The sequence below is a fragment of the Tinamus guttatus genome, unplaced genomic scaffold, assembly GCF_059628265.1.
Source record: "Tinamus guttatus ecotype Peru unplaced genomic scaffold, ASM5962826v1 Tinamus_guttatus_pri_ptg000287l, whole genome shotgun sequence".
Lineage (NCBI taxonomy): Eukaryota > Metazoa > Chordata > Aves > Tinamiformes > Tinamidae > Tinamus > Tinamus guttatus.
Genome location: NW_028288821.1, coordinates 488,560 through 548,943, shown reverse-complemented (window position 1 = coordinate 548,943; position 60,384 = coordinate 488,560). Strand labels below are relative to the sequence as shown.

The following is a 60,384-nucleotide window of genomic DNA, read 5'->3' as shown; positions in this document are numbered from 1 at the left end:
TGCATCATCAAATAAACAGCCATTAAAAAAAAATCTTATTTTTAACCCCCTCCTGGTACATTAATAATAACAATAGCATCTCACACCTCAGTAGTCAGCAATCTGCCTTGCAAGTCAGAAGCTGTGAAACTTTGGCTCCAACTTTGGCCATGTGCATCTCCAGCACATTTCTATTCCTCTGCGAGCACATAGCAAGTCCTGCACAAAGCACTTTTCTGCTCAGAGCCCCCTTCTCAACATCTTTCCTTGGTCTTAGGCACATCCCACCAGGCAAAAATAATTTCCGTTGTAGCTTCCCACTTTTTCTGTTTCTCGATTTCAAGTGTTATTCTTCAACAGCCTCTCACCTTCATCCAGCTCGGCCCCTCCAGCCAGCCAGCCTGAAACACACGAGCAGCCTCTTCATTCGAGGCAGATGGATGGTTTTGCGCATTTTGAGTTGAGAATTGGAATTCTACTTCACCTGCCTGCTTCCACAGAGGATGTTAAACAGAAAACCATTTCCAGCCCCAATCACTGCAGCAAAAGCTAATCCATCCAGCAACAAAAGCAAAAAGCTGTAACAAGCAATGCTGCTGTGGGTACAAGCACTTCCTGAGAGCACAAAAGATACAGAAGGCAACAGCTTTAGCTGGCGAGAAACCAAGGCCACGATCCTGAACAGATGCTCAAATGTCCCAGATGTGGCATGTTTCACTAACTGCTAACATTTGGGTGACTAACATTTTGGTAGACAGGACAAGTTTGTCAAATCCTATGACAAGGAAACTCTCTAATATAAAAGCAGGTAGGCTAAAACACACTAGAGGAAAACAGAGAGAGAGATGTGTATCTTGTTGGGCTGCTATATGTCATTAGGCTGCTAATCATCTCTCTGATTATAGTACGCTCCAGGTACCAGTTCTAGAACAGGTTGTAGACAACGAAGTATCTTCAAAGGCCAGTGTCTTTCCTCTAGCAGTCTCAAAAGCACTTGCCAGAGCTGGTAGGACCATTCAGCGGTTATTGCCTTCCTAAGCTTAGAACTTCTTCTGTAATATTTCTGGACAAACTAACTACACTTAATACTCTAAATCACTGCACTTAAAAAGACACAATATAATAATAGTTAAGGGGACCCTCTCTATTCAAACGTTCTCACATGAAAAAAAGCTAGTGCTTTCAGTGTGGTTAATAATTCCCAAATACTCCAAGACCTTCCTTCTAACTATGGTCATTGAAACGAGTTTTGGCTCTGGAGCCATATGTGTATTTTAGAGTGAATTATTTAGGGCTATTGAAGATGATGTGTACTCACTAGTAATGACTATGTTGTCAGAGTTGTGCTGGGGCAAGAGTGTGTGGCTTGGAGGTTTTCAAGTCTTTTTCCTTCTTTGGTCTGATTCCTCTTGTCCATAAACCTAGTTAATTCCAACACTACAGCTGGTTGGTAGCAGATTCTCTTTTAGCCCGAGCCTGTGCAGTTAGTTCAATGTCAGTGTAGCAGGAATCACCGTGTTCACCCTCCTCGTGTCTGCCAAGTTGCTGTTTGTCTCTCCAGTCTCTCTTGTAAAAGCATCAGACTCTGCATCTAGCTGGGATGATCGGCTTCCAGCCAGGCAGCAGCAGCGTTAAAATACCAAACTGCAAATGCCCTTTTTGGTTATGTTCACACATCTTCCTGCACAGGACTGAAGTCACCATGCAAGCTGTCTTTCCCCATGGTTGTCACCAATTCTCACTGGCTTCTTGTACCAACTGGATGAAGCGTTTTCCTGTATCCTATAGTTCATTAAACCCAGTCAAGTCACAAGGAGAAACACCACCCCACTTAGACTCTTCTTCTCTGGATCAGTGAGAGCCTCCAGCCTGCTGCTGCTGGAACAGCGTATCTGTAAGTGAATGCACACTGAAATCAGCCTTCCATGGCTCCGCGAACCCTTGCGAGCTCCTTGGGGATGGCACTAGCACCCTCTGCTGTCACTTCGCACAGAAGTCACTTTAGAGCCCAGGGCCTGCACTGTGCACAGGAACCCCAGGAAGAGCCTCCCGCATCCCTGACTGAGGCTCAAGCCACAAAACCCCACAGCAACGTTCTGCAATGACCTCTGCACTTCAGGGCAGCTTATTTTCAAAGACAGAGACTGTGTCCTGTCTCAGCAATACTCAAGCACCTTCACACGAGTATTTGCAAGGCTTCCTGAGACAGCAGGAGCATTGGCCTTCAAGCCAAGCCACGAGCTGGAGGAGCAGTAGCTCCAGAAAAGGAGGGCCATCAGCTCAGGCTTTTTAAAGTCCCATAAACTCCCATAAATAGATCTAGAAAAGCTCCTGAGTCCATAACCACAGTATCCGAGGAAGGTTGTTGATCAATCCTAGGCCACACGGTTAAATCATCCCAGAATAAGATCTATGGAGTATATCCATATAGAGCCTCTATAGCGTCCAAAGCCTTTTACATTTTTTTTTCCTTAGTAAATGAAGACCATCAATTACTCTTATTTTCCCAGGAATTATATCACCATCACTGATAGCGGTGTTTAATAGTAAATCAAATACAGGAATAGAATACAAAAAGGGCTCCTTCAAGGCAAGGATTAAAAAAAAAACATATATACATATTCAACATAACAGACAATCAATATTAAGATCAAAAGCAACACATGGGAAGAGGGATTTTAGTATCACCTGCAGCACTTTAGGTGAAGGAACGCAATCCATAGTAACAAAGAGAAGAAAACTTGCAGAATATAGAAAAGCATGTATTTTACAGAGGGTCAGAGAGCTTGTGAGAGGATGTCAGCTATACAAAACTTCAGGAATTAAAGTTTAGTATGTTCTTTTACATTATTCAGAGAAATACAAATATTTTTGTTCTTTGCAAGAGAAGATATGCTTCTTAAAATAGAGAGAAACAAGTAGTTATATAGGACTGGATATTACCAGATTGTGAAACCCTTACTCTTTCTGGAGTTAATATAGATAAGCAGAATCTATAGCTTCAGTGGAGTTATTTTATTAAGTTTACACCTATATAAAAATATTTCACAGTCCATTCTTATTTAATACTATGTTCAAATTTCAAAAGCTATATATTGTGCCACGTGCTCTAGGCGTCCCTGCTTGAGCAGGGGGGTGGACTAGATGATCTCTAGAGGTCCTTTCCAACCTTAACCATTCTGGGATATTTAAATTTGGGACAGAATTGTAAGATTAAATTCCTATTAATGAGCTGATCTGAAACCAAATTTTTTGCTTTGTTGCTAAGCTTAGCAATAGAAAACATTTTCCTTAAGCATACCTACCTAAAAACAGTCCATCAGCCAAGTCAGCCTTCAAATTCTGCCTTGACTATAAACAAAAATTACTTTATAAATGTGCAATTCTGCAAAAAGAAAAAAGAAAAAGGAATAGTAAGTATCATTGCCATTTAAACTGCTACCACTGCTTTCCAAATTTCTTTTTCAAATGTCTGCTCCCTTCAAACTCGATGGCAAAACTCCTGTTCATTCAGTGACTGCGAGGCTAGGCCCTAAAAGAATAATCCTTTCCCAAATGCACATTTTTAGATGGATGTTGATTTTTTGGTTTAAAAAAAAAAAAAAGGATGAGACAAGGAGGAAATGAGATGACCTTTCATAAATTACAGTAAATACAGCTAAATACATAGCCATATGAACATCGACAGCAGTGGTGTTTGCTGCAAAGATGTCACCTTCTGGACTGTAATTACTGCCATTCTCCAACACACTCTTCAGGAGTGACAACTGACTGAAGAATTTCACACACAGAAAAAAACCCTTCTTGTCATAATTAAAGGACTTTTTTTTTTTTATACATATACATATATGTATATGTATATGTATATATATATATATAAGGCCCAATCTGTAATTATCCCAGCTTTCTAAAAGTGCAGCCAAGAACAGAGGGTGCTCTTGAAAGAAGTGGTTTTCTAGTGTATGCAAGAGCGCAGGAGGTGCTGGCTCTGGGCTACTCGAACAGCCACCAGAGCACAAGGCCCAAGGGCTAATGCCTTGTTTTGAAACCACCTGAAAAATAGAATCACTCCACCTCACACTACTGTTTGTATCCTATAGCTATCATAAAATAGATGCATTAACAATGAGAAGCAAGGTCAGATTGCCTGTCTCAGAGCATCAGATAGAGAAGTGTTATGACATCAGTGCCCATGGGTCATGATGTGTCAGTGCGGAGCAGTACATCTATTTTATAAGCACACATTAATTTCCCATCCAAAGCCAAATTTCATAAAATACTGTATGGTTAGTAGAAACTTTATAAATATATTTTGAAAGGGAAACATTAAAAAGCCTGAAGCATATCTTCTTAGTGCATAAATGTCTTTTAGTCAACCATGTAAGTACATAACAAACTGATCAAGTGTTCCTAGTATTTGGTAGTAGGAAATACTCAGCTCCTTGCTACTTCAGATTAAGCCCTCAATGGTATTTCTTCATTGTTTACATATAACAGTATGGACAGAAATTCTAAGGCTCTTATTTCTCAAAAATAGTCACAGTAAAGAAGTGATTAAAGGGACTTAATGCAGCTATTGGCAATATAAAGCAGGATGCTCAGGTCATTTGCTGTTGTACAATCTGGGGCATTTCACTCCATGCTTTGGCTTTCTTCTTGGCCAGGGATAGCCATGGTGGTTCAACAGGGCTGCATGATGTCATTGGCAGGTTAGAGGAGGGTCGTGTTTCCTTTTCAATAGCAGGAATCACAGAGGCTTCCTGAGCAATAGGTCCAACTTTACCTGCCAACAAGAAGATATCCATCACTCAGCAGAAGGCTAAATGGTCAAAACTCAATTTCTGCCGATTTTTCCTTACTTTCACACAATCATTTCACAATCCAGAATGTCTGTGACTCAATAAAAGTCAAGAGAAATTCCTGATCTGGGTATGGCCAACACAAACTGGTCCAGCTGCAACAATGGCTAGGACTAACTATTGCAATGGAAAAACTGATTCTAAACTGCCAATGAATAATCTGCCCTGAAAGGAATCTTCTCCTGAGGCACAAGAGATAAGTATCTAGTTCTTGACACATAAAGTTCTTCCAAACTCTTCAAATGTGTGGAGATTATAGTCCCAGATATTCTTGCTATTCATATTCTTGGCTTATTCCTTGTTTCTGCTCTCCTTCCTTTCAAGCTCTTAGCTGCCAGGACAGCACACAGTAAGGAGTTCCACAGGGTTATTCTGGTCTGAGTGCAAGAAGATCTAGAAGTGAATCCTGAGCGTGCAGGAAAGAATAAGCTGAGCATTTGCAGGGTAAGGTTCATTGTGGCGTTAAACTGGTATTTGTTTTTCAACAATGAGAAGTCTAAAGCTTTGGTTTTCAGTCGAGCACAAATATTCCTACTCCAGCAACGTTATTAAGTATAGGGTCAAATCAATGTTTTATGTTCTTGGATCTGTAAACCAAGAAGGTCGGATGCTTGTGGGCTTAAATGTTGTTTTTCCTGCAGCCTAACATAAGCCTCTCATCCTCAGAAAGGAAGGAGGAATGCAGGCAATACTGCTAGTTTGGTGTCAAGCAACCATTTACAAAAGGCCTCTTCCATCCATCCTGTTTGGAGGTTTTCAAGCTGGATGTCTTCAGACAGACTGCCTGCAATGCAGCTCTGAACAGAAGCACCTCTCATTTCTTGTTACACAGTTCACAAGTCTGTCAATACTGTGCATGCTATCTCCCTCCACTCCAAACCAGGCAATATTATATCTCCATGTGCAAGTCAGAGCCTGGGAAATACCCAAACATTTTCTCATTCTTCATTAATTGGTGTGAAGTATGTGGCAGACAAGATGAGACTGCTGTGCTCCAGCGCAAGAGGCCATATGGGGACCTTCAGCTGTGTTAAGTTCATGGACTTTGAGCCTGCCTGTATTTAAATTAATGAAAAATGCCCTCAGCTTTGCTAGTCACACCCCTGGGCAAAGCCACAGAAGTTCTTACCTCTGCTCAGGAGGTCTCTGGTGTTTTTTACAATCCTGGTAGTTCTTGCAAGGGGCAAACTACTTAGGACTACTGGAGGAAGTATACTGTCCAGTAAGAAAAGGCTGCAGCTCTTCATACACACTACATTTGTCAGAAATGAACTTATGTCTTATTGAAAATCTGACTTTGGAAGGGGACTTGCACGCTTTGGGAGACTTTCTTCTTTGTAATAACCAAAAGTGAGTCTCAAACTCCTTTGCATGCTTTCAACAGCTTAGGGTAAAACAAAAACCAGGTGGCACATGCAAATTTGAGGGCAGACAGGCTTTGGGACATGCCTCACTGTGCCTAGGGTCAAAAGAGAGAAAGAGAAGATTTAGGCTATGTAATCTCCCCTTAGTTATAACATGGGCTGCTATGCAGCCATAACAAAACACTCACACTCAGTATAGTAATAGGATCTGATTTCTTGAAATTCTCTTCCAGACTTAGAGGAAGGACTCGCTTGTCCTTCCTCTTGCTGCTGAGTGCAGGATGTGTGCATCACACACAAAACCTCAACCATACATTAAGGGAGAAGAAAACGCTGACAGTTCACAGAACCCAAAAACAGGATCTCTCCAGACAGCATCCCTTACTGCCAGGGGCAGACACAAGCGTGGATCAGACGAGCCACTGCTCTAACACAGTGCAGCAGATCTTATTTTCTTAAGGAGCACCTGAAATCAGTAGCTTTCAGCTGGCACAAAATGCTTTCACAGCTGAAGAACTGGCTTATCTGTATGCAGCTGGAGCATGTCTCTGAGGTTTGGCACCACGCTGAGCACGCAGGGGAGGATAAGCTGCAGCCCAGCAGCAGCCCTGGGAGAGGTTTGTGAGTCACGATGTCTGAGTCACACTATTCCCCTGCATCCCTCTGCAGTCACAGAGAAGAGGGACCATCCAATTTCCCTGCTCTCCCGAGGGCGGAACTGACTCTACCTGAATTATTCTTGACGCACGTTGAACTCACCTCTTTTCAAAAACACCCAGCAATGGAAACTGCACACCTTCTACAAGCAATCTGTGTCACACTTCAACACCCTTACTGTTAGAAAGCTTTTCCTAATGTCTAAGCTAAGCCTCCCCTGACGCATTTTTAAGTCCTCACTCTGAAGGAAATTAAGTCTTCTTTTCTAGACTAAACAACTCCACTCCCATCAGCACTTCCTGATGACTGCAGGTCCAGAAGACCTGACCTTTTTTGCTGTTTTCTTCTGGACACTGTCCAACTTCAACTGCTCCCTGGAAAACACTTTTTAGTACTGACCTCTACCAATAGTAAATCATCGTACTGTTTATATGGTCCTTCATGAACTGGCAGTAGAGATAAAAGTTCTTTTTTCGCCTTCCTTGGCAAGCAAGCAAGGCAGTGCATTGTCTTATATGCAAACCATTTTCTGAACAGCCCTTGTATAAAGTGTGCTGATTACCAAAAAAGCAGCAATCTGCCCCCTGCTACGACCACCTTCACCGTTTCCTGGTGAAAACTGCAGCCACTATGTAAAGATGCAAATGAAAGAGAATACCTGCTGCAGCAGACACGCTAGTCTTCATCTGCTGTTTCTTCTCCTGTGAGCTCAAGGTGGGAGGCACGCTCTTCCTCAACACGTTCTCACTCACTGGCTACAAGAGAGGGAAGAGGAGAAATGAACGCAAGTGAGGAACCCACCAGGCACCTGCACTCAAAGTTTGCCCTCAGAGTCCTGGAAGCAGCTTGAAAACCTGACTGTAGGAATGCACCGAAAGCCAGTACGGAATGGCTGGGAACAGCCTGCGGGAGGGAGGCAGAGGGGAAAAAGAAGGCAGCTGTTATAAACACAGGGCTTGCAAAACGTGCAAGCAGATTCTCCCCTCTGTCTTAGAGATGGGGCAAGCAAAGGGCTTGCCCTGGCTGCACAGGTAATCTGTGCAGAGGCAGTGGAGAACCAAACTGCCAGTAAATAGTCTCTAGGGCAGTGCACTGGATGCTGCCTTTAAGTCACCAGTGCTGGGAAAGCTACTGCAACTCCCTGCAGCCCTCAGGGAGAGGCATTAGTCTATACTCTACCTCCTTGCGATCCGTGTTGGTCAATGCTTTGTCTTCAGCTTTATGTTCTTTGGCAAGAGGGTGGCCCTGGAAACCTTTTTGTTTTAGTTTTGCCATGGAGACCCAAGCTGGTTCAGAGGAAGCAGTTTCCAAATGTGGAATGGAGACTTTTTCTATTAAAAAAAAAAATTCTTAAGTGAGGAAGGGATTTAGGTCAAGTCAGCCTAAAGCTAGTGTTTTGTGCTTTAAATCCTTCAGCATCTGTAATACCCTTTGAACAGCATGGAGATAAAATTACCTTCTCTGATGATTCTGTCCTTGGCAATAACTGTTTTTCTGTTTATCCTGGAGTTTTTGGCCTGACCATGCTTCCCTTTTAGTCAATGGTAGAACTCCCACTGAGACCATCGCAACCCAGATTTTCCCTTTGAAACAACATCCTTACATTGCAGATTAAATGATTTTGATAGCCATTATTTTTTCATATAGGCAGGAAAACACGCCCTTTCACCTTTTTAGTATTTTAAATCAAGCGATTGAAGAAAAAAAAAAATCACACCTAATACAATTCCTAGTTAAGTTTTAGCTGTCATAATCTGAAAAATTAACTACAAAACAGCAGCAAGTTTTAAAAAACAATGTAAAAACTCTAGCTGATTGTAGAAGCAGGTCATACCAAAAACATTTCAGATGCCCTCAAGCTGTTATTCTCTTGTTATTCTTGCTGGAATACACCCACCATTAAGATAAACCAAGAACTCCCCTAACTGGCCAAATTATTAAACCAATTAAATTACAGTGCTGATGAGCTCAGGGCTGTTCAAGAGAGTTCTTTTGTTTGCTACTCTGCCAAGTGTCCCAGAAGGCCATTAATTTCTATAATGTTTGGACAAAAACAGTGTAAATACCTGAAGGTTTACTACCATTTTCCTTCTTTGCCAATTCTTCAGATTTTGCCTTGGGCGGATTTTTGTCTTCAAGGAGATCTGATTTTTTAACAAATGATTTTGTGCTAACAGGAAGGCCTGGGGATGGCTTCCCAGAGCCAGCTGATTTCTGATCCTCACTGACAGACACCGAAGGAGCAGCGGGAGCAGCTGAGGGGATTAGCTTTGGATTCTCGGCACGACTTTCACTCTGGTACTTCAGTAATGAAGATGTTCTCCGTAGTCTGACACCAAACGGGTTTTCAACACTTTGTGCTTCGTGGTCAGCCCACTCCAAGGAAGAATTTGAATGTCTGTCACTGTCCTTAATATCACGACCACATCTACTGGAATTGTTTTTTGCAGACTCCTGTAGGACAGCATCAAAATGTGTGTGCTCTTTTGTTGTGCCTTCAAACAACTCTGGTCTTATAGGGGAGGTTGGGGAACTTCTGTTGTAAGAATCTTCCTTTGAATTTGAACCCCCGGAGAGAGATCTTTGCCATGCTGGTGCAATGGTAAATCTGACTGGTTTAGCAGCAGCAGTCTTTAGTGGAGTTTTTATATTTTCTTCCAAAGTTGGGCTCTCTCTCACTGTTTTTGTGTGAGAAGCTGTACTGCTTAACTGGTACTCCTTATTGTCATTATTAGAAGAGATACTACTCTTCAAGCCAAACAAACTTGAGGAGGCCAGACATCCAATGGACGGTTTTTCAAAAGTATATGGTGTGCTGGTTTGCTGACTGTCTTCGTTACCCTTTGAAACAGGACAAGGAGTTTCTGCTTTGAAGCATGCATCCACTTTAGCAGGGGTCAGCATGCAATCTGCTTCCAGGACAGATGCAGCAGCATCTCTTTTGGTTTCTGCATTGCCTTTGTATGACCTCATTTCCCTAATTTCACAAGTTTCCTTATCATTTCTTGTTCCTGAACTGTTTTCAGTAATCAAAACAGCCACTGCCACTTCTTCAAAAGCAGTCCCTGAATTGGGCAGAGCAACCTGAGAAATGGTCAGTGCTGGATCTGAGTTGGAGTGGATGGACTCATTTTCACTAGGACCCAGGCAAGCTTCTATTTTGCCAGTAAATGGTGGATCCTCCTTTTCCCAGTCTCTGTCCTTGTGGCTCTCAGATTTTGCTGATGACGTCTGTGCAATATCTGCCAATGTACTTATGTCCTGAGTTTCCGTGCCCTTGCTAAACAAGTCATCTGTTAGTATGTCTGGTAACAAAACAGCTTCTGCTTCCGTGTGTTGAGATTTACAAAGTGCAGACACTTCAGCATTGGTATTTTCCTGATGTAATTTCAATTCACCAGCGGCTTCACCCAAGCAGAACAGCACCTCCGCTCTTTGGGGCTCCTCCATGCTCGCTGGAGAAGCTGCTTTACTCTGACAGCCCGTGCCTGCAGGACATGCTTCCTCTTGCAACAGAGCACAGAAATCTTCTACCACTACCGTGGAATCACGAGAGTCAGGAGCAGCAACACTGGAACTTGTTACAGTTGGTGTCTCCTTAAATCCACTTCTCCTTGCACCATGTACTGCCTGGGTTGATAAGCCTTTATTAAATAGAAGTGTGCATTTTAAGGTTACTCAAGGACCACCCATATTCATAATTCATTCCAGACACTGCACTCATTTAGCATGAGCTACCCCTATTTACCTGCCATTACAAGGCTGCTAAAAGTATATTTAGAAATAGTCTGCCCAGCTGGTGAAACTAATACTTTGTAGTTTGAATATATCTAAGCCTAGGAATGACTGAATGTTGTTGTCTGCTAAACTGGTATTAAAACCATTTTCAGGGTTGCTGAATGTCTGGACAGCTGACATTTGTCCACACACACTAAGTCTGAAGATTTGTGAAGCAGCAGGCTCCTGGGCTACAGGTGATTTGGGCATGCACCTGCTCTGGGGTGTGAACTTACTCTACCTCAAGCATGCAGAGTGTGTACCATAAATCTAACCCTCTCTAGGCACCTGAGACCCAGTGAGGTGTACTGAGGTGAGCCAGATTTCTGGCTGGGAAATTCAGGATAGATATATGACAGCAAACAACAGGGCTGCAAGGCCAGTCTCAGGTCTGTGATATTCAGAATGACATTTCTTGTTTTTTTGATGGAGCCTGGCCTGGAGAGCTGTGTCCTTCAAGACTGAACTCACAGTCCATGTTAAATGCATTGGGAATCACAGATAATACTACACAAATCTTGTACAGATCTTTACACCAACAGATCTCAAAGCCCTTTATGAATGAGCCATAGATGCCCAACTATCAGATAGATGATAACTGTGTGCTCCATTTGTCACTCACTGCTCTGAAACAGCAGCAGTCCTCAGTGCCCATCTGCTTCATATCCAAACAGCAGACACTAATCCCCTGGATTTGAAACGCTTAAAATCTCAAAGCATCACATCCCAAGTCTCCTTGATGTCAAGGTGCAAGGATTCCCATGTATTTATGCATATATATGTACATACATAGCATTACCACATAATACAATGCTAAAGATAAAAGGTTGTATGACATTCTAGAGAAATTTCAGTTCTTCTTATAATATGCAATTATAATTGTTTTACTACTAACAGTTAGCTATTATTCAAAGAATATGAAGAGGAGGTAGCAACAGAAGATATAATAGACACAGGCCAACATGGAGCACATGACATTTTCTTCATCACACTTTAGCAACTAAGATTGGGTTTATGGTATAAAACCAAGAAAGGTACCTAGCTTGATAGGATTTTCATTGTTAACCATGTGTAGAAGAGTTCAAGCAATAAAGCTAGCAATTCATAAATCTGCATTACCTTCCCAATCATTTTTATGTTGGTCACTCTCAAGAAATTCTGTAGAATTTCCCTTCTTTTCTGGAGTTGCAGGAAAACATGCTTCATTTTCCAGCTGGTCCACCTAGTATGGTGCAGTAAGATGTTTTAATTAAAGAATTATGCACAAAGTTTATGTTTTATATGCAGACACATATTTATGAATACACAATATATGCAGACAAAATCCCCATACTGCAATTTACCAACACTGTGGGTAAGGTAACGTGTTGTTCCAATTAAGAACTTAGAAATCATCCATGTTTTAAAATATCAAAGGCAGGCCACTGATGTCTCCCGAATCTCCGAAATATTCTGGGATTAATGTATTTTGAGGGAATAAGCATGTTTTAAAGTGTCATCCTAGTCAGGTGCCTGTACAGAACAGAGCAAGCCAGACACATTATCATCACTTCTGGATCTGTGATTGCCTCCCCACAATTAGCTTTTTCCTTCAGCGCTGCATTTTCATCCACTTCCTTCTGCAGAGTGATTCTCCTCCAGAAAAGACCTACCTGGGTTTGCTGGTTCTTGTTGGCAAAGCCTTTCTGCTTCCGGGGGTTTATGGCAATCCTGTGCCTGGCTGCCGAGGTGTCCAGGCAGCCCATGGGACTGGCAGGGATGGTGAAGTCAACGGGCAGGAAGCTGCGGCCTCGTGAGCCTGGAGCACTGACAGCAGCAGAGGACGAAGGACTAATGGGCCTAGAGGAATCTCCAGAAGTTATCTGTAAAACAAAAACACACCACTATTCATTTGGCTTTTCTTCCCCATGCCTCTGAAGTGGGTTTCCTTTGCTAGCTCATTCCATTTCAGAAGCCTGAAAATGGCTCTATTTTTTATATTAAATTCTCACTTTTAACAGTCATGTCTAATATCACTTCTGCAAAGCTTTCAACTCCATTTGGTGTGTTTAGCTGTATGTTACACAGAAATGGGAAATATCTGGCTCTTCCTCCCTTACAGTAAGACCGTCAGTTTTCCTTCCCAGTTCTTATGTGAAAAGCTATTTGCAATTTATGTGTGAACCACCAGGAGACACTGGTGCAGTTTTTGTAAGTGCCTTTCCATCCTGATAATGAGACACATTGCAGGAATGAGTTATTATAAAGCCACAAAAGTAGGATGGTTATTTTTTCCTCATTAGTTTTATTTCTAAGAAAGTCACTAATGCCACTTTGCTCTTGGAATACCCACTCTTCCAGAAAAATCAAATGATTCTCTCCAACAAGCAGCCCAGAAACGTCTTTTAGGCAGAGTGATGTGGATCTCCCCCTTAGAGCCATGCTGCTCTGGGGAATCAAACAGCTGTGATCTTACACTATTAAAATAAAGAATTTGCAGATTAGATTGTTCAAATAGCAAGAACTATCCCTTGAGTTGAAGCATCTTTATCAGAGTGGTTGCTGCCTTTGCCAGTGATACCTGAGGTCTGGCAAGTCTTTTAGACATTATACCAATGCTGGAGAGGAGGATAACAAATGCAAACCTCACAGATCTGCCTTGAAAACATGAGGTGGACAGAACTCGGTTTATGTCCATGCAGGAGGGATAGTCAAGGTGAAAGGTCCCTTAGGCTCCTCTCCAAAAGTATCACCTCTGTTAACTGTTCCAGCTGGGTCAGGGAAGAGACTGTGTTGGACTTGCAGCAAGACTTGCTGCTGCTGAAGATCTCTCATAATCCAAAATAAACTTCAAATTAACTCAGGCTCTTTGCTTGTGGAATTGGGAAGGGCTGATCCTGCACTTAATTCCAGTGAAGAGCGAAGCAGGGCCTTGTTCAGCAGGCGGTGAGCAGGTTCTGTAAACCTGTAACTACTGTTGGCCATTTGGGTCCTGGGCTGTGGAAGAAGTGAATTGCTTTGCTGTGTTCATGTCCCACTACCTTGCAGGTCTGTGACACCATGTCCAATTTTTGGCTGTGCAACTTTACAAAGTCATACTGCATTACAGGCTATCCTGCTCATACAAAGCACAGATTTCTGTTACTTACTGAAATTTATTCAAAAGTCTACGAGAGGTTCATCCTAAGTAGCCCTGCACCTATTATGCACTGTTCATGAACTGCTTGACAGGATATATTTTACTCAGAATAGGTAAAAAAGCATAGTGTATTGGCTCCATACAGACATCATACATGCTGTCTCAGGAAATTTTATTAGGAGGAAGAATAGCTATTTACCTGTTCATCTTCACTGTCTGTGCCACCTAAACTCAAAGAGCTATGACGCTGAACAAGGTTGGAGGACTGTGGGATAAAATAAGGAAGAGGGTAAGTCAAGGAAAGTAACACACAGCTTTCTCTGGGACTCAATATACTGGGATAATTATGAGAAAAAAAAAACAAGAGGAAAGATGAAGGAAGGATCACTGCAAACTCCCTACCTCAGAGAGTAGGTTTCATCCCTTCATCGGGATCAGACATAGAAAAGGGTAGCTTTATCCTGCTGTGAGATATTGCCACAGCAGTGGCAATCACAAGGAACAAAATCACTATGCTGGATATATACACAACAGGGCAACATACTTCAGTGGGGAATAGAGCCAATGTATTTTTTAAAGTTGAAGCTTGCTTAAGATATTCAAATGTAGAAATGCTTTCATACTTACTCAAGTCCCAAATCATGCACCTGCTGTAAGAAGGCAATTCTTCAGTAAGAACATAACCCATAATCCCTTTTTGAGCGCCAATATACACTTAGGACTGTTACCTTCCTGTTGACTCAGCTAAAATCACCCTAATTCTGGGCTATTTTATCCTAAAAAGAATAACTATTTCAGATATTCTTACAGACCCCACTATTTTTTTTCACTAGCTTTAAAACACAGTAAATCTACTTCTATGGTTGCAGGAAACTGCCAACGTCTCCACGTTGGAGTTGGAAGACACGGGAAGTTTGTCTGTGCAGTGCAGGTACCTCAGCTTGTTCGGGGATTGGAAGCAGTACAGTCACAGTAACACCATATTCACTCCTAAATACTTCTCTGTTTGTGATTTCTGCAATATTATCCTGCCTGCTGAGACTAACCTGACCAAAGGCATTTGAAGCTGTCATAACAACTGATCTTCCTCTTCCTTCTCCTCTCTCCTAATGAGAGAATCCACAACTGCTCCAGTAAAGTCCTACATAAAGAAAACAGCGCCCAGATTTTCTTAGGGCCAATTCCTAGTTCTCCTAATTCTCCTACTCTCTCTTCCTGACTCTCACAGTGACAAGTTCACAGTCTACCCAGGTAATTCATTCTGGTTCTAACTGATCCTCACCAGAGACTTCTTTAAATCCAACATTAGTGGAAACTAACTTTAATGAACCAGGAAATTAGGCTCATTCCTCATAGGTGTGTCTGCATAAAGGAAACTGAGTAAAAATGTCATTAAAGTACATCTTAGTGAGTGCAGTGGTTTTATGATAAGCAAACAAAAAGATCTCCCTCCACTCCAAATAAATTCTCTTCTCTGTGCAGGAGTTCACTGAAGTGATGTGATGCTTTTACCTTGCTTGGTAAATCCGTCAGAACTTCATGAAGGCTTGAAATATCAGGAGGGCTTCTAGGTAATCCATCATCTTCAGAAACTGCACCTGCATCTTCCAGTTTCCTTCCCGTTATAATAAGAGGCGGCGATCCAAGCCTGATATTCTGCTGCAATTGAAGCTGCGGTTGAAAATAAATTTTAAACACTGTCCTTCAATGGCATTACTTCTAGGTGACATTTTGGACACCTTTACCCTTTACTCCAATTAACCACACAGAATCTTGTGTTAAAAAGAAGTATATGAAGGAACAGGCCATCTACAGAAAACAGCCATTTATAATTTTATTTCATTACAATCACCAAGAACCTATCACTGGAGTTGGCTTCTGCATAAAAATAATATAAAACCAATTTTATTCAGGAAGTGACCAAACACAAAAAAAATCACTATTCCAGAAAAAAAAATGAATGTAATTTTAGAGTGAACTCAAAACTTTAAAAAAAATCTTTCAAATTTAAATATTTGTTAAAATAATTACATGTACCAGGGTGTCCAATTTGGCCCACAAAGTACTGTCAGTCAGCAGTTCCCAACCCCAAAATTTATATGGACAGCTCTCCTTCACAAAACCCTTCCAAATGCTGAGAGCTCGTCACTGGTCTCTCCCAAGCAAGTAGCTGTGTCCCATCTCTTAAACAAAGTCAATTTAATTCAGCTCCTGGTCCCTGCTTATTAATTTTCCCAGCATCACAGCCTCGTCCTATCTATAGCAGGAATGACAAAGACAGCCAGGAATGACCGTTTTAAAAGGACTATGGAGATTATTTTCCAAGATTGCATAAAAAAATGCTCTGGCAGGCCCTGATCCTAGAAAAATAAAACAAAGTCTACAACCTCACAAGTAGCCAGATGTTCTTTCCAACTGAAAAAAAAAAACTCACATCTGAGGAAACACCATTGCTAAAACTTTTGGCTTAAGTCTTTCAGCTATGTCAAAACTGGAATATAGACAAGATCTGAAGAGAATTTTGTCCCTCAAACAGCTCATCTGAATATTCTCGAGATAAATGTGCAGACCAGTCTTTTTTTTTTTTCTTTTTCCTTTTTTTCCTTATTCTTTGTTTATTAAACAGGATTTTTAAATTTTAGGACTAATTCTGTGCTGCTCTTCAAGCAGCGCATTCATTTACATCTCTGCAAATTAGATTTCATCAGTTGTCATTCTTTTCCAGACACACTTGCTTTGGAACATAGTTCCTATAGCTCTAATATCTACACAGGGAGCAAGAGAACACAGTCAGCCTTTCATCCTCTAGCTTCCCAATCACAATTTAAGCACCTCTCTTGCCTTCTTACCCACAGCAATATAAGAAATATCAGCAATACAATCTGCAAAAGCAGGGCCAATAACAAACTGCAGAAAGATTGCAATGCATGGTCAAAAACATCCAATATATCTGCACAATTCCTGGAAAAGGAAATGCAGGGAGTAAAATTTGCTTTCCTCTCTTTACATAACTGCCCATCTTTGATTTATTAAATTTATTAAATGCAGACAGCAAAGTGTTCTGGGAGAAATTGCCAAATTTACATCCATCTTCTACTGGTAAAGTTAATTTACACTGCTAAGGAAATAACAGCTTTTATCAGTGATAGACCTTTAATCTGCCAAGAGACAAATTGTCTTTTATGACTATGAAAATAATGCTGGCAGTATTATGCTACCATGCAGGAGGCATGGTTGAAGAGAGGGGGCATGGGACTTGTGACAGTTTGAAAAGAATTTTTTTCCCCAACAAAATCTGTCATGTATAAAAATAATTTCTCCCGCTGCTTCTATTGTTGTGCAAAAAAATACCCTGAACTGAAGCTTAACCTATTTTGCAGTTTTATGGGGGAACAAGTCCCTCTGTGCATCTTCTATTACTCAACATATGATGCAAATGTATTTTGCAATAAGAAGTTCACACTAAGCAAAGAAAGAATTTGAATGGCCCTTGGCTGCCTTATCAACAGTTTGTTCCAGTCTCTGGAAAAACCTTAAACTTTTATCTCAGTGCTCTGAGCTGGGCAGCTATTTGAATGCAATTAATATAACGAACAGCTGATAAAGGAGCTGTCATGGAGGTTTCAGCGTGTGCCTTGGAAGAAGGAAATGACCTAGCAGAATACAGTATCCTCTGCTGGCAGGGATCAGAAAAATAATGATATAAATAAAGCTGTCACTGAGAATGCCCTGATATATCCGTCATCCCACACACTTACACAGGCCATGGTGTTGTCACGTACTATGAAAACATCATGGCCAGAATTCCAGAAAAGGCCAGAAAAGAAATGTTTTAATAAAGAAAAAGAGTGTAAGGAACACGCTGAGGTATAAATAAATGGCCTTCACTCAAAAGCAATATAGTATTGCTATTTACTATAAAGTAAAAAATGAGAATCCCAATGGAAGATGACATACTCATTAAGGAAAGAATCTAGTTGATGGACTCCTGGAGACCATGACAAGCACACTGTGACGGCTAAGATAGGCCAACAGCACCAGGAATACTTGAAGATGTGTCTTCCAAGAGACAGAAGTGATTCAAAAGCAGTAAATCTGGCTTTAGAAAGGTCAGACAACAAAGTCTTAAGGCACACAGCAGAGGAATCAAACAAGGAATATGGGCGGTGTTTTCCAGGAGACAACTAATATAAAGCAACTACACGAAAGAGGGAAGATGTTCTCACCTGTAAGGCTTTCACTCTTCCAGGTATGTTCTCCTGAGATGCTGTGTCACCTGCCACACTTCCTGGTGAAGATTCCAGAATGAAGACACTGTCATGGGACAAGGCTTTGCTTCCCATGTTTCCTTTGGGCCTGCAATGGAAGGAAGAGTGGTCAATGCACTAGGTGCAGTCCTCTAATATCTTCTTGCACGACTTCACTTCAGCACAGGAATCAAAGAGGCTGGGGTCAGATGTGTCTCATTTAACCTCAGATTTCTGCAGGTTATTTGTCTGAGTTAGTCGCTGCCAGCTCCCTTTACACTCAGAAAAGAGAAAGCAGCAGTTTAGAGGATGGCAATCTAACCCAAAAATGGGTTAGATTGGTACATGCCTATTCACAGGCAAGTTAGAGAACCCTGGTTAGATATTCCTGACCTGGTCCTTAGCTCTCTGGGTTGTCAGCCCAGTCCAAAGGGAATAACTTCCTATTATAGCCATTAACTGAGATGTAACCAACTGAGATGGCTTGGGGTTGAACTGTCAAGTTGTGCAGCGCAAGTTCTGCATTGTAGGGCGAGCACTACAGGGAAGACTCAACTCCTTTATTCACAAATTTGTGCCAGCGTAGGCAGGCGCTCTCTGCGCCCTGCTTTGTCCCAAAGACCACAAGGATGGCTTATATTAGGATTTCATGCTAGCAATTAAGTGGAAAACAAAAGGGAATACGTTTTTGTTGTTGGCTGCCAGCTCTGTAACTCACAAGCTACAAGGATTTCTTGGCTCAGCTGCCTTGCAGGCCATGCTTATTTTCTCTAGAGGTTTGGCTCAAGTTAACAAGGAGCGATTAGGAATTAAATTCTGGAGGGGAAAAAAAAAAAAAGCCTAGTAAGTCTAACGTATTTCTGCAAGAAATACAGGTCTGTTATTTAGACAAGGTCTGTTATTTGCCTAGCCTCAGATTCCCTCTTCAATTTGGAAGCAAGCCCTGGAAAACAGTGAACTACCAATAAATAAATAAACCATGTAAAAAAAGCAAACAAACAAGCAAGCAAACACTTTTTCCCCCCTCACATATCTCCCTTTTTTACGCCTTAGGATCTCTTTTATCTGATTGACCAACCCTCCTCTTGCCACAAAAGTGTGGTCATCAGTATATAGCTACCCCAGTGTCACAGTAGGGCAAAATAGTTTTATTCTACGCTTATGTTGCATTTGAGACAATATGAGTTCATTCTATCACAGCACAGGCCAGAGCTCAAGCTCCCTCCCATGACATATAATAGTTAATGACTGTGTTATTTAGTTAATGCCTCTGTTATTTTATAGGGTACTAGTTCTGTGTTATTTAGTTAATGCCTGGGTTACTTTATAGGGTACTAGTTCTACACACTGGAAAACACATGCCTTATTTCATCACTAGAGTGAATGGAGTCATCCCATCTTTTTCTTTTCCTCACTTTTTTTTTTTTTTTAAAGAGTTCTTTCAGCTTGAAAGGCATTCTATATGGAAAAGTCAGCATAGAAGTAATTTTATTGCATTCAGAAAGATAGTGTCACTTAGCTTTTATTTGCTGTAGTGAATATTTATGTTCCCTACTCATTGACATATTTTACTTACTGCATTGAATAATTTTAGCATTAGCATACATTATTTATTTGGGAATTTTCTCATTCCACTTACTTGGAAGTCTTTAGCAAGAAGAGCTGAGGTTTTCTTGTTTCTTTGTACAAGAACTCTTGCTCTCTCTCTCTCCCTGCTTATGTATCAAGTAGATTTGCAAGAGAATTATTGTATTTTCTTTGGCAGTGGCAAAAAGAGAATCAGATTAAGTTTAGAATTAATTGCAGCTTTAGCACAGATGAGCACATATATACACACACATTCATGTGTAATTCCAGGCAGTGCATTTATATTTGTGTTGTAGCTAAAGATGCACTGTTAGCTGAAACCCCAAATATTTTAGCCACTGTGTTTCCATGCTGATTTCCCTATACAAATGCTCAGTTCATCCACGTACAGTAACCCTCAAGCTGTCGTGACTGAGGATATAATGGGATTCGAAACACAGTGACAAATCCCCTCCTAACCTCATCAATGCCAGTGCTCTCTTCCACTTTCTTACTGCTACAACTCCTTCCCTAGTGTTTTATCTTTTTTTCCCCAACTTGAACGCTCTTCCAAAAACAATTTCAAAAGGATAATTTATGTATCAGCCCAGGCGTTTTTCCTGCTGAAAGCTTTTTAGCTGGAATAAGATTTTGACCAAATAAGGCCAAATCCTCCTCTATGACTGTTTCTTTATCCATCTAAATAATACAGAAAATATTCCTATGGCATGTGCTTTAATTTTGTCACCAAGGAGATTTTTCCATTTCTTTTCAAAACTTATACCTCTCTGAAGATAAAAAGGCAATAGCAAATAATGCCTCCTTCCCCTTCACAGTTACCCAGTCCCATTGATTAATGCATCCCCATGATATCCAGGCTTAGAAGAAGAAGCAGCCTTGCCAACCCTCTGCTTCCCTTCACATCTCTTAGACTGTTACAAGAGCATTTGGTAGCATTCAGAATATCAACATTTTGAAAAGATTACATTGTTTTAAAGAAATAGAAAGAAAACCAGTGCTTCTGCCTCAACAACAAACAACAGCATTGTTCTAGGATTGGTTTTGGTATTCAGCGAGCCAAGAATTACAAAGCTCAGTGCTACAAACCTCCACAAGTTATATTTCCACTGGCTTCCAGGATCAGGTCTTCCAAAGGATTAGTTTGTTCAATCTTCCTAGGTATTTACAAAGTATGTTCATGCTATACAGGATCTGGACATGATTGGGTTTTCAAATAGGACAAATATACTTGGAATTTTTTGGATAGCCCATTCAACCCTATCTCTAACTAAAAAACAAGATGGTTTTACTAACTTCCTGGTCTGTGGTCTTGCGAAAGAATTTATAATCACTGGAGGATAGTGCTGAGATAAACAGCAATTGGACTTGAAGTATTTGGTTAAGGGCAAGAGAAAGAGTTCTCTCCCACACTGCCTGTGGAGCAGGCAGCTCATTTTATGCCAGATGCCTCCTACGGGCTCAAGGCTGAGCTCAGTGGGTCCTAAGCTTTCTGGACTGGGTTACTTGAGTCACTCTAATTTCCCACTTGCCCCAAGGGGCTGGTTGTGTGGTCACTCACTCTGCTAGTGTTACGCTAATAAACAAAATAAAAAGACTGTTGTTTCCCTAAACCCAGATCATTTCCATGATGCAGTTATATAAACACAACAGAGACGGTAGTGAAAGGTGGGGCAAGGAGACACAAGCACCCTTGAGAAGGAAACATCTTTCACCTGCTCCACCAGCAGAAACACAGGGTCCAGTCACACTGAATGCCCTATGTGATGATACAACACATTTGGCAGCAATGTGTATGGATGACATACCCACCCAACATGCCCTCCAAGAAACCACTGCGAGCCCTAAGATGTGGCCAGTGCACTGGGGCACTCGGTGAGTTTGCAGCTCCACAACCACCTGAGCTCTCAACTATTCCAACCAGTCACCCACCTCGGCAGCTAACATGAGGGAGCAGGACGGGGCTCAAGACGACTGGAAAGCAGCCAAATTATAAGCTGCAAGATACTGCTCCATGACAGCCTGTTTTCTTGGCTAAGAAATAATATCCACACCCTAGACAGCAGACATGACCATATTAAGAAGGTCATCCCACCTCGGATTCAGGCAGAGAAGTGCAATGGAAATGTTGCTGCTGTAGCTCGATGGGCTAAGGTGACGAGTGAAACAACGTTAGCAACCCAAGGTAATACCTGTTATTACTCTAACTCCTTACTTCAAAACCTGCCTTTTGAAAAAACATCATTCAGGGACCTGAGAACGGCTCTGGACACAGATTGGGATTTGCAAGGCTCTTTTGGCAAATTCTACATACAAGCTGCAAACCCCACTCATACGTGCAGTCCTCCTGAGTGCCTGGTACAAAACTAGAGGCCTTCTGTTGTTATTCATACCTAAATGGCTACACAAGAAAGTTAAATTAAGCAGCAATCTCACCCTGGGAATACACCATAAACACTTTCTTTCCCTCTAACCCAGCCATGACAGAGGGTACTGTTTATGCTGAAAAAACAGCAATTTGACTTCACATGTGCTATGACTGCTCAATCAGTGCTTTCCTGCCAAGTCGCTGCTGGTCAGACCTGCCAGGACAGATTTCAAGCATTAAAACCAATCAAAACAATCTGGGCTATCTGCAGTTTTACAGACTAAGAGGTTGGGTCACCCCTGCCCTTAGCTGCCTTCCCCCTCCTCTCCATGCTGGCTTTTGAAGCACGTAGCAAAGAAAGAGGAAATTCCTGAAATTCCTTCATCAACATTAGGGCTTGTTTTGCACAGACTTGGACAGAGATTGCTCCTAAGAGGCCAACTCATGCTTTCATCCTACTGTAGGGAGAGGTCCGCTTTTATTTATTTATTTTTCTTCCCCAGCAGCTTACCCAGCCTCCTTTGGTGAATGAAGTGCTGTGGAGTCGAGCACGGAGATGCTGACATCGCTGCTGGACTGGCTGGGTTTTAAATTACTCTCACCCCTGGGAGCTGGAGGCTCTTTCCTTTTCTTCTTTGCAAAGAAGTTCTTGAAAGTCTGAAATTTAGATTTTTTCCTTCCTGCTGCATTAAATAAAAAAAAGAAAGAAAGAAAAGAAAATATACGGAAGCTGGAGATGTTACTTAGCTTGGAGAATATTGTCGCTTAAACTCTGGAGGAAGCCTACAGAGAGTCACAGGCTCGAGCAGCCCATTCACTTCCACTCAGCTGCCTTGTTAATAATTCAATGCTGGAGTCCAGTGAAAGGTGAAGCTGCAATTCATAGATTTGCCATCTGCAAAGGAGCACTATCACTAAGCTGACAGTGATGATGCTTGCTTAGGTTCCAGTTTATGGAAATGAAAAGAAGCAAAAAAAGAATACATCTTATATATAGAATCTAACTAAACTGTTCAGTGATCCCGCAAGTCATACTTAATTCTCTTTCAGTAATGTCTTAACGTCTTTAACTTCTCTTATCTGAGCTTAGTTTAGTTCCATTTATGTCTTTACTCAGTGCTATAACGAGTCAACATTTGAAGAATATTCAAGATTTGGCAAAAAGATCCAAACTTCTGTATAAAGTATTTATAAACCCTAAAGCCAAAAGATGTTTCCACATTAAACCATCATCCCAAAATAAAATCAACAACTCCCCCAAGGCCATTGAAGCAAATTGCTCTTAAATTATCACACTCCTTTCCAGGACATGAAACCTTCAAACATAGCAGGCCTAAGAACACAGCGTTAGGCCTATTATTCTGAATTCAGATTTTCCATTGTCCAAAGGAAGAGAATTCCAAAGGAAGAGAATTAAAAATAGAAGAAAAAATAAACCATAAGAAACACAGTTGACTTTTTTCATTTTTAATAACCTAAGATGCCTTAACATTTTTATTAATATATTTCTCAGCACACAAAAGCTCCATCTTATTTATTATTGACTCTTACAGTGAAGGGTCCCTTTGGAGTGGTTGGGGACAAACTATTATACTAAGACCCTTGTGCTTGACTCAAACATTTATGCAGACCACTAACATCACTGCCTATCAGAGCCAAAGTCATTGTTCAATTAAGTTTTTAAGGCAGATGGCGTAATAAATGCCCACAGCTGGAGGATCCTTTCATAAGCAGGGCATTATTTCAACACAATTATTGTCTTCTCCAGCAATGATTTAGTCGGCAATGCTCTGCCTCAACATACGCCCCGTGCGTGTAGGGATCTCTGCCAAAGGGCCTTATCGGGACAGCTGTACCGTGCTCCGGACAGTGGCCACTTTGAGAGATGGACAATGACGCCAAGATCCTCGGGGGCACTGGGCACACGGCGATGCTGCCGCGCCGGGCGGCACGCGCGGAGACACGGCCTTGGGCTTGCTGGGACACGCACAGGGCCCCATGAGCCTCACCCAGCAAGAGCTGATGAGAGAGGAAGGTCACAGAGCAACCAGGAGGCCTCTCAGAGAAAATCAGTACATTGAGAGTCCTGCAGAGAGCCCTTAGAAACACCACCCTAAAGTTCCTGCCACTCACATCAGCAATTAGACAGCATATACAATATTATCCCACCAAACTTGACACAGCTGAACTGGTTTATTTTAGATGAGTAACACAAAAAAATTAAGAAGTCTCTTGAAACAATTCCCCAAAACGATCACCCAGCAACATCTGCTACAATGACTCAAAGAACAAAATGGCAGACTTTGCTCTTCACTTTAAAGACAGTTTAAACGAAAAACAAGGACGTTATTATGTGCTCTGGACAGCCATTGGTGATATGGGCAGCAAAAAAAAGTTGTATTCTAGTGGTAGCATTAGCTATGGGCTTAATCAGATGCTAGTATTTCCAGAAGGAATAGGGGAATATTCATAGGGGAATGTTCACAAAACAAACCAACCAACCCAGAAGTGTCCCAAAGGACACTTAGGAGAAACAGCCATAATCTTAGCACAAAAGATAGCATTTTCAAGGTACTACTCTGAACATTTGTTTAGACCCAAAGCGGTGCTAACGTTAGAACAGAGGCCAGTGCAAGGATGCACAGAGCACCTGCGAGCAAAGCGCAGCTGGCACGGGACAGCACTCGAGCACCGCAGGGCAGCACAGGCCTCCAGCGCGGACACGTGGGCTGCTCGAGGGCCTTCTCCTAGCAGGAATTCCGTGCTGGCGGGCAGGGCATCCCCTCCCGCAGCGCTTGCTCCTCAGCTGCACGCTGCCCAGCTGCGTGCTCTCAGCTGCTTCACACGAATGGAAAACAGGAGGATTCCCTGCAGCTATAAAAGATGGGCAGTTGCCATATTATTATACAAAAAAAGATAAAATCACTACTAGATACTTGGTGTTGCAGCCAGATGGGGACTGTGGGATTGGTTCTGCTCTGTGCGAGTGTTTGGCAGTAGACACGGTTCAGAACCGCAATGTTCATATACGTTTCCTGCTGCAAACAGTTGTGCGCTGGTTTTGCATGCTAAAAGGATGCCATTTTTCACATAAAGGTGCCTGTGTTTCAGTGCACTGTGAAGTAGCCCACCATAGCACAAAATGGTAAAGTGCTCCATGATGTATGAACTACTAATATAAAAGATGATTTTACTAAAGTGGAAAAAAATGCTTAACAAAAAAACAGTCAAAACAAGGAGAGAAAATCATAGCCCAGACAACTATGCCTATTGCCTATTCACCCACTAATGAATAATGATTTATAATACTTGAATGCTTATTGTAAATTTTAAGGCATTAAAATTCAAAGATTAAACTTAAAGGCTACTGCCTTTAAAGAGCAAAGCCTTCCCAAAAATGAAAATGAGTTGCTTATTATTACTAGAAGTGTACAACAGCAGGTACTTGCTTTTTAAAGCTATTTTATTCTCTTTTTTTTTTTTTTAGCTTTTATTTTTATTGTTTGTGTAATGTACACAGAGCAAATTAGCACATGCTTTTTTGCTCACTGCATGATTCCTTCCTATTATGGGATACGAGAAAGATGTTCTCCAGTGCAAAATTGAGACTGTAACAATGACAAAAAAACAACATGACTACTCTAAAGCAAAGGAAACATCTGATTTGGGAGCTCAGTAAACATTATTTAAATGAAATGGTTCATTTAGGCATCTTCTATGCTTTCTGATTTCCTAAGATGCATTCAGGACACATATGCAAGTTTTTTCCTTAAATGTTTTTTCCAATAAAAATAGTCTCGTCACTGGAAAAGGGGATTTGCTTTAATTAAGACAACGCTCTCGCATAGGTAAGACATTTTTCTTTCCTGTCTATTACGGCACTCCCCCATGTCTGCTGCTGTTGGGGCTGACAGTGCACTTGCCTACGCCACTAGATGAAAGAGCAAGTAGAAAAAATAGTTGTCTGTGTTCTGGTTCTCTGTGAACCAGAAAGGGAAGCTGCAGTGGGGATACCGCCAGCCACCTCTCTCAGACAGAAGCTAATGCACCCGGGCTGGCTAACGTGCTCAGCATCCAGCCCTGTAACGTGCATCAGCATCGAAGCAATTAGGTTTTTGGAAATCTGAACCCATAATCAGGAAAGATGATCCTACAACAGCTTTTTGCTCTCCTGCACTCCCTAAAAATTCTTTCCTTAATATTGCCAGCAAACAAAGTCTTTTCATATACTAAGAAAACCAAGGCAACCCTGCAAAACAAGCCACTACAGACGCCCTAATAACCTAGAGGAAATAAACTCTGACTTCCAAATCAGTTATACATTTGAAGAACAACTTCTTACCTGTGCATTCTTCAACTGTCTCCCCTTTTTCAGGTGACTGTATGACATCTGTTGGTGTTGTAGCCATGATATGGTCACTGAAATAGAGAGGAAAGAATCGGTTAACTTTTAGTCCATCTTCCCAGAAGTCTACAGTCCCATCCTGCATAAAGAAAGAACATTGCCGGATCCCTTCGAAAACTGCATTCCCAAATGCTTATCACAAACAGGGTTTGCATACTGACTCTGTGTTTCAGTCACAGAGCTTTTCCTCATTTTTCAGTAACACTTATTTATCTAGCCAACACTAACAAATCAGTCTCATTTCTCACCAGCACCTCTTTCTTTTTAGGAAATGAGGATCAAAGTTTGCATTAAATGAAAAAAGCTATTAAACACACCAACAGAGACTGCAATGCTTCCCAGGCGCAGAATAATGAATCTTTATGATTGCTATTTGCTAGAGAGTGACAGCTCCATGCTACTGTAAAAAACAACTTAAGTAAGAGCTGTACTGTGGAATGGCTCATGTAGTACAGCGTCCTCACAGCAGGCACCAAGTCTAGTCTGTCAGCATTATAAAAATGAATTAAGCATCTGCACTGAACCATCATCCTGGCTACGCTACATTTGTGGAAGCCAATAGATCAAATTTATTTTGGATCCAGTGCAATCAGCTTCTAGCCACAAGCTTTGAAACCTTATCTGCAAGCAGGGCTATTGATCAACCAAATTAGCTGATGGCATCATCTTCCTCCCCGATGAAAACAAAAGTTCAGTCTAGTTTTAAGATCATTCAATGTTAACTGGCTCCACTTTGTATTTTCCAAGACTCCTAAATGGGTGTCTGTCAGAGACAAAGGAATTAAGCAGCAGACCACAAGAGTTACAGGAAAAATGTCAAGTGACAATGGAAACGTGACAGTTTAGCAGGGCAGCTCATGAATACTGCCCTTTGTCAGGGCAGACAGCTCAGTGATACGTTTCCATAGTTAGCAGTTCCACTATGCTGTGCCAGGATTTACAGAGTAAGAAATCTTTATTAATAAATGAAAATACTCAGAAACTAGTCCTGCTCCCTTTTCTGCATACCTTCCATAATAATTTTCTGCCTAAAAGTATTGTAACAAAACTGACAAGGTGTCTCAGCAGCAAAATTACCATTTTATATTCATTTGGCCCGTCAGCAAATGACTATTTTCCTCTCTATCATCCACATCTATAATCTGCCAGGCCCAAAGGTTCTAGTACTTCAGTATGAACCATAGACACCCTACACTCAGGTAACCTTAAGACATGAAGTGCACAAGTTCAGTTTGAGGCAAAGGAGTGTTGAAGTAAAGGCAACAGGCCATGGTTGTAAAGGAAACAGGGCTCTGTGGAAAAACAGAGTCTGCAGTAAGTTTTCCCTCTGCTATCGCCGCAGAGATGCCTATTGCCACGCTGCTGACATGCAGGTAGGATAGGAGGGGAGGGAGGGCAGGTTCCTTCTGTTTCAGCAGGTCACCTGTGAGCCATGCGCCAATGCACTGCACCTCCAAACAGCCTCATCTCAACCTGCTGCAGTCAATGATGCCATCGCAGAGACCAGGAGGGACTGCATCTTTTCTAAACAGAACTGAGGATGTTCTTGAAGCAATTGTTAGACAACAGCGAGAGGCAATATGAAATAAAGCTTTTAAGGATTTTGCTTTGGGATGATCATTACCATACAATTCTTCTCCCCCGTAATCCCTCATCTCATCAATTCTCTCTTGAAATATGTATTTCCTGCATATTTTGACTAAAGCGGTCATCAGCTGATTTCACATTGAACTCTTTCTCTGCATTAAAAAACGAATTGGTTCCCTTTTATTCTACTCAACTTTATATGCCATGCACATTGGTTACATTAGACTTTCCTTTAGGGAAAGAATAGTGTATTTGAAATGAAACATGAAGAAAATAGTCAAGAAATTTGCAATGGTGAACTGGCAAGTCCCCAGACATCAGCTTATCTTCATATAATACCTGGGCCTGACATTTGGTTCATTTACACCTCTAATTTCTGCATTGCCCACCTTAAATAAAATCAAAGCCAGGCACAATGGTGATTTTATATTCAGCTTTGTTTTCCCTGGCTCTACATTTATTTAAATTACTCTATCATCTCAGCTTCTCATTCGGGATCCTTCAAGCCGTTGGAGAGATTTTGACTGCTGTGTTTATAACTGTAAGCATTTATTTCCATTTGGTATATCTCTTTTACAAGTAATACTTTAATTGCAAAGTAGTTCAGCTCCAAGGCAGCCTCTTTACAGTCAAATCAGCTCCTGCATTAACTCAGATTTATAACTGGCCTTTCTGGGGCATAGAGAGGTCAAAAACCATTTGCAAAGGTGCATCAAGAATCACTGAACATGATTCATGGGCCTAATTAGGGCCCAATGGCTTGGTGCCTTTTTGTACGTAATGGCAGCATCATTACTGTCCAGAGAACTGAAGAGTAACTTGAGGAAAGGAAAACCCTCACAGATTTTTTTCCAAGCTTTTCAAGTTAACAAATATTAAAATTACAAGAAAAAGACATTTTCAACAAAGCTCCACCATCAAAAGACTAATGAAATACCTTTAGAAAAGTTAGCATTCAGACAATGTTCAGGCTTCAAATTTGGGTTGCAGTGTCTGGCACTTTACAGAGAACAGCTAGCAAAAATTCTGGGTAACAAACCCTAGCCTGGAGATCGATGTAATGGAGAGAGAGGGTGAAAAGCCATCAACAGAAATACACGCGAGTGCACAGGCATTAAACAATCGAACCCGCAGAGATTCACCAATTCCAGCCCTTAATGGCATCTGACAGAGGCAGCGCTGCACGTGGCCAGCACGGAGCACCACCACACTCGTTCGGCTGAATCAGCTCGCAAACCACATGCACCCTGCAAGCTTTCCCACAGTGTTAAACAAATACAGTATGTGCATCGATTTTTACTGATAAAAATATCAGCTCAAATAATTGGCCTTTTGTAGCGGCGTTTTCAATACTCTTTGGGCCAGGAGATGCTAGGGGTAACTGGGGGATGAAACTCCCAGAGGGATGAAGGAGACTCTCCCCTGGGAGAGAGCAGTCACAGGACAGCAGGAGCAGATCCTGCTCTTACTCCTCCTTCACACAGTGTTTGCAATCACTGTGTATGCACAAACCTCCTGTTGCTGAGGTGCTGTACAAAGGTGCTGAGTCTGCACTAGACACCTGAAAAGCCAAATCTAAGATCCCTACAGTAATTCCCACACAAGGCCATGTGAAAGACTGAAAGCTTCCTGAGTGCCACAGGGATTCTGAGCACAGTGCTCATCTCTCCTGCACAGGGCAGGGATTGATTATTCAACCTATGAATTAATGAATTACTTGCAAACAACAGAGTTCTCCCGTACAACCACAATCAAAACAAGCCTGACATTATTGGATCCAATTTGCCATTGGAATTTGCAATGCCAGGCTGTATCCTAAAGCAATAAAACTCCTACAGAGTTGCAGAGATTTCTTTTCAAAGCAGGCAACTGTGCTCATCTGATCTGACAGTTCAGATATATGCTCCCTGCTGTCCTAAACACAACTTCCATTAATAAACCTACCATGTTACACTCAATTGGAGCTCCTCACCTCATTAGAGGAACTAAGGAGTCCAGGAAATACTATCCAGGAGCCAGGAAAATAGCCTTGTCTCCCTTTTACAAAGCAGGGCAGCTAGACAAGTATCTGGATTGCCCCACAAGAGGAGACGGTGAAAGGGCTAAACCCTGGGGCTGTGTTCTGACCATCCCCTCCGCAGCAGAGCACAATACGTGAGCGTGTCTGTCATGTGCTGAATACAACCTCTAGAAAGAGAGGAGACCATTTCCTTTCACTGCTTGGTCTGTGTATTCAGCTTTCTGGGCAGTTAACATGGTATGGGCCTCAAGTTTTCTCCACTTACCAAAGGCTAAAACTAACAGAAATGTTCCTGCTCAGGCTCAGAAGATACACAGCCTCCTTGCAGATGCAGGAAGATGAAACAGAGGAGTTGGAGACTTGACCCAGTCAGAAGGCCGCTATGCCGCCTTCACTGCCCTCAGTCCCATCCTTCTGCATGAGTCTTTCAGAAAACCCCATGGGAGAGAGTTCAAAGGAGATGCTGACCCCGAAATAGCCTTCTCCATAACAAATAAATGCTTGAGGAAATAAGGACTTGGGAATATGAGTCACTGCCTTTGGTTACTGTCTTGATAGCATAAAGAAGGCATAGACAACTGGCCGAAGAGGTGAAATTTTTGCGTGGAGCCTTGAAAGACCATTTTCCTTTGGGCGGCAAAGGAATCTTCTTGACACAAGCTTATGCTCTGAACTTCAGGAAACACACTTTGCACAACAAGATGGATCAGCATAGAGACACTCATACCACTCACCCCATCCTCTAGGCCACCTGCTCGCAGTCAGCCTGCCCCAAAACGCACTTCTAGCTGTAGCAGGACACCAGGAAAAAAACCTCTATTTGTCCTGAGCACTGAGTTTCATAAAAACACAGCAAGAAAGAAGCTTTAGGCTTAGATCACATTCTTCAGCAGAAGAGGACTGACAGGTTAAATGCAATTCTGTCTTTTTAAAGCATGTTAGAGGACTTTGTTCTGACAAAGCGCGGTTGGCTGCTTTCCCGCCTGGGAACCCTGCAAGCTGAGGAACCACCAGTGAACTTGTTAATCCAGGGACAGTAACTGAGCAAAATTTGGCCTCTGTGAGTTCTCCCTCTGCAACCCACTGAACGGCTTTTCAGAGCTAACTGCAAAACAACAGCAGGAGCAGCAAGATTTCCATGTAGTTCTCAAATCCCTTGAGCTTATCAGAGCGAAGCTCCTTTGCTCTGGTGCAAGGCCCTGAGCAAGCTGCACTTCAAGGCACACACTGGAGAGCAGAGGATCCCACAGACATCTCTGCTGAAACAGTGCTGCACAACTCGAGTACTGGAGTCTGACCCTGCACAGCCCATCTCATCATACTCTTCTATAGCACTGTGTTTCTGTGACAAATTTCCCAGAGTTTTGCCCAGTTGGTCATCTTTAGCAGGGGATGCTGCTATACTATAGCTTTTAAAGCGGCAGATGGGAATGGCACAAACAGCAGTTTACACTAGGACTTAGTTCCTTTGCTGGTAACAGCAAGGAGAGGGAGCTTGCAAAGCTAATGAAGGCTGCTCTTGTAATCTCCACAGCAAGAGGGAGAGCTTGAGGAAGTTTAAGGCCCTTTTCCAGAGACCGCAAATAATACAGTAATAGTAGCTATCAGGAAGTCTGGATAAGCAGCCTGACAATATCTAATATCAATAAAAATACTCTCTCCCGGGATCAAACAGCAGTGGTAATTCCCCGCAGCATCAGACAACACTCAGTTCTCATCCTTGAAGAGAACCCAGAGCAAACAAGGATGCACATAAAGGAGACCTACTCACAGCTCTCACACGCTGCATGCGGCCGCAGCCCCTGCCCTGCGTCCCGGCCCCTTCACTCGCCAGGAGACAGGTCCCCGTGTGCTGAGCTCCTTTCACCTGCAGCCTGCTCTGAGCAGCCTGTCTGGGAGCGTTTCGGAAGGGTTTCTGCTGCTCAGCAGTGCCTCAAGGATCACACGCTGCCCTCCTCGCGAGCGTGTGTGCAGCACTAATGGAAAGCAGCTGGTGGGCTGAAGCCGACTTGAAGAAAAAAAAAAAAAAAAGTATCAGGAGGAAATGCCTTTCATACAGTCACACAGGCTCAGTCTGTAGTTGTGTGAGAAGCCAAAAGGATAAGAAGGGGGAAGGGCAAATGAGACAAAAAAATTTTGCAAGCTACTACAGAAAAGAAAGCGCCAATGCACATGCTGTCACCATCCAGGACCTGGGAGATCGAACGTCCCATCTCCTGCATCCTGCCCCAACTCGTCAAGACTTCCTCCTTCTCAGCAATCATTGCTAAATTGACCAAGTCCCTGCAGAAAAGTGTCCCTTACGTGGGACTGCAGGGTATGTACACAGAGCTGTGTTAGCTCATGTGGGCAAGCACCAGCAGCAGAGTAGCTGTTAGTTCAGATTCAACCCGCAAGGCAGAATTGGGGTCCAAACCACCATGACTTTGCACGTTTGGCCTCCACACCAGACAGATTTAGCTATTTCAGACTTGCTACCTCAAGCAGCCCTCATAGCCCTGGTGAGTCTGCAGTGACCTTGAGCAGCTGCCGTCAGCGCAGGAATCCCCGCTGCAAACTCACATCTGCCCAGGCAAGAGGCAGAGTGAATGCATCCCTGCAAGCAAAAAGGCAAGCCAAAGCTTAGCCTATCACAGGTAATAAATTAGAGCATAAATTTTGCAGTGCATTTCCTGGTCTGCACAAATCACAGAAATGTGACAGGACTTTGCCAAACCAAGATTGGCGCTAATACAGTCACCATCCGAGCACAGGCGAGAGCTCTGCCAGTGATTTGGGCCCAGGCCGGCCCCATTGTAAAGAAATGTGTATTAATTGACTTTGGCTGGGCTGCACCATTTGGCACCAGCGTAGGAACAAGTCAGTGCTTTTCCTATGTAGTAATTCCTTTTCTTTAAACTACTGCACTGGGGAAATTTCAGGAAACAGCTGGAATGGGGCTCCTCCACACTTCCTAAGAAAGGTAGAAGAAGCAGCAAAGTCATCCAGAAACCATCCAAAGGAACTAGCACATTGCCAGCATTAGGAGACCCTCTCAGACGTACTTGACACATATATATTTGGAATAGTTCCACTAGCGAGGAAGGGGAACATGCATTTAAAATCAGCAAGAATATAACCAAAGCCTTAGTCAGTTATGGAGTTACATCACCCCCTTTGGAAACAGTTGTGAGAACAAAACAACAGGAAATGTCAAGCCACTATCACTAAACAACTGACATGCCCCACGCTAGCGCAGTCAAGATGCCAGAGAGTCAAGTACAGGAATAAAAATAAAGCTGACCATCTCTGTCGCGCCAGGCATAAACTCGGCATGCTCGCTTCATCCTCCACGCCAAAGCCAGGAGGTGGGTCCCCATATTGGCCCCCACTGCTTTCCGGGCTGTATGTGCACCTCTTACCCCTTCTCCAAGCCCCTGGCTCGTATCGTTCATGTGGCTCTGATGTTCGACCTATGGGGGAAAAAGCTCCTCACCAGTCAGGAGCTGCTTCACCAGTCAGTGAAAGGTAGCTAAGAAAAGGAGTCTGCCACGAGCTGGCCTCAGCATGCTCTACCCGAGCTTGAAAACCTGCTTGTCTAAGAAAGCTTTATGGAAAATGCCAGTATCTGCAAACTATGAAGCTGAGAATCATCAGTTTAGACTGTAAAATCTTTGAGACAAAGCTCATCCTTTAAATATACCCAAGTAGACTGAGACCACTGGACTGGTACTTAGCAGAAATGGCTACATTCTTATGCTGGTTAACAGAGCAAATTATTGGACTGGGGTAGGCACGTTAATTGTCACTCCGCTTGGAGTTTCTTCACCCGCGGAATCGCAGTGATCACACTGCAATATCTGGAAAACCAGACGAGTCCTACAGAGGAGCTAAGCACTGCAGCACAAGGAGGCCACCACAGGAGAGTCCTACCAGCTGGCACTGCTACCACGTGTTGCCACTGTACAACTAATGAATAATAAAAATCATAAATTCTGCAAGAGTGACCTTGACCGGTTGTGCCCTTTTTTGAATCTCAAACTGGTTTCCAAGATCATATTCACACAAAATAATAATTAAAAAAAGAATTGCATCCTAAGCCTAAAAGGAAGAATCTAGAGAGCTTTTTTAGCAAACTGAGCCGTCTGAACATTGCAGGGAAAATGGGACTGAAACAATAGCAATATGAATGCCAGGACTGAAACATGTGACCTTAGGGTATGTCAAAGCTTTCTTTTCTTTTTTTCCAAAATGGTCACTTATCCCTCAATTTGTGGGTTAAGAAATAGCTTTAGGATGGGAAAAAATAAATGGCTTCAGATAGACCAAACCGCTCAAGGCACATCTGATTCCAGAGGATTTAATATAGACATTTAGTGCTCAGGAATTCAAACTGCACAGTAAAGAGGCTAACAGAAATTTCCAGGTATTATAACTGTTCATTCTGAGGATCAAACTGTCATAAAAAGAGTCAGACATCTTTTGGCTCTAAGTGTTCAAATTAAATACAGGCTTTCTGGCCTCAAGCTGCCTTTGAGGTTGGGAAATCTCCCTTCAAGCCCCCAAATCCTGTTGGGGCAACATCTACTGCCTGTGCACACACAGAAATAAAAGCAGGGCCAGCTCCCTCCTATGTGGAAACACGCTGGGTCTGACTGGCGCAACCCCATGAGCTTCCACCGCCCGTGGGTATTTCTGGAATTCAGACTCCGCTTTGGCTGCTGATCTTAGGCAGAGCCACAGGAAGGCCTGGGGCAGCTCCTAGGCTTCCAGAAGTTCTTGTCCTCCAGCTTTTTTAGAGTTTGAGGATCTCCCTTCTTTGCTCTTAGGGAAACTTTCTGCACTACATGTTCTGCTTTCCCAGCTGCTCTCTCTGGAGCATCAGGCTAGCAAGCTCCTGAAGCACATTTATCTTGAAGACACGAAGGCCCTTTAGGCCAAGGGAGATCGGTCATGTGTTTAAACACTCCCGAATTATTTCTCTACCAGAGGTGTTTGCTGACTTGTCTCTCTCTGTGAACAACAATTTAAAAGAGAATCTACTTTTTCTGAGATTTCAGCTACAAATACCTCCACATCTGTAAAGAAGTTGTAAAGGGAACACATGGCCCACACTTGCATCTTCATGTTCATTATGTTTAATTTTTCAGATTTTTGGGCAGTCAAGAGAGAGAAAGGAACCCAAATGCCTAACCCCAAGAAGCGGAGGGTTAAATTAAAATGTGAATTATAATGCCCTGGAAAAACAAACAAACAAACAAAATTTAAACTAGTGAAGAAGGAAGCAGAGGTTGGATTCTTGCATAAACATAGCTGAAGTAAGAACATTTGAGCTACTGCTGGTTTGCACCAATGGAGGTTTGCATCAAACTGTATCAAACTGTGTTTTGAAGGAGGCAACAGCAGCGGGGAGTGGAGAGGGTCTGTGACAGTGGCAGATCCCAGGAGGGGGACAGCAAAGACACTGAGGACTGCAAGAAGGGCGCTGACAGCAGCACGCTGGGGAATCAGACATCCGTCAGGTCTTAGCAGGCCAAGGACTGCAAGGAAGGAAGCAGTACGACAGTCTGCATTTTTTGAAGGACAATGATATTTCAACTTCTGGAATATTCCCTTCACCAAACTGAGAGGACCCAAAGGGGTTTGATTGCTAGTGTGAATCAGCAAACAAACCCTCAGCACCTCCTTCAGATTTGTACTGTCCCATCTATACAGCCAGCTTGATGATTAACACAAGGTCTACATCATATGCTCACATGTTCAAAATACAGCCCATTTGCATCTGAACTGCCGTGTGGATCTCAACTACGTTGTTAGATGAGGGATACTTAGAAGGCCTGGCAAGCGCGCAGTTACATACTTCTCAGAATGAATAAGCATAAGTGAATTCATCACGAATAAAAGTCAAACATTTAGTTCGCTAATTAGCACCAGACTCCTGGAGCTCTGAGGCCAAAAGAAACAAGCGCCACAAAAATCAGAGGCTGGAATGCCGGCCCAGCTCTGGCAGCGATGGCTGAAAAGCAACATCGGGCGGCCTCGTCTGCCTGCTCCAACCCAAATCCAGCAGCAACGAGGAGCCCGAGGGCTGCAGCATGACCACCCAACATGTGGCCCACAGCACACCAAGGTACCAGCACATCTACAGCAGCAGGCACTGCTGTAAAGATACAGTTAGGAAACAAAAGATGGTGTGTGTGGCCCAGGCCTCTCTTTTTTCCCCGTAGCTCACACTGGAAAGGCCAAGTTGTTAGCACAGTCCTGACTCTTAACACAGAGATGAACTGTGACAGCTCAGCATCTGCAGGGAAACTCAGACAAGACATTAAATGACTGACTTTGTTTAAGCAGCGACTCCCACAATGAAGCCATGAAGGGCCACCTGCTCTCTCAATACAAATATTTATTATTAATAAAACAAAAAGATACAAAGAGAGCTGCAGTTAGTGTTAGCTGTACCCAGAACACTGGCTGATTCCTTGATCCATAATAGTTTTACCAGCTTTCAAAGTGCAACCCACTTAGCTCAGACCTATAAACATACACGATTTAGTGGAGCTTTTGGTAAGCACCTGTGCAACTTGGACTCAACTGTTTAACAGCAGCAACCTTTGAGAGAAAAAAAAAATCAACAGAATTCAGAATTACCACATTTTTTTGTCTGTGTCCCCACAAGCAGATTCACCTCAGAGTTCCCCAAGATTGCTGGATAAGCAGCTCCAGCTGCCCTGTGCCAGCTCAGTGAGGTTATCTCCTGGAAGCACAGCTTGGACCTAGTACATTTTTGTCACAAGTATCTATAGCCAGATTTCCGCTTTTAAAGCCAATTATAGGTCTTCACATCACAGTTTTAAACTTTCAAGGAACTTCCCGTACAAGGAGGAAATGACAAATTAATATCTCCAGATGGCTGGAAGGGCACAAAGTGAGACACCGAGCAGTACGAGTTTCTGCTTAAGGAAAGAGCAAAAAGCAAAGTTATGCTCAAAAGGCAAAGTTATGGCAAGAGGTTTTCACGGCTCAGCTGGGCAAAATAAGGTAGACGAAAAGCTGAGAGCCACATGGTGCATATGAGTGAGAATCACATTCGGGGGAGAACATGATTCTGAGAAGCTCCTGCTGCAGCGCAAGAGCAGCAGGACGGGCAGCACTGGACCACCCATCCATGATGCTCATCCATCAACTGCTCAGAACCTCGGTGGCAGGGAAAGGGCTGCACTGCTGCAGACAGGCAGATGGGCATGTCTGCTTCCAGGGAATTCCTCTGTTTCCAGGGAATTCCTCTGTGTCCAGCCAACAAACGCACCACAGCGCCAGGCTGCTAAACTAACACCATCAGAGAGAAGCACAAACGTGGCAGGAGGAATGGGGAGAAGTGGAGCGACTCTCAGGCCACATCAAGCCTCCACTGACCTTGCATGGAGATGAGTCAAATGGAGTGAATCACAATCTTTTTGTCAATAATACAACACCACGTGCTGGCCATGCCCGAATGCCTGTTGTACCGTGGCTCCACCACCTCCTGGCTGCTTTTCTTCGCCCTCTCCACTCATTCTCATGTAAGAAAACAGGGTTTAAGTCTGTACACACTTAATACTAGCAGGCAGGGTGGTGAGCAGTCCCCGCGAGGACAAGACAAAATGCCCACCACCCATTGCTGCACGAAAGAGCAAGCTCAAGACTGTGTGTTCAAAGATCACCCGACACCCCACAGTGCCCGGGAGTCCTCGCAGCTCTCTGAACAGTCCCTGAGCCCTGGGGAACTGCTCCCGGGCTGCACGTCAGAACATGCTGAGGATCATCGGCAACACAACTACTTGAGCCCTACGGCGACTGCACAGCTCCCAGAGTGAGAGATCCACGGGAAGCTGGCGAGCTGCTGACAGAGAAGAACCAACCGCTCCACACGGCCCCTTCCCCACGGCACCAAGATGCTACTTCAGTAGCCATCAGTGGGGCTTTAAGCCCCTTCCAGTCCACTTGCTGGTGTGGAAGCTGAAGCAGCAGCTGTTTGCTGTGGATGGGGAACCAAAGACCCTTAGGAGCTTGCACAGATATAAAGGCTGCAAAATGTACCTAGGGACTCGTAGCACCCCCCTGTGCCCAGAGGGTCCCTCAACGAGCAGGCTGAGGCCATGGAGCAGCAAGTGATGAGGGCACGGAGTCAAGGAGGCTGCACCGTCCCATCCTTGCAGTAATCCCAGCAAACTGTAAAATTTCTTTCTGATATTCACATGAATAGGCAATAACACAAGGAACAGAAATAAAGCAACAACACCCAATCCAGTAAAGAATTTTTACCACATGTCCTGGTCCTAATGAAAGAAATCGCAGATTTTAAACATCTCAGGCAGTATAAATTAAAAATGATAATGATAACAGCCCTTAATCAACTGCTTTACCCAAATGCTGAACTTGCCTGCAGGTTAAGAGTGCATATCAGCATTTCTTGACAATTTGGGACTGTAAGTAAAAAATACAGTGCCCCATTGAGAGTGCAGAGATTGGCACACCAGAACATACTCAAAGTGAAATACATCCATAATTCTGGGGCTGCTTGTGAAAGGCACCATGAAATCTTGAGAGACCACATTAAGTACAGACCAGTTAAATACGTTTTCTTATAATATGTTATAGAAACCATTTCTGAGTGGCATGCAAACCTTCAACCAAATATTTTATATAACTTCTAACACACTGTATTTGTCTCTGGAAATTGGCAGTTTGCACTGACCATAGCAAAACTTAGCATTCAAGCAAGCACATTTTCAGCTCACAACTATACATTTGGCTGGTATCAAACACTGAAAGACAGTTATGAATCAATTTCTCCCCAAGCTTTAGGGAAGTGTATCCTATTTGGCCAGGACTGATAGTCTTTGCTGAAAACACACCTGGGCCAAGCAAAATGAAATTTTGCAACAAGGATGAGCTACAAACTTTTTGGAAGAACAACAATATGGGATTATTCAGGTTGCAGGTGCTCATTAAAGGGAAGCATGAAAGCAACCTCCCACTTTTGCTCCAGTGGAATGGCAGCCAAGCTTGGGCTGTGGTGAAGAATTAGCTGGATAAGACTGGGTTTTTTTTTTCTTCCTATGTGACATCTCCTAAAAAATCATGAATGAAGTGCAGGGCCTGGACTATGTGCAGAAAGATGAGATGCAGAAAGGCAGTGTTGTCATATAGAGAGACAGAGCTGTTGCTTCTTGCAAAACACAGTGGAGCACAGGTAGATGCGACAGCAGAGCAGAAATTATTCCAGTGTCCTGTCCTGGAAATCAAACTCTTCATGTCAGACTCTCAACAAATCTCACATAAAGTAAATCTCAGCCACCTAATATCACTTTTATGTGATGTCTTAGCCAAACAAGAATATAAAAATCTGTAAAGACTGCTAAATATTAATAGTTGCCTTAATCCACTTGGAAGCTTATCACACAGCTGAAACAACACGTTGAAGAATATAATCTGAATAGACACCTAGTATAGCTGAGACCTAACAGGAAAGAAGAATTTGCTGGAGAAAACAAATGAATCCTTTTTAAACAGCTGAAAATCCACCAGGAAACAAGCGATCACAGGCCATCTGAAAGAAGCCTCATCTAACCACCCCTTACAACTTCTCCCACCTTTCCAAGTTTGCTTTAACTGCATTAGATGCTGGAAGATTTTGGAGAAAAAACAACTTAGCATAAATAATGTACATTTATTTTCTCTGTTGGCACAATAAAATACAAATTCTGATTCCTCTGCCTTCATCAGGTCTTATTTTTAGTGGTTTTTTTAGTTGTGATCACATCTATTCTCTTTAAAAATAATTAATCACTCTCGTATACACTCTTAGGAATTTCAAAGGAGAAGAGTCATGGAAATGCAAATCCAATAGAAATCGAGTGCCTTTTAAAATCCATATTTCCATTAAAATAAGTCAAATTGATGATACAGGTACAACCTGTAGGAGAGGAAGAAGAAAGAATGAACTGACGGCTTCATTTTTGAATTGGAGCTTTTCTCTCTGCTTACCAGGACTTCATCCATCCATTTAAATATGATAAAACATATCTTAAGCCACAAGATACCACTTTGCAAGCCTTTCCCTCTCTTCAATTTGTGTGCAATCATACCGTATGCAAGCATAGAGCCCTCTACAGTCTGCTGATGCAAAACATTACCAAAAACCACTGCTCAGCTTTTGCAGCCGAGGATTTCATCCCATTCCTCACCAGGGAGAATGTAAAGGAAAAACAAAATACGACTTCACAGTTGTTTAAAGAACAAATACAAACGTGCACTGCCCCATTCTCTTCCCCCTTTGCAGCCTGCTCCAACAGAACAGGACAAAGAGGCAATCAAAATATTTATTTTAAATAAAACCAAATCTCTCAACAGGGAGCAATTACAGAAACAAACTTCAGGTTGCTTACACAAAAGCTAAGCACATCAGGTTCTCAAAGAGCTTCTAATGCCAGGCTTGTACATTTTTACAAGCCAATGTGCATTTCTATTTTGTTGTTGTTGTTGTTAATATATAATCAATGTAGCCAATCAGTAAGGAAGAGGATTTTTCCCTCCAATTGCTATAATTAGACAAGAAAAGGTTTTTTATTTTTTTTTTTCATTATTCAGTGTTTGCCACTGGACTTATACCTGTGAAGTAAAAAACATGCTCAATTTCAATAGTTTGGTATTTCAGTTAGAATTGATTTCTTGCACTTTTGTGCTCAGAGTGGTACTTCGGCACAGAGCAGAGGCACTTTTCTCAGAGCTACTGATGCAGTAGAACCGAGACAGTATTTTAAAGTCCCCCCCAGACCTAACTCCCTCTGGAAAGGGGGAGGCACGGCACTTACTTGTGACTTTTCAGGCAACTGTAGAACCCAGCCATGGCACGTCCCGGCTGGTGTGTGTGCCCTTAATTCATCCTTGCGCGGGGATGCCAGCCCAAGGATCCTGCGGCTCCGTGTCCTGCTCACCAAATGCCCACACACACGCTCCAGAAGGGCAGCATGCCGAGGCAATTACTAGATAAAGTTCCTGATCTGAGGCCCTCAGACTCTGCTGAACTGGGTCCAAGAAGGGCTGTGCTTGCTCCATAAATGGTTATGAATTGTTAACTCCCCCTTTTCCTGCCTCCTTCCAGCTCTTGGTAAGCACAGCATCCTAAGTGTAAAATACCATATGGCATTTGATTCCGTCTCCCTGTGGGACTAATGAGAAGCTTGGTTGTAATTAGGATGTGAAGAAGCCCTGAGGAGTATACTGTTATTTTTAAACAGAAAAATGCTACAGAGAATACTTACAGAATCTCTGAGAGTGCCATTAGAAATTGCAGTCATTCTCCAGCACATAAGGGGTGCACAGGACCTTCCAGAACAGCCATTACCCCATCTCACTGTAAATCACAATCTCTTCTAAAAAGCCACTCTGCCCATTAACAAAACGCAACATCCCTGCAATACTGCAAGGGAAGAAGCTTTGCTCCTTACAGTAGCCAGCACATCCGTATTATTAAAATACTGCCTGGTGATGCCCTCTGATGATGCACGTAGCGGTACCGATCCTTCGTTCCCTGGAAAACCATCTAAGAGGGCCCTCATTGGCTGTGGAGGGAGAAAAATACCAACCATTTAATGCTGGGTAGCAGCTCCAGCCACTGGGTCACCCAAGCCCTGGGGACAACGTAACTGCACACCTTTCTGGTGTTACATTGCATTAAACTCATAAGCAAATGAATTTGAATTTATCCACTTCCAAAGAGCAGCAGATGAGTCCTGTTGAGGTACAGCAGAGAGGTGAGGCACCGCAAGCGCCGCCAGCACAGGGCCTGTTCCTGCTGCATGCCTTGGAAAGAGCCTTGGCTTTTGGTTAAAAAAAAAAAAAGGGGATGCGTATTTTAATATGGCAAACTGGCAAAGGAAAGACACTGATTCTGGAAAGATCTGAGGAAAACCACACTTATTCATATTTCTCAGTTAGTACACGATATTTGAATTACCTGGATCTGGCAATACATTAAGAAGGAGTTATTATAACAGCATATAATGAGTTCCTCTTGAAAGTGCTGACTAGCAAGACTAGAACCAAGGTGAATAAATGAGGAAAAATATTTTAACAGCTTTTTCCTCAGAGAAACATGTCATTTGAGAAATGCACCTCTGGAGGAGATCTCCTGCAGCCTGGCCTACAAGTCCCATAGCCCGCTGTGTTAAAGCGGTTTCATAATGATGGAGAAATTAGAAGTCTATGAAAGGACAACTCAATTTCGTTATTCTCTGTGAAGCCATCTACACAAAAGAAAGACAAGAGCACATAAATGCCAATGCATGGCCATCACAAACAGGCGCAAAATTGCATTTGAATCCAGTTTCTTTTCTAGCAGAAAAGAGAAAGCTTCCACGTACCACCAGCCTCAGTGTTCTCCATAGAAGAACACCAAATCAAACCTGACTGTGAGAGGACAGCTTCCTCCACCTCTGGAAAAGATAAAGCAAAGTGCAATAACAGTAGTTACTCAATTTTTTTTTGTTTGTTTTACTCAAATGTGCTTCACTGTTGCCTTGAATGACTGCGCCTTCCAGATGACACTGTGCTCAACTCCTAACATAGACAGGCAAAGATGAGCTCGAGAGCTTTAGCCTCTGTCCGGCAGAGAAGGATCACAAAAGAAAAAGTGAAAATCAAGACTATGGTTACAGGATAACAAGCACCAAGAAGGAATTCCCAGAGATTACTAGGGAAATGTTCTGACTGGCTTGAAGTACAAGACCTTGGACGTAGGATTGCATTGGAAATCTGACTGGCATGTAGTACAGAAAACACTGCCAACAGAAACATTTATAGTAAAAAATAAAGGAAACCTCATCAGAAAATCATACGTGGATTTAAAAGCAAGAGAGATCACACAGTGCAAAATCCAGTGGGAAGGCCCAAACGCTAAATCCAGTGGTTGGGTGTAATACTCATGGCTTTGGAGAAATTTCAGCATTTTAGCTGGTGTAGAATGGGTTCAGCAGCTTCAAAAGATAAGATTTTTTGCTAAATATGAAACACATTCTGCCTCTCCATCAATTGAAGATGTGAGCTTCATCTTCTGAATATGTTTCCTTTCGCTAATTTTCTTTTTTGTATATTTATTTTTGGTCTTGAAATTACTTACTTGAACACGTAGATCTTCCTCTGTTAGTTTTCATTTAGGCCAAACAAAGTCCTGTTCCCAGAAGCCGGCAATTTAGCAACACACGTTGCACCATGTCGCAAGACCCTTACTTTCCAAGAAGCACAGACTAGTAAACAGTCATTAAAAATAATTACCTCACCTCAGGATTTAATCCTTTCTGATTCTCTTTGTTATCAGCCTCGAAGTCTCTTCATGGCAGCATTTATTATTCACTGCTCTGATTCCTCATGACTAGCACAGCTCCATACAGCTCCGCGCTGAGCTTTGGAGAACAGGCCTCAGATCTTGCATGCTGATGAACATCGCAGCTCTAAGTCCAAGGATAATCAGTTCAGGAAAGTGGTTATGTGCCCAAAGGTGCGTAGCCTAAGAGCCGCAGAGCTGCCATTAGCTCCTCTGCTTGTCAGGTGCTGAAACAAGTGGGCTGCTCTGCTGACAGTTCATTAATTAAAGCTGCTTTCACCAAATAACCACAGAACACAGACTTGGGAAAAGCAGAGATGGTTCCTTACAGATATGGAAGGGGGCAAGTTGAGACACCAGGATGCTGAATCAGATCTGGACTTCCTCTAAAGCCCGTGGCTTCGCTTGAGTGAAACAGCCCAGTTTAGGCCCATTTCTCACTGCAAATTATGGATTTCCCCTTTGGTTGCTCTCCCTGAGCAGCCCAGCCCCACACCAGCCCTCTGCAGCCGCCCTTCCTCAGGGAAGCGGCTCTCATGGAGCCTCCAGCCTCCAGCACTGTCAAACTTCCCAAGGAGTTTCTTAATTCCTCCAGAGGGAACGAGGGAGGCAAGTCTGAGCAAGGCTCAGCAGCCCAGTCTTTGAGAAATGCCAGCACTAAAATATACATCCTAAAGTCTGAGGAAAAACAAAAAAGTTATTTGCTTTACAGGCTCTTTGACCTGCATCATTGCAAAAAAGCTTTTCAAAGCAACTAATAACAAGTAGCAATTCAATGGTAGAAACTCCAAACGAGCTAGAAACCCTGGCACGTTTCCACAGCCACTTCCTACACATACACATGGACACAGGGCGCATGCCAGCAGCCTGGCAGCAGGGGTGTTAGGAGCTACACACATCACCAGCACTTCACAATATGTTTTGTGTCCAACAGATCTACTGGTTTTTTTTGTTTGTTTTTAGTTGCCTCTTGCAACGAGTTCTCTAAGGACTAACCAAATCTTTGCCTCCTTTGCTCTCAGCTAGGAAACCCTTCGGACCTCTTGAAAGGTCCATTTGGAGCTGGCCGGGAGGGGAGTCAGGGCACAGACATTGCACAAAGCAGCAGGAAGGGGCAGAAGATGTCGTGTCACTGGGAAATCCTATGTGTCTGATTGATTGTTTGATTTAAGTTTTCTATTTATTTTCAAAAAGGGACAAAAGCATCACATGAATTTGTCATCAAGCAAATATGCAGACAAGAGAGGGAAACCTATGGCAAACTTCTAGACCCACTTTCTGGTGTATTGTGCCATCTCTGAACTGACTTCCCATTCAAAGGGAAAACTGTAGTCTCTCAATTTTAGCCATTAGCCTCTGTAAAAATCCAGGCTAATTCTCTCCCCCAAACACTAACAAAGTCCCGATTGGATGGCATTCATCTACTAAGTTTTGCCGTTGTGGGAAATGGGGTATTGAACTGGAGTGAATCCATCCAAGGATGCAGCACCTTGCCACCACCACGACCACAGTGAGCTCTCACACACACCTACCTGCAGGAACATGGACTTCATACAGTGAAGAGATTGTGCATCTTACATGCAAGTTGCATTTGGACGCCTAGTAACACTTAAACCTTGCCTCCGTTGCACAAGGACCCGTTCGGGTCTCCCAGAAAACATTTGTGGCACCAGAGCACCCATCGCCCCAACCGGGAGCAGAGGAACACCCAGGTGTGCACTGCACCCTGGCAGCTCTGCTCCCAACAGGACAGGCTGCCGATGCTTCTCCTCTAGGCTCCCAGGAAAGCATCAGGTCGCGAAGCAGGGGAGGGGACAAATAGACTGAAGAAACTAACTCTCCTCCTCTCCACCTCTCATAGCTGTGGCTGCCTGGGCACCACATGCCCCCTGCACCCCTTAGTGCAGGGGAAGCTGCACAGACCCTCTGCTCCCTTCAGAGCAGGGCTGCCCTGCCCTGCCCTGCCCAATTAATGTTTTCTACTCGTGCATCTCTGAAAAAGCAACCCTGCCACTCACTGTCTGAAGATCAACTGTGGTATCTGTGGTAAATCCAGCAGCTGAATCCAAGTGTAGCTTCTAGTCCCTGTGTCTTTGCCAGCAGGCAAAGAAGTCAATGTTAATTGAGAACTTTCAGACCAGATTTTATACTGCACTTGATCTTGCCTAAGTATTTATAAAAATGTGAGATTCCAGCTGAAGTGCATGTAGAGCACTTCTTCCATTACACCCTGTAATAAATCCTGCACAAAAATCCAACTGCAACCCTGCGAGTTCCTCTCTCCATAACTCATACAGTGGTCTGGAGCGCAGACTGCTTAACTGTGTGCTAACATAAATGTGACTATAAGGAAACACGTTCCTGAAGCAGAAACAGTTTCAGCTTTGTTGAAGTGAGATTCCCTGGCTGGCAAGTGGGCCTGGCTTGGGAATTTTTAAGAGAAAAGCCTTCATTGCTAAAGAAACAACTACACATGCATCACTGTTCAAAGCTGCAGTATCAGAGCTTTCAGCAGACGGGGCTGGAATCAAGCACAATGTTCTGTGGAAAACAAAGAAGTCGAGATAAGAGGATTTCTGCCTCTCAGAGTTTATACATCCATCTGTGATTAATATTAGGCGGAAAATGAGGGTCAAATCCTATCTCTGGAAGTAGAGAGCATAGCCAGGTCCCCTCTTGCACTGCAACAGTTTTTTATTCATGTATGTGAGCCCGAGGAATTTGCTGTGACACTTTTCCTGGGAGTTTAATTGCTGTATGTTAATCTAGTTATGTCTATTTTTACATTTTGCGTGCAATATCTGGGGTTTAGAGTTAGGATTTGTGTTGTCTTGTTATTCACTGTTAGAGGAGCTTCTGCAAGCTCCTTCAATAAAAAGACTATTCTAAATAAATCAGCAATAAATATAATCTCTTTGATCCCAGTGGTAATTCTGAGTATGAATCACTTCTTGCAATTTACCACAAACACACCACACCACCTCTGAGGAAGGAGCGAAGATAAACCCCAGCCGGGCAGATCCAGAGCATTACTGAGTTCTAAAATGCAAAAAAAAAAAAAAATTGTTATTCTAAATCCGTCCTCTTCGGTCTGTGCCTCCTCTCCATCCTCACAGCCAAACACAAACTCTTCCTGGATTATGTGGAGATGAAGGTCAGGCCATGTGGCATTCAAAAGGTAATTTCCCCTGGATTTGCAACAGGATCACAGATGTAACCTCAGACCCCAGAGTCAGAAAATATAAATTGCAAAATAACTAATAGAAAGAGAGAAAGAAATGTTTGTTCTACAGTTTACAAATTTCCAAGGATTGAGGTGCATATAGATATATAATTTATTTATAGAGAAAACACCAGCATCTGTATGCGCAGACAATATAGCCAGGATGTACTTCCTCCCACACATCTGCTTTTTCAAACAAGATCATAAATCTAAAACCTAAATTTTTAGTGAATCTGAATGAAAAGTGGAATACTTTTGACAGCATAGAAGAGCTTGGTATTTCCTGTCAAAATAGTAGCATGGTCAATATTTTATATACTGGGAAACCATGGTTCTTTTGTCTGAGGGCGGAGAGCACAGAAGCTGAACAAAGGAGCTCTATTTCTTCACATTCTGACTTAAGAAAATACTATGCTTAAAAATATTAAGTTCCAACAACACAACTTTTTCCTTCTCAGTGTCCAGGCAGACACCAATATGTGAGACCATCTGGAAAGAAATGTGAGAAGCCAGTATGTAGCTACAGACACATGGATCGCTGCCTAGTCTAGATGTAGAACATCGGAGGTAACAGTTATGGAGTCTAAACAAATATCCTGAGACAACTTGAATAATGAATTGCATTCCTACACCTCATTCTTCCCAAATCCACCCCTAGGGATAGATTCAGTCCATGTCCTTGCAACACTCACGCCAAACTCCCTTGGAGACAGATCAGACCTGCATCGCCACTAATGTCTGTGCTGTGAACAGCAATCAAGCTTAATGACTTCCCATGTATATTAGTTTTCCACTAAGTAGACCCTCCTCTTTGACAAAATTACTCCTGATTTATTTGTACAAGTACAAGCAAGAGGAGAATCAAGGACTCACACACCTGGAATAATATTTCTAAAACCATCAACATCCCAAATCACAACTGCCATTGAAATATGAATTGAAAAAGCGAAGGCCATCTCAGATACCATCGCACTGGCTGTCAGCTGAAGTAATAAAAACAAGGAACTCCAAAAGTGCAGTTCTGGGGAAAAGGCTGCCTGACTCCAGCGCCCGCAAACGCAGGGCTAAAGATAAAGTGACTGTTAACCTCCAGAGAAGGGCAACGAGCTCCCGGGATGTCCTGCCTGCTGCCTGCAGGCTTTATTGCTCCAACGGGAAATGAGTGGAAAAATAAAAGTGAAGCCTGTGTTCTGTTGACACTGAACTCCAATTCGTAGGCAAGGCCAATATCCTGCTTGCTTTGTTAGTTGCCCTCCATATAAAGATGCAAAAGCATTGAACCTGATTCCTAAGCAGCAAAAGCAGCAATACTTGAATAGTAATATTACCTACCGGTACTCAATTTCTGCAAGATTAATTACGAGCATCAGACCCTGCACAGAATATAGTATTACTCCATTCTACAGATACAGCTGGGAGAACTGAGGCAGAGCAATTCAGCAACTATTCCAGAAACCATAAACTAAAACTGCAGGCAGAGTTGCTGGTGCCTGGAACTGCATTTAGACTAGGAGTCTTTCCCCATCCTCCCTCGCTCAGTAAGGGCAGCCAGCAAGAAACTATAAGAATAGGCTCTCTATAAATATCTAATATAACTTTAAGTTTACTAACCAGCCTTCAGCTGTGGGAACTTTTTCAAAACCACTGGCACCAAAACGCTGAGTTAAATAAGAAATCAATGATTCTAGCTCACAATTTAGCCCCTTCTGTCCAGAGTTTTAAAATCATCACATAATAAAATACACCTCATGCTGGGCCGATTTCCCTAGAACAGCCCCACACCACAGCAGAGCTCCTTGCCCGGCAGCCCGACGCATTACGCAGATTCAAGTTCTGGGAATCTTTAAATATCTGCAGCTTGTTCCCAATTGTCTCTTATATATGCTGGCATTCTTCCCATCATAATGGGAAAGGAAAATATCTAATAAATATCCAGAGGCAGGAAATATGCTAATTGCAGAAGAATTTTACCTAAAACTACAGTTCTGAGTCACCAAGTCACTTAATCATATGCTTAAATTGGATTTCTGCTTGGTCCTTTCCACTCCAAAGGGCATAAGCCCAGATCTAGGCATATACTTAACCCGGGTGCTGAGCTGACAGGTCTGCCTATCATCCCTGAAGCAGACAGCTCTGCAAAAGCTGCACAGTCACTGGCAAACTCAACTCTATTGCCTTGGCATCCTCCTGCTTGACCGTGGGCACCAGGAAATACCTCCAGCTTTCGCAGGGAAAAAACCTCAGCCCATAGAGACTAATATAACTTATACTCCCCATCACAGCATCACGTCCTCAGGGGACTCTGCATCACCTGGAGACAAGATAGTGCTAAGTCCAAAGACCACATATCCTTGTTCTGCCCTCACAGAGAGCTCCCTTTCATCAAAAAATACTAAGAACTGTTTACTATGGTGCTTCTATATAATGTGAGCTACAGGACACACAGTATTGAAAAGCAACACAATGTTGTGCAGCTAAATTACAAGGTGGATTTGCATTGCTTTCTAGATTACAAAATACCTATATTGCAATATTGGCTCACTGTGGATGACATTAAATATTTCACTATGATTGCAAACATTAATGAGGCTTCAGAGTATTTTTCCTTGACTGTGCTAAGTTCTTTCACCATAAATCGTTATGTAATTGCTTCATATAATGGAACTTCAGCAAAAAGACATGCCGACAAAGTACCATTAATGCTGTGGAATAACCAATAGCCATCCATAAAAATAACATTTCTGATGATCCGAAGCAATTTTTATTCTGACTGGAATCAGTTATAAAAATAGCAAATATATTTGAAGAGAGATGTAGGTATGTAGCCCTCCCACCAAAATAAAAAAATCCCTTCAAAATCCAAACTGTTTTCCCTTTGGAGAAGTGCAGTGACTGCACTGGTGCTGCGTGGCGTGGAGTGGAACCAAATCCAGTTGGGCACCTCCATGGTCACGTTTCTGCCTCTTGCAAAATGACCAGTAGTGACAGTGGCCATAGTTTGGGGTAGAGAATGAAAAAATGTAATCACCAGAATAAAAGCATATAATTTCATGTATTCCTTTTTTCCACCCATTTGCATCCACAGAAATTGTGGTGGTATAGCTTATAATACAGCTTCTTCAGACTCACTGCAATAATAATAGTTATTTTTCTCTCTTTCTTTCTCTTTCTTTCTCTTTCTCTCTAACATGGTTTTACACTATTTCTGATTAAAAAGATACTATAAAACCATTTACATGATTTAGGAGCTTGACAAATCGACTAAATCAAGAACTTCTGAGATAAACTATACTTTTTCCTTGATTCAGATTTCTTGCTTTAAGCTCATTTATTTTAATAATCTTAACATTTTAATGTATTTTTCTTGTATAGTAAGACATCCTTTTAACTACTGCAGAACCCACAGCTTTAGGAGTTTAACACTCATTAAATCCATTCTTCAGCCATCACAGTAACAAAAAGGTAATAATACATAAAATATAGATCCTCCAAAAATAAAATGTGCATTAATAAATAAATGATTAAAGAGGCACATGCTGACAGTGAACAATGTGTGTATAAATAGTCTAACGTTCCTCTGCTTGTGGTATCATTTTTATTCCTAGAGTCCTAAGAGTAAGGAAATACGTTGCATTGTGGTTTTGAAATTCACTCTCTCTTTGTAAGTTTTATGCTTTTAAGTATAGGCAAGGTCTTAATACACCGGTAAAGAAAGACTGAAAGATTTTGGAAAGAACTTTCATTAGCATCACACGCAAGGCATTGCTGAAATGGGATCTCCAGCTGATTTGACTTTTCTAAAATGCTTGGGGGTTTCCATGCTCCTTCTCTGTAACATCACACTCCCATCTCCTTTCTTTAATGAGATTTAAAGGGACGTTTATATAAATCTACAAGTTCCCTAGGAGCTGTTAAATCATCTCCTAGCAGACGCAAACATAATATATAGCTTAAAAAAGGCAACAAAACCAAGCAAGACCCTTTCACACACACTCCTGCGTGGTGGCAAGTCCCTGGATAATTATACTACGGCTGTACGGTTAAAACTTAGAGAGAAGCTCCTAGATCATCTCCAAGATGTTATGTAAAGCATCTGACCGACCTCCCCTGCTTTCCCTCACCCTTTTACTTCCCCCCTAGTAACACAGAGAAATGACCCATTCAAAAAAATAGATACAGGATAAATTCGGGATTGCAGGGTATGGGCTGCAACGACAGCTCTCCTAACCTAGAAAGCAAGCACTCAAAAAAGCAAAAATTCGTAAAGTATCAGCCCAATTACAGCAGCATTAACCCCTGTGTGCTGACCCGCATCCTTCCAGCTAACCCAGTGAAATACAAAAAGTGTTATTGTAAAGTGTAACCTGGGGAAAGGAAAGGTCACACTCTGCTATAAAATACTATTGCCTTTTCTGGGAAATTTTTGCAGTAATATTTAACAGACTTCTACAAATAATGGCAGCCTCCTTTCTTTTGCAAATATCAATTAAATTTAAGAGACGCATGTTTGGCAGAAAGAAGAAAGGACTGAAGAGCAGATGGAGATCTGGTATTTTCAAAGAATAGCTGGGAAAGCAGGAGAAGCTCCTTGACATACCATCTTGCTGACGTTAGCCCTGGGGATGCTGGCAAAATTGTAAGCAAAATTAAAGTGTGTGCAACAACCTCCATTTCCCCCACAGGCTTTTAAAGAGCAATTTAAGTAGACGCTGTGAAAAAATATTCTCCTTCCTTCCTCCAGTTTTAGCAGTTTAGAGTAGTGCAACCACCCTAAACTCAACACTCATGAGTCAGTTAAACTATAAGATGGCTTAAACAAGTGGGTATATTGGAAATATTAATATCTGGGGCTCTCTTTGGGTTTCGGTGAACACTTAAAATTCCTGCTCCAAGCTTTGTGGTTGAGGGCATATTTTGGCAGTTTTGCCTGGTTTTGGTTGGTTAGGTTGTTGGAGGAGTGTTCAGAGTCTTGCAAAGCTGCTTGGCTCTGTGAGACCTGAGATTTATGAGGGGGACCTGCATGAGTTAGCAGCAGTGAGGGAGAAACATTAGTTAAAATGATCCTTCTTGCAACTGTGAGCAGCAAATCCCAGCATCTGCTGCTCGCCAAAGAGCTGGTTTCAAGCCCTAACCTGCAACTCTCCCTCCACTGCACATCTAAGTTGTCAACCACAGATACAGAGATAAAGATCTCCAGATAGAGATATATATTTTCTTCTCTATGCTTAACCTACACAGTAGACTGACCTTAAACAAAAAGTGGCATTTTTCAAGAAATCTATCTGAAGAAATGATGGGGGGACAGGAGTGCATTTCCACTAAAACTAATGGCAAGTAACAAGCTCTCTGATGAAATTTAAATGGCATCTATGCTTGTGGCATTGGCATTGCTTTTGAGAGCTATTTTAGATTTTAAAAGTAGACATATTTACATACACTTGACTCAACATGATGCTGGTGGCATTCCAATAAAGTGAAGCCACTGATCCTTGAGCCTGGGCCGTATCCAAAGCTCACTAAAATCAGTGGGAGCCGAGTTCAGCTCTTCTCATCATAACTGAGGTTCGCGGCCTGATGTACAGCAAAGGCTGCCCTCACACTGCTTTGTGTCCCCTGTTTGACTCATTACACAGCTTGATGTTTATGTTATATAACTACAGATATTTGAGACCAACCATGTCACATACACTGTCTGTAGCATAAACACAAGGATTAATGAAAATCCTCAGGAATAATAAAATAAATCAACCTCTCTAGATTGCTAGGCCACTCTGCGCTTTCTTTTATCTTACAGAGTCCATATATATGTGTGCACCTTTATCAAAATTCAGCAGTATCAGATACAGTAAGCATTCTGATCAAAGTTTTAGCAGCATTAAAGCAGAGGTTAGGCAGCAGTGATTAAAGACTGTTTGTGAGTATTAAATATATTAGACTTCCTCCCACATACACATGGAATGACCATACAATATTGTGCACTGCATGCTCATTTTCACAGCTGTTCAAAACTAAACATCTTAGCTATTCCCACACGATCCCAATATTTGCATTTGCAGCCTGAGCTGTCTTGTGAAACGTTCTAAATAAATGGATTCTAAATAAAGGAATTATAAACAAATAAATGAGAAAAAAAAATGGACTTGCATTAAAGAGGCCTTTGGTCTGAGCACAAGCTCTCATTTCTTCATTCACTGCCACACATCTTTTTCTGGTAAAGAAAAGCATGCTTTTGTCTGCACCAAATTCTCTGACTGGTAAATTAAGACATATTTCCATTGGAGACAAAAAAAAAAAAAAAAAAGAAGTGGAAGCTAATGCCACTAAAACTTCTTACATTGTAAAACCTAACTTAGGCTGGTAATGTGCTTACTGGCTCCCAGAAAGACTAAAAGGAACAGATAGTTACTTCCCAAATATCTGAAGATGGACAAAATCCTGCTATGGATTCCAAAAGACAAATAGTTCCGAGTCAGCAAATCAGCACTGGGCACGTCTCCATCTCTGGTCACAGAAATGGAGACATTTCACTTTAAGCAAACTTCTTTTTTTTTGATGAAAACACAAGCAAACAAGAGTCCTTCAACTGACAAGTACTTTCTACTTTTAAAATCCAAGTTTAAGCACAACCAAGTTATTGTACATAAGCACAACCAAGTTGTTGTATCCGAGTTTAAGCTCCATCCAAGTACCCAGCTTTGCATAGTGGAAGAAGTGTGTTGAATGTGCAGTTTTAACCACAAGAATCTGTGGTCACTAAATTTGAGCCACTTCTAAGCCCAGGGTAAGAAGAAGCGCTTTGTACCTTCTTATAGCAGGGCAAATAGGCAGCAAGCCCACTGTGAATGCTGCTGATTCGGACCCAATTCCGTGTTGGGTCGGACGGTTCTGGAATGGCCATGATGCTGCGATGGGTCTGGGTCTCTCCATCAGCACATGGGCGCTCCAGACAGAGAAATGCCACAGACCTGAGCTCCCGCTAAGTCACTTACAGACACACTTTAGAAACGTGAGCAACTTCAGAATGTTAGCAAGACTTCCCAGGTGCAGCGACCTTCAGGAATTGCCCCGAAACACGAATAACACATTGGTGCACACGTTATATGGCAACGTACCGGTGTGTGCGCTGTATGGCCAGAATCACGGAGCCAAGGAATGGAGCAGAAGGTGTTTCCGCGCCTGTGGAGCGGCCGCACTCGTTTCCCACCGGATTAATTGCCCGGCCGCTTGCTCTCACACGTGCGCATCGCCCGCGCTCCGCGGATGGCGCTGGGAAGCACCTGAGGCCGCGCGGAGCCGCCCCGCGCCCTGACCCCGCGCCCCGGCCGCGCCAGCACCGCACCGCGCCCCGCCCCGCACGGTACCGCACCGGCACCGGCACCGACCCGCCGGGACGGCGGCGCCGCTCCCGCCTCTCACCGGCCTCCGCTCCGCTCCGCGCGCGCCGCCCGGGCGGCCCCGCCGCGCGCTCCGCCCGCCGCCGTGCGCGGGGTGGGGGGGCGGGGAGGGGCGCGCGGCGGCCGCGCCGCGGGCACCGGGTGCGCGCGGGGCTGCGCGCTGGACCCGGCGCAGCAGGCACCGCGCCCGTGCACGGGGCACCGGGCGTGCTGGGCTCGTGCTCTGCAGCAAGCCCTGCGCACCGGGCGTCGTGCAGCAGGTAGCAGCGATCGCTGAGCCCCCTGCACTGGGTATGGATCGAGGCACCGTGCACGGGGCAGGGCGCAGCAGGTACCACGCAGCAAGCCGTGTGCTCTGGGCACCGTGCACCATGCGCTAGAGCCCGTGCACCTGGTATGGTAAGGCAAGCGCCATGCACTGAGCATGGTGCAGCAGGCACCACGCAACAAGCCCTGTGCACCAGGTTGTCTCACAGCAGGTGTCGAGCGCTGTGCACCATGCACTAGGGCCCCATGCATTCGGGATCGGGCACCATGCACCAGACCCTGTGCACTGCACATGGTGAAGCAGGCACCAGGCACCGCGCATTGGGCCCTGGGCGCTCAGTGTCATGCACCCGGTGCCAGGCTTGGGTGTCATGCACTAGGTAACAGGCAGCACGTCCTGGGCGCTGGGTGCACTGTCTAACCGGGCTCTATGGACTCAGCGTGGGGTGTGAGGGACCCGGCACTACCTACCCAGTGCCGGGACCCACATGCACCTGGCACCAGCACCTGTGCACCAGGGACTGCGCAGAGGCTCCACGCACTCAGTACCGTGCGGCACCCACCAGGCTGCGGGAGGCTTTGGGATGGGGCACAAGGCTCTTCTCAACGGGTGTAATTCCCGTAATACCTCTCAGGCCCTTTATCAGAAACAGCTGTGTGATGACCCTGAGGGTCTGAAAGATTTCCCTGCTGAGGGTGTTGCATAACTGCAACAGCTGGAAAAGAGTCAGGCTGGAAAATTAATGGAGGGCTTCCTTAACATGTGTGTTGAAAACTGGATTTCTCTGGATTCAGTACTTATGGCTATAAATTTGTGTCAAAACCAAGCACGACAAAACTGTCATCAAATGTTCAATAAAACACACACACAACAAAATAAAATATAAAAGGAACTGTTTGTGGGAGACAGAATTCTGGCATGTACCTGGAAGAGTATCTAATCAAACTAGACATATAAGATAATGTAGGAAAAAAAGCAAGGGATATTCCTTCCACATGTCTGTCTTCTCATTGCTGCTTTCTTCTCTTTACTCAGTCCCCTACCTTGTCTGTGCCGCCTTGGGCTTGGCCACCTAAAGCAGACCCAGGGCAGTCAGAGCACTCTTCATAACCAGTGTGGGGTATCAGAAGCAGCTTTCAGCTAAATATGTCAAAAATACTCCAGGATGAGAATCCGTGCCTATCCTGTTGCATGTCTACAACTGAAATAGTGCCCAGAGAAAACTGCTTAGTTGACTGATGCTTCCCTTCTTCTAAGCTTTAAAACCCCTAATACTGAAGCTAGCTGGTCGATGCACGCTGAAGCCGACTGATCGCATCTGAAGCGTTACTGGCACTCCCTTGTGGCGGAGGAGGAATAACTCAACCTACCTCCAGGAAGCCAGGGCATGAGGGCAGACGGTTCGTGCATTCAGAAATGCTGAATATCTTCAGTATGAGCAAAAATCAGTCCTTGTGAAGGGCACGCTTACAAGCACTGGATATAGTTTCCCCCCCATCACTATCGCAGAACTGTTAATATTTTCTGCTCTCCTTAATAGTGCTACTGACTTGACTTGATTTGTGAATGAGCTCCATTTCTTTCAAGTTGTCGTCTTTTTTTTTTCCCCATATATAAAAACTTTCCAGTTCACTGACCTCAAAGCAAAACCAATAAGTTATTTGCAGGAAGTGCGGGGATTCTACTGACTCTATCCCTGTCAGTCAGTGCACTTTCTAAGGATGCAGTAGGGATACAGACATCATTACATTACAAGAAGCACACACAGCTTGGGTGGTGTTCCCCCCGCCCCAACCCTTCTAACCCTTCCAGCAATATCTACAGCTTGTTCAGGTTGTTTCTGACATCTGCCACTCTTTCCAAAAAACAGTCCCTGCTGAGAATTCACACCAGGACTTCCATCTATAGTTAAAAGACAGTGAGATGTCTCCCAAACTTCCTGGTGTGGCTGTGTACATACTGACCAAGCAAGTTTTCCGGCTACAGAGACTGTCAGCCCTCATGTGTGAGCCAAAAGCCATGGCCCTGGCGGTCTACTGGGTAAGTCAATAAGAAACTCATTGCATGTGACTTTGGGGGGAAGATTGGATTTGCGAGGTCACATCAAGCAAGAAATTCTCCAGGACACTTTTGCAGTTGATGGATCTGCCTTCACACCCCTCTTCTTGAGGCTTTGCTAAACTTGGTAAAAATTCCCACGTGGAGTTGTTTTATGACATGGAATAAAACAAAAAACAAATGTAACAAGCATAACATAAAAGTGGAGATGCATGGGGATGTGTTGGGATGCATGGAGTCTCATGGGTATGTTTTGGGATGCATGGGGACATGGGGGGATATGTGGGAGTGCGGGGACATTTGGGGACTTGTGGAGACCTGTGGGGATGTTTGGGGACATGTGAGAACACATGGGGACACGTCATAGAATACTTAAGGTTGGAAGGGACCTCTAGAGGTCATCTAGTCCAACCCCCCTGCACATGCAGGGTCACCTAGAGCACGTGGCACAGGACTGTGTCCAAGAGGGTTTTGAAGATCTCCAGAGGAGATTCCACAACCTCTCTGGGCAGCCTGTTCCAGTGCTCTGTCACCCTCACTTGTCAAGAAATTTTTCCTTAAGTTCCTGTGGAACTTTTGATGCTTCAGTTTACGGCCGTTTCCTCTAGTTCTGTCAGTGGCCACCAGCAAAAAGAGGCCAGCACCATCCTCCTCACTGCCTCCCTTGAGGTACTTATAGGCACCGATTAGATCCCCCCTCAGCCTTCTCCAGACTGAACAGGCCCAGCTCTCTCAGGGTTCAGACCCTGGCTTCACAGTATGTAAGCAAAGAGACGTATGGATTTCCTGTGCAAAGTTCCTGACAAGCAAAATGTTCGAAGCTACACTGTAAGCAAGAGGAAAACAACACACAGTAAAAACGATGTTTTCCAGTCTTGGTGGCAGCAAGTAGTCCCGTTCAGCCATTTGCTGCACAGGAAAGCCAAGAGAGAAGCGGAGTTCCACCATAGGCAAGTTTCTCAGGTGCTCACTGATGGGAGACCCATGCAGAAAACTGTATTTATCTTGGATGGCAAAAAACAATGCTCACCAGGCTCTGTCAAAATGTTGCCCCAACCCTGTTCAGAGTTATATTCTGTATCCAAAAAACAAGATTGGAGCAAGGTTAGAAAAGTCATGTCATTGGCATTTCCATTGCTTCCTTCACACAAAATTCCTTCCTAACATCAATGGGTACTCTGCATCAGAGCAGAGGAACATCAGTTAATTTCGGATTAACTTAGTCTGCCAAGTCGGAGCAAGATCCGATAGCAATGACTTTAAGAAGGGCTGGAATTTTGAAAAGGGCCATTATGTGTAGTATGACTATATTTATCTTCCTATTATACTCAGAACTGATTTTTGATACAGACCTTTACCTCCTGGGATCATCTTCTCGGAAAGCTGGAACCCAGAGGGATGTGTGGTGCCAAACTGTCCCGACTTTATGACAAAACACTGAAGTTCTGCATGACCTGGAAAGACAGTGGTAGTAAGTCTAACTCAGTCTTTCCACCTGGACCAAACACAAGACAACCGAAGGCAGGGAAATACAAGACACATGAATATGCACATGTGCACAGTGAAGCTGTACAAGTCCTGCCGATATTCGCTCACCTCCACAGATACCTTCTTCAGCCCTTTCTCCATGCACCGGAGAGACCACCGGGCATATCCCTGTGGGGTCTCTCAAATTGCCGAAGGACGCAGCCCCACTTTTATTCTAATCTCCCGACCAAGGGTCACTCTTTCCTTTTCCCCATTGACCAAGGTAGTCAGAAGTTACAGCCTCCTTGCCTCCCTCCGTCTGTTCTTACCTAAGGTCACTTGACTCCTTTGTCCCCCTTCCTGAAGAATGTGGGGGAATTCCCTTATTTGTAAAGCCCCCCAACTCTTGGCACATGCTCTTTTGTCCCGCTCACTCATGGCTCTGCTCAGTCTCGCCTCTCCCTTTGTCCTGCTCCTCAGACAGACTGTGAGGAAATCCCCTTATTGGTCAATACACAAACTTGAGCATTGCTCTCACTCTTAATAGTATAGGTTGCTAAATAACCAAAAGGGTACAAGAGATGTTCTCCTGAGTGCTTGCTATAAGAGGACAGCATCAAAATGACGGTGGCCGTACCGATTTTACCACACGCGATGGCAACAGGAGAGTTCCCGAGCGCTGTGCGCATGCGCGTCCCCCCTTACCGTTGCAGTACCGACATTTCGACACGCGATGGCAGCAGCGAGCGCTCCCGAGCGCTCCGCGCATGCGGGCGGCCCTTGCCGTCGAGCGCGGCCTCGTCGCCACACGACGGCAGCAGCGAGTCCCGCCGGCGCTCCGCGCCCGCGCACCCTCCGCGTTCTGTTGGAATCTTCACAACTGGATGCCTGCAAGTGCCAATTAGGAGTTTACATTCACACAAACCATCCAATTCAGGAGTTCATAGCCAGCAGTAGCAGAGGGTATTTTCCCTGCAGAAATACCTGGTTTGGGGAATTGTACATCGTTTCTGAGACTTTTTCCCAGATGCAGAAATCATGCTGCTTAAATACACATTAATTTGTGTTTAGAAATGCATCTGAGAAGTTTGGCTACATTAACCCTGGTCGTCCTCTCTTCTTTTCTTTTCTACTTGCCACTTTTCACAACTCTTTAAAAACAGGTATTTCTTTCACCATATTTAGCCTCATAAAGTTATTATAAATATTATATTATGCAATTAGACACACTTCTGTTAAATAACTAGTTTTTACCATTCGTGCTATACCTGCTTGTCAATAACATAAGCAAGTAACAGATGTGCAAACATTCTCCAGAAAGCAAGCTTAACATGAAACAAATGTTTATTAAAAAGGGCTGTACAGACAAGTTAAACAGGTAGCACATTGTTACTGTCTCCAACTGGGCATAAGAGTAAAATATTCAGAACACAGAAGCAAATGAAACGAAATACTAAAATAAAAGCCATGAGGTTGGAATTAGAAAACTGTAAAATAAAGGAAATCATTTTATTTAAAATGTTGCTAAAGTCAACTTCTTGACTAGTCTGGTATTTAAAGTATCAATGGCTATTACTTCAAAAGTAGGTTTAATTCTCCAGCTCGAAGCCATTGGCAGATTCACTTAATCACGTGTGCTCTTTAGAAAGCAAAAGTTGAACTCATTAAGTGCAAGTGTTAGAATTTCGCTTGTGTTTTCTAAGTATTAGAATTTGTCTTATGATTTCTCTGTTTAGTTATTGAGGTACTTGGCACCAGTCTGATCAACCGAGTTATTCCGGCTTAGATTCACATATTTCCATAGCAAAGCCTTTACACACAGCGTAGTATTCTTGCTCTTTCAATGTGCTGGGGCAGGATATGGGTAGTTTTTGTTATTTAGCTGTAGAAAAATAGGCCTGTCCTAAAGTTAGGAACTGCAACAAAAGAATCCAGTGCTTTTGCTGTTGCTCGAATACTGATTGCAAAGAGGGTGATGAAGCCAGTGCTACACCAAGCTTCAGCAATATAAATCCTGTGAGCTCTTCAGGCTTGAACAGTATCTCAGGGTACATGAGAAGAGTTTCAAGTAAAACTGTTAAACTGAACTTAGTGATGAAATAACCTCAAAGCATTGTAGGTACAAAGGGAAAAAAAAAAAAGTTTGTTTTCCATGTATCGACAAGAAAAAAAACAATAATTCATAATTATCTCTGTATTCTCTTGAGAAAGATGACAGGTAGACAAGCACTGAGGGTTGTCATGCGAAAAACTATTCATGTAAACTTTCTTAATGAAAGAGAAATACCATTTCCCTAAAAAAAAATCTGCTTCTTTCCTACTCAGAAACCCTTAATATATAATCCAGATTTTGCCCTCTTTAAATAGATTGATTGATTATCAGCAATGCAAACAATTTGTATGGCACAATTTCCTGAAGGATATGAAAATAAATATGTAAATACTAATCCACGACTGATACAAATACAGGTTGCTCATCCCCCTCACCCTCTTTTTTAAAGAAAAAAAAAAAAACCTTCTTAAACACAAGGACAAAAGAAACAATTTTTAAAAATAAAAAATACAAAATGGACATACTGAGTTAGGAAATGGTTAACCCTCAAACATGCTTTAGTTTAGAGCTCTTGAGATCTCTAAGAAATATATAACCTCCAAAAGTAGCAGTGA

At 43.1% G+C, this 60,384-nt stretch overlaps 1 protein-coding gene across 1 annotated transcript; it reads right to left on the bottom strand.

Annotated features, from left to right (window-relative positions):
• Positions 1 to 4,088: 4,088 nt before the first annotated feature.
• On the bottom strand, positions 4,089 to 40,960 carry LOC104580051 (uncharacterized). Its single transcript, XM_088527436.1, has 12 exons — positions 40,798 to 40,960; positions 26,296 to 26,372; positions 22,465 to 22,636; positions 17,981 to 18,110; positions 15,267 to 15,425; positions 13,954 to 14,019; positions 12,289 to 12,498; positions 11,756 to 11,858; positions 8,926 to 10,503; positions 8,039 to 8,190; positions 7,518 to 7,614; positions 4,089 to 4,762 (listed from the first exon to the last, which is right to left on the bottom strand). Exons 1-12 carry the CDS (start codon positions 40,830 to 40,832, stop codon positions 4,578 to 4,580), a joined length of 2,964 nt encoding a protein of 987 aa, XP_088383562.1. The 5' UTR covers positions 40,833 to 40,960; the 3' UTR covers positions 4,089 to 4,577.
• Positions 40,961 to 60,384: the final 19,424 nt, after the last annotated feature.

Coding starts and splice junctions, on each gene's coding strand:
- LOC104580051 (XM_088527436.1), bottom strand. CDS start 40,832: ATGGCTGGGTTCTACAGTTGCCTGAAAAGTCACAA. Junction 8,191..8,925: donor AAATGGTAGTAAACCTTCAG/GTATTTACACTG, acceptor TTTTTTTAATAG/AAAAAGTCTCCATTCCACAT. Junction 7,615..8,038: donor CCAACACGGATCGCAAGGAG/GTAGAGTATAGA, acceptor CCTCTCTTGTAG/CCAGTGAGTGAGAACGTGTT.